This window comes from Pelodiscus sinensis, chromosome 25 (assembly GCF_049634645.1).
Source record: "Pelodiscus sinensis isolate JC-2024 chromosome 25, ASM4963464v1, whole genome shotgun sequence".
NCBI lineage: Eukaryota > Metazoa > Chordata > Testudines > Trionychidae > Pelodiscus > Pelodiscus sinensis.
This window is the reverse complement of record NC_134735.1, coordinates 10,754,943-10,824,921: the sequence shown is the minus strand read 5'-3', so window position 1 is coordinate 10,824,921 and position 69,979 is coordinate 10,754,943. Positions and strand designations below refer to the sequence as shown.

Below are 69,979 nucleotides of genomic sequence, written 5' to 3'. Positions count from 1 at the left end.
AGGGTGGCACCATGAGTAGGGATACCAATCAATCACGGATTCTTAGTCACTGTGCCTCCTAACACCGGCACTACCACCAAAGCACCTCCTTATAAAAGCAAACTTGTTCACCCAGAGAACGTTCCAATGGACTCTTCCTAGTGCCCATTACATTTCAAAAAGTGAAGCGTAAGGACCCCATTTGCTACTGAATGCTACATCACAACGGGTGGCTACACAGTCTACCTTTAAATGGGCAGGATGAGTGGCTCCTTTTACTGTTTCCTTCTGGAGGGTTTCAACGGTAGGTCGGTTATACACTCTGTTGACTAGCTCTGGGTAAGTATTCAGGTGAGTTGCAACATCAAATTCTTGAACTAAAAAATATTTTAAAAGAGTTTAAGATTAGTAACAAGAGTTCAGCAAAATTTATTGCACTAGATTCAGCATTTCATCCAAATAGGGGCTTATACTGGTTAGAAGATGGAAAGCACCTTTTGCCCTCTGCAGGTGTGAGGTCCAGACTAACTTGCTTGAGGAAGTGGAACAATCCATTTCCTTTACTATTCAATAATGAGCTCAAGAGTCTCAGATAAGTTACCATTTCTGAAAAAGGACCTTCCTCCCCCAAGGAAGTTTTGGAGGAACAACCACACAATTTTAAAGATTTGAGCAAAGCCCAAAAAGAACTGAAGGGAAATTTTTTTCCCCACTAAATAAAGCCCTAGTCTTACCTTCTTTTTTGGTATCAAAAAAGAATACGTGTTTGTTAGGTTGCTTTTCCTGAGCGTCCAGCAGGTGGAGCTCTGATTTCATCTGCTCAATTTTCTGTGGGGAGGTGGGGGAGAAAAGTGGGAAATGCTTTATTGAATTCCTGTTTGTGTCTCAGCAATAGATATTCTTTTAGTATCTAAACTCTTCATTCCTTTTAATTCTTTTGTAAACAGGTAACAATTAGACTAGTCTATTGTTTACATTTGTCTCTTTAAATTCTCCTTGAATTGACAAGTTTTTAAAGTAATTCCAAGTACTAACCCTTCTCAAATGTGATATTTTCCTATTTTTCTCTTCCATTTGCCATGAGAAAGCCACACAAACAAGAGGAAACTAACCAACCATACAGAGAAAAAGAACAGGAATGACTATCTCAAAATACAAACAAAGACATGAAGGAAAAACTAAAAGCAACAATACTTTTATTTCTCTAGTCTCTCATTACAACAATTTTAGGTGTACTGTAACCAAAGCAGATACATTTTCAGAAAGAACTTGATCTAATTTGATGGCATCCCTTTAAAACTAAACAGCTTTTCCCGTATCAATAATCTTCAATTTATGCTAAACATCTGAAATGTGGGCGAGCATTTAATACCTGAAATCAATACGTTTTGCCATAGTTTATCCAATATACCATTTCATCTAAGTGACAGAGGAATTTAGGATTCAGTTTCAAAGACCCCCCCCATATGCAAGTGAGTTATATCGACATTTCCATCTGTCATCTCTTGTATGGCTGAAATTTGACAAAAACAACTACCAGCCAGTGGGAAAAAGCAAGTGAAAACATAGTCATTATGAACAAGCACAATGATAATGAATGTCAGTAAAGACTATTACCTTGGCCTCTGCCACTCTTTTCATTTCCACATATTTGAGGTCCTGCGTCCTCATCAACTTCAGTTGTTCCGGAGTCACCTCTTCCTTTGGCTGCTTAATTACATGAACTCCATCCTAAAAGCAAACGAAGTACATGAACTACAGAGATGAACACACTCCTAAAAGTAAGCTACTAGGACAGAGGAAGAGCCTCTTATGCTCTGCTCCTCTAATAAAGATTCCAGACAATAAAATTAGCATCTCTGCTGATATCCAGAGCAGGCCACTCTACAGCCAGCCACTGTGGATACCAGGCTATTTAGTCCTTCATAATTTTTTTTAAAAAAAAGGAAGGAGGAAAAGGCAGAACAAACCAACGTACCCATTACCCAATACAGAATAAAGCTACATTGCCTGGATACAACAAACCAGATTCTCACCTGGAGCTGCACACGGGTCATTTTAAAATAAAACTCATCAGGATTTTTCTCCAGGGCTTTCTTGCGAAGTGCTTTGAGCACATTCTGTTTCTTGTGATAGTCACTGAAAAACAAGACAAAGTATTCAACACCATCTGCATTCACATCAAATGAGACACTAGATCCTTAATAATGATTAGAGATGTCAATTGTCCTGAATTAATGCCTGCGATTAACACAGGACAGGATCAATGCATCAATTTTTTTAACACGTTAATCGCAGGTATTAATGCTGCCCTGCCCCTTTGAAGTGGGGCTCCAGCACTTCACAGGGGCAGCATAAGCAGAGCTGGGGATCAGCTGGAGTCCCCAGCTTATCCCAGGCTCCTAATGCACTGCCCCTTGGAAATGCTGCCATGGCATTTCCCAGGGGCAGTACTGCATGGAGCCTGGGGTCAGGTGGGACTCCACCTGACTCCGGGCTCCATGCAGCACTGCTCCATTGAAACACTGCCGCAGCATTTCAAAGGGGAGGTATGCACAATTAATCGTGATTAAATTTTTAATCACTTGACAGCCCTAATAATGATGCTAAATCCTCAAAAGAGTTGCAGCTTTGCAACAGCACAAAAGGCATTACAAATAGTACCAGAAAACGCTTATCCACTGGACTTATTCCTTTCACCAAGCTGCCAAAAAGATCATCTCGATGTGTGTGCTAAAGAGCTAACAGAGGCACACTCACTCTGCTCACAAAGTCGGAACCCGCAGACCTGCAAGAAATTCCACCACTAACTTCACCAAAGAAAGGGGTTTTTTTGGTTTTGAAGTTTGGTGGTAGTCACAATAACTGTAATTGTAGTGTCTTCTCCCTCCCTATCTGTGTTGTCTTAGAACTCAACACATAATTGTTTTTTGTCACTGAAACTGGGCATTTTTCCTGACAAAAGTCATATTGCAGTGTGTATGCTGTGTAAGGCAGTTTTTGGCAACAAAATCTGGTAAAGCAGACATGCCTTTAAGAAGCACTATTTCACCACCTCCCCCCAAGTGTCTATGACTATCTCTACCCTCTTAGACTGTGAGGGACTCCAAGAAGATCTCACCAAACTGAGTGATTGGGCAACAAAATGGCAAATGAAATTTAATGTGGATAAATGTAAAGTAATGCACATCGGGAAAAATAACGCCAACTATATGTACAGTATGATGGGGGCTAATTTGGCTACGACAAATCAGGAAAGAGATCTTCGAGTTATCGTGGACAGTTCTCTGAAAACTTCCACACAGTGTACAGCGGCGGTCAAAAAGGCAAATAGGATGCTAGGATTTATTAGGAAAGGGATAGAAAATAAGACCCAGAATATTTTACTGCCCCTGTATAAAACTATGGTACGCCCACATCTTGAATACGGTGTACAGATGTGGTCTCCTCACCTCAAAAAAGATATTTTGGCCTTGGAAAGGGTTCAGAAAAGGGCAACTAAAATGATTAGGGGTTTGGAACGGGTCCCATGTTAGGAGAGGTTAAAGCAACTGGGACTTTTCAGTTTAGAAAACAGGAGACTGAGGGGGGATATGATAGAGGTCTAGAAAATCATGAGTGGTGTGGAGAGGGCTGATAAAGAAAAGTTATTTATTAGTTCCCTAAATAGAAGAACTAGAGGACACCAAATTAAATTAATGGGTAGCAGGTTTAAAACTAATAAAAGAACGTTCTTCTTCACACAGCGTGTAGTCAACCTGTGAAACTCCTTGCCAGAGGAGGCTGTGAAGGCTAGGACTATAATAGAGTTTAAAGAGAAGCTAGATAATTTCATGGAGGTTAGGTCCATAAAAGGCTACTAGCCAGGGGATAAAATGGTGTCCTTGGCCTCTGTTTGTCAGAGGCTGGAGAGGGATGGCAGGAGACAAATCGCTTGATCATTGTCTTCGGTCCACCCTCTCTGGGGCACCTGGTGCTGGCCACTGTCGGCAGACAGGATACTGGGCTAGAAGGACCTTTGATCTGACCCAGTACGGCCGTTCTTATATTCTTACATCAACTAAATCTGTCACTCAGGTGTGTGAGAAAAACACACCCCAAGCAACATAAGTTTTGCTGGTATAAGTGCTTCTGTGCACTGGACTATGTCAGTGGTAAATGCTCTTCTGCCCACGTGGGTATAATATGGCTCCACAAGGGAGCAGACACTGTGTATGCTGGTGAGTGCAGATGTGACCTGGCTGAGCACAGCCTTGGCTGCCAACCCCAAAGCATTCAGGCCCTCAGTTCAGGCGGCGTGGGACTCACTCGGCTCGGCGCTTGTAATCCTTCTTCTTCTCCAGAAAACCCAGGTGCTTGCGGAACCGGGGCTGCAAAACCCAAGCAAGAAATGGGGCTGAGCGAGGTGGGAGCAGATGCATAGCCCGGAGGCTGGGCTTGCCTGGGGGAGTCAAGCAGCTAGGCCACAGAGGGGCAGGACGGACTGACACAGGGTCTTGTAGCGGGGCCTCAGAAGGTGACAGAGGAAGGGGTAATTTCCTCACGTGTGGCGAGCTGGGGGGGGGTCTCGAGCTGGGCCACGGGAAGGGAATGGGGGAGGGGCATTTCCTCACGTGTGGCGAGCTGGGGGGGGGTCTCGAGCTGGGCCACGGGAAGGGAATGGGGGAGGGGCATTTCCTCACGTGTGGCGAGCTGGGGGGGGGGTCTCGAGCTGGGCCACGGGAAGGGAATGGGGGAGGGGCATTTCCTCACGTGTGGCGAGCTGGGGGGGGAGGGTCTCGAGCTGGGGGAAGGGAATGGGGGAGGGGCATTTCCTGGCGCGCGGCGGGCTCGGGGAGGTGTCCCGGGCTCGGCCCCCGGGGAGGCTCCTGGTTCCTGCGCACGAGACCCCTCCTCAGGGATGGGGCGACTGGCGGGATGCGGGGGGGGGGGGGGCCATTTCCTCGCGCGCGTCTCGCGGCCTCACCTGTCCCCGCTCGCGGTGCTCCCGCTGCCCGGCCTTGGCCGCTTTCCGGAAGGCGGCCGCCATGGCGCAGGCCGGAAGGGGAATGGGCCGGGTCGGGCTCGCGCGCGGTCCCCTCCCCCCTCCCGGAAGCAGCTGCGACTTCCGGCGAAAGCCGGCGCCGCAGCGACCCCGCCCTCCAAGCTCCGACAAAAACCGCCAACGGAGGCGTGGGGGTCAGGGGTCACGGCGTGTGTGTCGGCGGTTGGGGGGGTTGCTGGGGACCGAGGCTCAAGTGGGCGGGGCCTAAATGTCGGTTGCCTCCCAGTTCTCTGCCAGAGGCGCCCCTCCCCCCTCGGGCGCGCTGCACCTCAGCCCCCCAGAGGCTCCTGCACTGAGCTCCTAGAGGTCCCAGGTTCAAATCCACCTGGGGGGGGTTTGATCCCCAATTGGCCTGGGGGTGCAGGAAGTCTCCTCACAGTGCCAGGGGTACAGGCAGCTAGAGGGAACCTCCAGCTGTTCAAAACATCTGGGCTGTGTCTAGACTGGCCAGGTTTTCCAGACAATCAGCCGCTTTTCTGGGAAAAACTTGCCAGCTGTCTACACTGGCCGCTTGAATTTACACAAAAGCACTGATGAGCTCGTGTCAGATTGTCAGTGTTTTTGCGGAAATACGATGCTGCTCCCATTTGGGCAAAAGTCCTTTTGCGCAAGACTTTTGTGCAAAAGGGCCAGTGTAGACAGCTCAGATTTGTTTTCTGTAAAAAAGCCCCGATGGCGAAAATGGCGATCGGGGCTTTTGGGGGGAAAAGTGTGTCTAGATTGGCACGGGCGCTTTTCTGCAAAAAGTGCTCTTGCGGAAAAGTGTCCGTGCCAATCTAGACGCTCTGTTCCGAAAATGCTGTTAACGGAAAACTTTTAAAAGTATAGTGTTGTAAAACAGGGCTTCTTCTGGAAGAGTTATTCCTCTCCCCATGAGGAATAAGCCCTCTTGTACAAGAGCTCTTCCAGAAGAGGGCAGTGTAGACAGGCAATATGAATTTCTTGCACAAGAAGCCCCTGGCTGCGTCTACACTGGCATGATTTTGTGCAAATACTTTTAATTGAAAAGTTTTCTCTGCTGCGGTAGTGAGTGTGTTGGGGGGGGGGGGGTAAGGGAGCTGCCCCTACTGAAAATGTACCAGACTCCCTGAAAATCAGGTCAGGTTGCTTAGGAGAGAGTGCTTTGGGGGAGGGGAGCAATAGGGGCTGAGCAGTGGTAGGGCTTGGGGGAAGTGGGGGCAGGAGCAGAGTAGCAGAGGGAAAAGGCAAGCATTTGCTCTAGGCTCTGCCTCTCTCCCCCTCCCCCGGGACAGACATAGTTATAATGAAACTTGAAAAAAGCATGCCTTGTGTGAGGTACCTTTGGATAAGTAATTTGTTGTGCATTACTGTTGTTGATGATCATTTGATGAAAGTACGAGATTGTACTATATATTTGTAACTGAAAGATGTTGCCTGTCTGGGAAACATGCACAGGCCACCTCTTCAGAATTAACAAAGGAATTGTGAACACAAGCCTTACCAATCAGTCCTCACATATGCAAAGGATGTAAGCAAGAATTTGCCGTTAATATGAAGGGCTGAATGCAGGGCACATAGGTAATGAGGTTGCCTAACCCCATGACATAGCAAGAGATTGAGAAGAAGGGATCACAGCTGAGATCTTCACATTTGCCTCTGTCTTCAGACACCGTGGAAGGGCCTTTCTTGTTCATGGGGGCAGCAGCCTGTCCTCTTGAAAGGGTTTGAGATTCATCATAACTTTGTACTTCATACCAAACACTCTCTCCCCGCAGCTCTCTGTAATGTGGAAAGTATTTGTATTTCCCCATTGCAACTTCTTTGGCTGGTATTGCCACATTTACAAACAACCTTGTGTCTTGATCCAATTACAGCATCCTGGGACCTCAGGGAAATTTTACCAGAAACCTTTGTTTGGCTGAACAGCTAAGAATTGTTTATGCAAATAAAATCTATAACACTTGAACTAAAGTCTCTGCAGATATTTGTCAATATATGGCAAAGTCACAAATACAAGGAATAAATTTTTGCAGTGTTACTGATACTGGCTCTCAACATAATTGCAGGTTACTGAAAGGCTGCATTTTGACTGGTAACAGATTTGTCTCATCTCTGCAGGTTCCTGTCTCATAAATGACCAATAGGGATATGTCTACACTACCAGTTTTCTCAGCAGAAAATATGCTAATGATGGACTCATTTGCATGAGTTGTGATTTCATTTGCATATTTTGTGCCGATCCATTTTTGCGCTGGGGTTTTTGCACAAAAACAAGCAGTGTGGATGTTTTCTTTTTGTGCAAAAAGCCTTTTTCCCGCAAGACTGGTAAACCTCCTTTTTTGGGGCATAAGGATCTTGCAGGAAAAGGGGTTTTTGCGCAAAAAGAAAACACACTGCTTATTTTTGCTCAAAAATGGATCGGCAGAAAATATGCAAACGAGATCATGATTCATGCAAATGAGTCCCTCATTAGCATATATTTTGCGAAAAAACTTGTAGTGTAGACGTAGCCTGGGAGCTGGCAAAGCAACTGGAAAGCCAAGGACAGACCCTTGAATTTCTGCTTCTCTATAAATAATAAAAGTGTTGCTCATAGCCATGGGCTTAATCCTGCTTCTGTTGAGGTCAATTATAAAACTCTCCTTGAGTTCAGTATGTGTAGATTCAGGACCCTAATATACATATCTTTAATTTGTGCCATGGCTTATGTGGTTCAGATCTTTGCTCTCTCCTTCCTTTTCTCTGTTCCTTCTGTTCTCTTGATGTCATGCAAGTTGGTGAATTCCAGGATTGATGCAACAATAGTCCTGTTTTCTTGTAAGGAATTCTGTCTCTTTCCTATTAAGATTGTTGAGCTCTCTTGCTGATGAAAAGATAGAGGGTTTTTTTCATGCTGTTAGCACAATCTACTGTATTTTTGAGAGAGTTTGTCTGTGTGTCTGCCTGTCTGTTCAAGAGCTCCTCCTAAACTATAAGAGCTAGGACCACCAAATCTGGTATGCAGCTTCTTCTTATTTTAACTTAAAACAAGGTGAGGGTTTCGTTGTGCCAAGAAAATGGGATGTGCCTGGACTGGGATTGTTTCTTATAAAATGGAGTGTTGGGGTGGTGGTGTCGGTGTCTCTGATATAGAATGACCACATGGGGGCGGAAGGGGATATGGGATGGAAAGCAGGAACAGTTATACTGTATAATGACCACAGGGGGGCAGCAAAGAGCCATATATGGGGACCTGGACAGCTATAACCCTATTGGGACAGCAGGGGGCAGGGGTGGAGAAAGGGGCCACTATCTATATTTGAGAGAGTTGTGTGTCTGTCTGTCTCCCAACCAGGGGCCATGCACCCCTTCCCCAGCTCTGCCCACTGCAGCTGCAGAGGCCATGGACAGGCACTTCCCACCCGGCCTCAAGCTGCTGCGGAGAGGGCTCTTTCCCTGGGGCAGCCTGCATACTGAGTCCCTCAAGCTCAGCCCCACCACAGAGGAATGATTTAATTGAAGAAAAAAATTAATTGAGTTAAGGACCCAAGCAATGCTGAGTAAATCTTCTAGTCTCTTTATGAAATTAAAAGACATGCCTCTGTTTAAAAAACACAAAAAATACCTGATGGATAGTATGGGGACTGGATGGCTCAAAGAAATGTGTTATGGAGACTTTAATCTTCAGGTTTTAAGCTTGGTTCTGGTCTAGGTCAGAGGTGAGTGAATACTGTTAAAATTATATAGCTGTTCAGTGACGTATGAGAAAGTTGACTCACCCGCGTTTTAACCCAACTGCTGGTCATAAAATCCATCATCACAACTGGCACTAATTGACCCTTTGGTTGGCAGTCTGAGCTCAGACAGAAGTACAGTCCCTAGATTGGGCGCCAAATAGGTTTATTTAGATTGGACTTTTTAGGTTGTGTCTATTTTTCTGTCTTGAACAGGGTGAACATAATCAGCATTTAACAAAGACAGTGTATTATGAAACGTGAGACATCTGTGCAGTTGGGAGCCATATGACTCTCTTGCTGCGTCCCCTGAAATGTAGATAGTACTCCATACGTCACAAGGCCATTGTGACAATAAAACCCATTAATGACAGTGAGATTCTCAGATACTTCAGGTGATGAGCGCTGGATAAGTACTGGAGTTAGAACCCCTAAATTACCACTTATCCTTGAGTTGAGATGTAGCTCCCTTACAAATTACTTTTAGCACACTGAAGAGGGATATATTCAACGGCTTAATGACAGAAAAACAAATCTTTACTAAGATCCAAATGACCTCACTAATCTAAACAAAGATTGAGTCAGTACAGAAACCATGGTAGAAGTGACCCTGGTTATAAGGTTTGTTGAGAGACCTACTCAGTACAGCTCCTAGTGACTCAACTGGCAGAGAAGACAGAAGACTCTTGACAAAAGAGAAAACAGAAGGTTGCAAGCCAAAGTGAACTAAACCATAAACTTTGAACTGGGCAATGGACACCACTATTGAAATGGTTATTTGCCTCCCATATCCTAGTTCTATTGTATGTCATGTTCCGGCATATCTAACATACCAAAATTACACATGTACTAGAAAAGTGTTAGAAAAAAGACAAATGTGAAGATTTTGCTTCCCTGTGACAACCCATCCACTTTCACAATGTTACCTTCTCTCATGCTATGAGGAAAAACTGAAAACTGGCAACACGTAAACCACACAAAAATTGGAGGTTTGTTTCACAGAGACAAAAAGATATCTTAATTTTGTAGAAAGCATCAGCTAGAATTGTGTGAACCTGTTAATCCTCTGTAAATTCTAAACTGAGTGCTGACTCTCCTTCCTTGGAATGTATGCCTCTTTGTGGTGTTGAAATTCCCTCTTCTCTTCATGGAACTACAGTCCAGTCCATTGTTTTCTATTCTTTGTGTCTAGATCTTCATGTAGCATGAAATGGCATTGCTAAGCAGATTCCTTGTTGCATTTACTAAACACCACTATTCACATTTGAAGGTTTCTACAATTCCTAAGCACCTCCCTTAATTATCTTAATGTCTGATATGTCCTCACCCTGCGGATTCCAACATGGCTTTGCAGAAGACAGACGTAAGGATTTAACAGGTATCTTCACCTCTAACTACTGATGTGGGTTTTGCCCATGAAAGTTCATGATACTATATATATTTTTGTTAGTCTCTAAGGCTATGTCTACACTGCACACTTATTTTGGAATAAGCTAGTCTGGAAGAAATAGTTTATTTCGAAATAGTACGTCTACACCATAGGGAAACCTGGAAATTGGTCTGAGGCAGGCTCCCCCCATGTGGACGTGCCACCTCAATTTAGAGCCCCAGGAAGCATTGGGAAGTAATTACTTTGAATGGCCTGGAGGAGGAGCTATTTCAAAATAGCAGCAGTGGAAAATCCACACCTATTCCAAAATAGCTATTTGGGAAGAGGCATAATTCCTCATGGAATGAGGTTTACAAATGCTGAAATAAGATACATTTGCCTCCATTATCCTAGTTCTATTGTATGTCATGTTTCAGTGTATCTAACATATCAAAATTAGCTGAACGCTTGAAAAGTTATTTCAGAATAATGGGCGTTATTCCAAAACACTGCTAGGCTGTGTCTACACTGGGCCACTTATTCTGGAAAATCAGCCACTTTTCCGGAATAAGCTGCGAGCTGTCTACACTGGCCCTTGAATTTCCGGAAAAGCAACGATGCTCTACTGTACAAAATCAGCCGCTATTCCGGAAAAACTATTCTGCTCCCGCTCGGGCATAAGTCCTTATTCCGGAACACTGTTCCGGAAAAGGGCCAGTGTAGACAGCCCAGTAGTCTACATTGGCCACAGACGCTTTTCCGGAAAAAGGGCTTTTCCAGAAAAGCAGCCTGCCAATGTAGACGCTCCTGTTCCGGAAAAACTGAAAATGGAATAGTATTCCGTTTTAAGCATTTCCGGAAATTTATGCTAGTGTAGACACAGCCCTACTGTGTAGACGTGCCCTAAGGTGCCACTGGACTATTCGTTGTTTCTAACTTACTGAGAACTTAAGTCCATTGAAAGACTTTGCTTTTATCTTATAAGACCGTTGGATCTTACAAATTGTATGGTACATTTTGTTCTTTTGATGTTAAGTGCAAGATATCCTGCCGGCAGGAATCTTCTTCATTCTGGTCTGGATTTTAAGCAAGGATCCCAGTTCTATGAGCTAGTTAGGATAGGCCCCAAAGAACACAAGATGAGTGGGCAAAAGTGGCTGGTAAGCCCCTAATATTAAAATGCTTTTGTGACACATCCTCAGAGGATGTAAATCACAATAGCTCTATTTTAAGTCAATGGAGGTATATCAGTTCAGAGCCTCCGAGGATCTGCCCATTGCATGTTAAAAAAGAAAAATCCCATATTCAAGTAAAATTCACATTGTGCAACGACCGCCTGGCCTTTATGTCATGCACAAGATGAACAAAATGCACTAATTCATTCTTTTGTCTGCGTTTACATGTCAGAAATGGGTGATAGACAAAACCTTTGGAACATAAATTAATATGCGATTGACCTAATTAATTTAGAAAAAGGTAGAAAACTAAGATTTTGTAGAAAAATCTAATTTAATTAGATTTGTACAGGGCAGCTAGCAGCAAAAGAAAACTGCTGCATATGGTTGCCAAGTCTCCTAGAAAGGACGGACAAGATACCATTTGCAGCAATGCTGTCCGGTCCACCTAAGTTGGCAGTCCTCCTGTTGTAGGTCTTTGTGAACTGACTGGTGTGCTAAGGGCTAGAAATAATAGGCAGAGGAATGACCCTTCTGAAGCAAAATCCCACAGTCTATCCAGATCTATTAGATAACCAGCAAAGCTTTTACAAGAGACCCATTTGTTCTTAGATGCTCCTGTTCACTGTAAAGGAGCTGAAGAAACAGTCTGGCCACAAAGCACTCAAGACCCACAGCAATTCAGCAAATCAAAGAGAAACACAAAGATAACTGATGCATCTGACAAAGTGGGTCTTTGCCCACAAAAGCTTATGCTCCAATACATCTGTTAGTCTATAAGGTGCCACAGGACTCCTTGTCGCTTTTGCAGATCCAGACTAACACCGCTACCCCTCTGATACTTGAAAGATAACTGAGGAACTGTAACCAAGGAGGAAGTGGCTAGATGCTTCTTGTATTTACATTGTTAAAATGATTTACAAAAATTCCCATTTTTCAACTGTGGCACTCCGTGATTCCTGGCTTGATGAGCACAAGCAGCTCCCAGCAGGTGGTGCCGCAGGGCAAGCGATAGAGGCGATGGATTGAGAAGTTTTCAAATTCCCTTTAAGGGAAAGGATTTGGTGCGGGAAAAGTTTCACAAGGCTCATTCCCTTTCCAGAAGCCACTAGCTGCTGCCAAGATTTCCCCAAAGTACAGCAGCTAGTATATCTCTCTGATGACCCTCAGAAAGAGAACACTGAGCAGAGCAGCTCCAACTGAAAACTACTGCTACTGTGACATTTTATTATATGTTGTTTGCAGGTTTGTTTCTAGCCATATTGGTCCCTGGAAATTAGAAAAACAAAGTTGGGGATGCAATATCTCTTATTGGGCCAACTTCTGCTGGTGAAAAAAGACAAGCTTTCAAGTGACACAGAGCTCTTCATATTTTCTTTGCATATAAAGTTTAAACTGAACTTAAATTAATTCCCTGGTTCATCTACCATTTTTATATCTGCCTTCCTCCCTTACACAACTCTAGGTTGAACTTTCTTCCTATTTTAAGCAAAACCATTGGGTATTAAACTGAACTGATTCCAAAACAAGCTGAGAGTTTGGGTCTTTAATCACTGTCTGTATGTAAAAACAAAACTTAAAGAATAAAAAGAGACCTTATCCATTCCTTGTCTCTTAAGGAGAGAGTGCTACTGTACAGCAGGTACACTATGTACATGTCCACTTTCTCCAGAGCTGTAAATTAAATGGACATGTTTTGTAAGGCATATTGGAAAACAAGTATGGTAAAAATTGATTACAAAAATTAAGAGTGAATGAACTCATGAATAAGGATCCTAATGTAACTTAAATTCCTCCTGTGGTCTTAGAGAGAGAGGTGGTTTTCTGGCCTATTGCAGAACTGAATTTCTCTGGAAGATAAATTGGAATATTTTCATAACTGTTTTTGTCCATGCTTTGCAAATAATTCCAGCTAAGCCTCAGCTATTACTCACCCAGGGCTATTTATGCAGTGTGGTAAGCCTATCTACTTGGCTTGGAGCAGAGACTACTTTAGGGAAATATTATCAAAGGCTGTGAAAGAACACAATATTACCAACCTCACACACAAACCATAGCCACGGGGAACACTATGAAATCCAAATGTAGCTGTTTTGAGTATCTCACAAGGAATGGCAGGGTAATCTTCCCACACACATTACTCTCTGCCTGTCCATTTCTACACTTTTACATGCTCACCTTTTGCAATGGTATCTGCAGGGTTTCATCTAAGCTCTGCTCAGCTGGTCCCCCTCAAAAAATCAAAAAGGGCAGAGGCTACCTAGCCCATTCCATATCACTAGGATGACTTCCCAAAACATGGCCAGTACACACTGGGAACTAAGACAAAGATGTGAACTGGAGGGTTGGGGGGGGGGGGGGGAGAAAACTGAGCACAATGAGATGGTAACAACTTTCATAGAATACTAGAACTAGAAGGGTCTTTGAGAGGTCATCAAGTCCAGTCCCCTGCCTTCATGGCAGGACCAAGCACCATCTAGATCATCCCTGACAGATGTTTATCCAACCTGCTCTAAAATATCTCCAGTGATGAAGATTCCATAACCTGCTTAGGCAATTTATTTCAGTATTAAACCACCCTCACAGTTAGGAAGTTTTTCCTAATGTCCAACCTAAACCTCCCCTGCTGCAGTTTAAGCCTATTGCTTCTTGTCCTATCGACAGAGGCCCAGGAGAACAATTCCTCATCCCCCTCCTCCCTGTGACACCCTTTTAGTTACCTGAAAACTACTATCATGTCCTCTCTCAGTCTTCTGTTTTCCAAACTAAACAAGCCCAATCCTTCAGGTTTGCTTCATAACTCATGTTTTCTAGACAGACCTTTAATCATTTTTGTTGCTTTTCTCTGGACCTCTCCAATGTCTCCACATCTTTGTTGAAATGTGGTGCACAGAACTGGACACAATACTCCACTTGAGACTTAATTAGCACAAAGTAGAGCAGAAGAATAGCATCTCATATTTTGCTCACAGCACTCCTGTTACTGCAGCCCAGAATCATGTTTTGTTTTTTACAGCAGCATCACACTGTTGACTCATATTTAGCTTGTGGTCCACTATGTGGCTGCCCCCTAAATCCAGAGATTCACTCACTCCTGAGCTGTGGGCAGATTCAAACCTTGGCCTACAGGTGACATGGGCTCAGCCCTAATCCCTGCAGGCCCTAGTTTACGGAGGCTGCTTAGGGTGTATTTACACTGCGCCCGGAGCTTGAAATAAGCTATGTCATTTGAGCTACGCAAATTGCACCGCTTATTTCGAGTCAATGTTGACTTAACGCTTTTTTTCTCACCGAAATTTGGCGCTGCCTACACCGCACTTATTTTGAAATAAAAGGCTCTTCCGAAACGTCCCTTATGCCTCGTGGAATGAGATTTACAGGGACGGCAGTAGAGCGAACCCGTTATATTTCGAAATAACGGGCGCGCTCAAAAGACGCGGGATAAGCTATTTCGGGATGCCCGAAAAATTGCGCTGCAGTGTAGACCGGGCCTTAGAGGAGTTCAGGAATCGGGGAGGAAAGCCGTGGGTTTGATCCAGGTCTGGAATGATCCAGGGCCAGAGGTATCTGCGCATCAGCGCCTTGTGGGCGTTATTTAGTCTGTCCCTAAGTCTGCCAGTCCTTACGGTGCTGGGGGAGAGGGTCTCCAGGGTTAGGCACGCTCTTGTGCCAGTGAATACCCCCGGGACTTTGCATGCCCAGTACCTCCCCCCCAGCCCGTTCCCTGCCTCGCTCCCCCCCAGCACCCTGCCTAGTGCCTTCCCCCAGCGCCGGCCTCGCCCCCTCCGGGCCCTGCACCCCCCTCCCAGCCACAGCAGCTCCGCCCCGCGGGCGGGGCAGGGGCCGGGCTCAGTTTCCCCCGGCGGGGCTGGGCTGGCCCCTTCCGCTGCCAGCGCCTGTCCAGCCGCGCGGCGGGTGAGGAGCAGCCAGCGAGCCCGGCTCGACTCGGCCCGGAGCGTGCGGAGCAGGTGGGGGCGCCCCTGGGGAAAGGGGTTCACCTGGGGGTGGGGAGGGGTCTTTGGGGAGACGGCCCCCCCCCAGCTGCGGAGCCCGGCCCGGGCTGGAAGTCGGGGTGTCGCCTCCCCGATGGGCAGGCTCCTTCCAGCTCCCGTGCCCAGCCGCCAGCTGTCCGGGGCAGGACGGTCCTGGTGCCACCCCACGCGCTATCCACAAGGGGCTGCTGCCCCCTTGCTGGAGCTGAGCCCTCTGCGCTCTCGTGGGAAGGTGCAGGGCACCGGGGGGTACCGCTGCCTTGTGCAGATCTGTGCCCTGATGTGCTGTCTGGGGCCATGGGCAGCAGAGGCAGCGAGCGGCAGGGTCCTGGGGGCGAGGGTTTTGGGAGCATGGGCAAGGTCTGGAAAAGTCCACTCACGCTTCTGTATCTCCCCGGAATATTCCTCATCACCCAGTGATGCTTTTGCTGTCTTGTAAACACCTCAGGAAAGGGTCCGTGCCTCCTGATGAATTGTATAGAACTAGGGGCGCTCACTGAAGATAGAGACAGTCCCCTTCCTTGCAAAATATTTGGGCCAGGAGCAAAATACAGGAGCAGGACATTGGTGTGCTAGTGCCCTTCTTCCAGCTCTGTAAATTGGGCACCGGCAACAAAAAAAGGGGAACTCCTATCTCGGTATGTGTGTCTTCACAGTGCGGGGGGTGGGGGAGTAGGCAGTCTTTCTGACTTACAGAAATGCTTCCTCTTTGTTTTGGGATGCTAGGAAGAGGCATTTTTTCTTTGTTCATCCTTTACTCTGCCTAGTGGAGTTCAAATCGCATGTAGAAGGTGGTAGGACTTGCAAAAGAATATTCACCAGTTGAAAGTAGGAAACTTTCCCTTCCCCGTATATGTGGGGGGGGGGGGGAGGAGGTGTTGGAGGGGGCTAACTCATCAGCTTCTGCAGAATCTAAATTGTCATTGTGTTAAAAAGTTCCTCCTCCTTTTAGCAGTGAAGAAAACTCTGTAAATGTGAGTCTTGTGTCAGACAGCTACAGTGTTCCATAGCTGCTGCTTTATCTTGGACTAAGCTTTTAGAGCAATTAACAAGACTCGAGACAGTTTTTCAGAACTGTGATCAAGGGTGAACTCCAGTTGGCAGTTTAAATTGGGGAAGCAGCAGGGGAGAAGGATCACAAAAACCAGGCGCTGAGGGAGGGGTAGAATATCAGAGGGCCTCTCTTCTATTACTCAGCTGCCAGAGGTGAGCAGGGAAAGATGGGGAGTTGGTTTCAAATGTATCAAATCCATAATAGCCAAATGCTGATACAAAGCACCTTGGTAAGAATCTCTGCACTCTTTTCTTTCCTAGCAGTTGGTAAAGGGAACTTAAAGCTCATCACCTGATAAACCGTCTTGTTAGTCTTTAAAGTGCTACATAGTCCTGTGTTTTGTTTCATCTCTTCCCAGGCTTTGTTTGCACTGCAGGGTTTTTGTGCAAGAAGCTTTTCGCGGAAGAGATCTTCTGCCAAAACTTCTTGCGCAAAAGTGTGTCCACACCTCAAAAGCGCATCGCAAAAGCGATGTGGTTTTGCACAAGAGAGCATCCACACTGCATGGATGCTCTTGCGCAATAAAGCTCCGATGATCAGTCACAGAATGGCCATCAGAGCGCCCGTGCTTTTTCTGATAGGCTCTTTTGGTGCAAGAAACCCCTGCAGAGCATACACATGTGCCTTTTTGTGCAAGAGCTGTAGTGCAAAAAGGAGTTCTGCCTTGAGGGGAGAGGAATAACTCTACCTTGCTTGAGGTGTGGACACTCCACCATTTTTTGCACAAAAATGGCCAGTTTTGCGCCAAAACCTTGTAGTGTAGATATAGCCCCTCTGTTTCCATACTAGCTTCTGGTTAGTACATGTCTACTTAACAACTTCAAGCTCTGTGTTTGGAGCATATTTCACAAGAGGGCTCTGAGGGTAATTTTAACTGTTGCAGAATTTCACTCACATCCATTCCAGAGCAGTGAGTGTTGGTTTATTTCCTGTTACCCACATGTTTAATGCTACTGACTCTGGTTTTGCTCTTTCAAAGTGTTTTCACGTGATTTTAAAGTTTTTTTTATTTTTATTCTTTCACATTTTTGCAAAACGGATGATTACCTGTGACACTTTCCTTCTTGGAGTTTGAATGACTTCAGGGAAATGTAACCAGGGATGAATTTGGCCCCAAATGTCTAATCCGTTAATTATAATCTGTGTTTCTATCCAAGGGTAAGTTCTCAGTTAATTATTCACTTTTTATGAATTGTAATCGTGGCACTGCCCAGCCCTAGCAGAAAAAGATTGGAAAGGAAAATCCTTTTAAGGTGAGTTCCCAGTGTAATTTTCTTAAAGAGAAAGTGTAAATTAAGGGCCAGCGGGGTCACAATGCTTTCATTTTGCAATAAAAGGAAGATGACTACAGTGTGGACATCTGGATTTGTTTTTTGAAATGTCCAAGAAGCTTTGTGGCATTTTCTGAAAGAAATATGAGAAAGGGGAGTATTGTGCCTGCTCTAGTGGAATTGTGCTGGTTAAAGTCCTGAGCCTTAAACTTCATCTTTAATGGAAACAGTCCTGAAACAAGACAACAGACTCAAAAGCTAAACGTAAACCAAATGCTTAAACTGAGTTACTTTGAGAAAGTGTTTGTAGGAGAGGAGGGGGTGGTATTTTGCACGCATCCAGATGGCTCAGTGAAATCAAGACGCTTTGGCTTGCCTAAGACTGGTTATTTTGAGGCCTCAGTTATTTGGCTTTCTAAAATTCACCTGGCCGTTTCTTTTAAACAAAGACAACAGAGAGTTTGCCGCTTTAAGCAACAGATCAGTATCTATTCAAAACATTGTTTTAATAAAAAACATTTAATGACCCCTAGTGCTGTATTCTCAGTTCTTCAGGGAATACTTTTGACTTTGGTTGACACCCATTTTTTCAACTGGAAGTCCTTCGTGCTGGTTTTGAGGTTACACATCTTACTATCCCTCTTCCAAGGGGACTGTCAGAAATCCCATTACCAAATTTTAACACCAGTCTGGACAGCACAGGAGACAGCATGGACCAGCTGGGACGTATGATGCTTTCCTATTTCTGAATTATAGGCTTCTAGACTAGGGTGGGCAAATACCAGCCTGTGGGCCAGATCTGGTCCACCAGGGTTAGCTCCTCGTGGGTCCCCACCAGTATGGTACCAGCAGGTTGGCTGCAGATTGCCGTTCCTGTTGGCTGCAGATTGCCGTTCCCGGACAGTGGGAGCTGCAGGAAGTGGTGTCCTGGTCTGTGCCACTCCCATTGGCTGGGAATGTCGCTCTGCAGTCAATGTGAGCTGCACCCGCTGGTACCTGCGGCCGTGCAGCTAAATATAGCGGCAACGGCCCACCAGGGGCTAACACTGGCGAACTGCTGCTGTGTTATTGCTCACCCCTGTTCTAGACTGAGGTCTGTTTACGTGTTTATTACTCTGTTTATCATTTGAATGCTGTTAAAACTTGTAAGCAAATGCTCATCAAATAAACAAAAATTCGGATACCCCAACTGTTCATTTTTGGTAAAGCATTTATTGACTCTTGCAGGAGGAATATGAACCGTTACAAACCTGCCTGCTACATGAAAAACTACTTATCTTTCCAAGGTTTAGTGGTGTTGAATTCACAGCCCTTCCATGACTTCCTTTATTAAGCTACTTGGTGGACCAGTCCAGCAGGCACAGGGCAGGAAAAGAGGGAGTTTGCTATGTCTGCCATCTTGTTCTTCCTCTGTGCAATTGCCTTCACTTTGGGATGGGGATCACGTGGTTGCCAGCTGCTTGCTCGCCCTGGGTGTTTGGTGCCACAGAGCTCCTGAGCGTGCTAACTGCTAGTATTGGTTTTATTTAGGAATCATGCAGCCCCCCAAAAAGTCACCTAGAATTGCAGGTGTGGTGGAAGGAGGCTTTTGTGAGCTCTGAGCATTAGCGACTCTTTGAAACTTGCACCACCTGAGGACACTGGTGGGATTTGGGTTTTGGTCCGCCCAGAGGGTAGGACTGCGGAGAATACAGCTAATAGGTCTTCTGGGTGCAGAAGTGGATGCTGGAACTTTGGGAGCACACGGGGGGAAAGCCTGAACAGGGATGGGTTAGCCTCTGCTCCCCCTGGGTGGGTAATGCTGGGACCTGGTGTGGGCTTTGAGCGCCTTGTAGTGAACCTCCTGCTCTCGGTCACTGGACCATCACGTTCTCTCCAGCTTGAATGTTTAAGGCAATGTATCTTGTTGGTGACACTGCACGTGGTATCTCCCTGTCCTTCAGAATGACACCCCCAGAGTGGAGTGTGGACTGGTAGGCTATCGGCCAGGCCAGTTCCCTGGCTCGTGGCAGGATGCTAGGTCACTAGCCTTCCCACCACCTGGCTGGTGGCTGGCCCCCAGCAGGGATTCCAGCTGTCAGAGCTCTGCTTCCTGTTTACACTGCAGCCCATTTCAGAGAGACAATGGGGTAGCCCCACCGGGTTGGCTCAGCTTTCCGGGGGCATCACAGGCAGCCGCCTTCTTCTTCTTCCTAGCCCACACTGTTGTCATTTCTCTCCTCTTGTTTCTCTCCTGTATTGACCCAGAACCTTAGCCTTGTGCAGCTCTAGCGGTGGTCACAGTTGATAGATTTCACTTCAGCAGGGGTTTTGACATTTACAAGGTCAATAAGAAAAACATCCACAGTTACTCAGTCCATAAACCTGCCAGCTTCAATGCACAAGCCCCAAGTCCAAATTCCTGAGGAGGGGAAGCAACTTCCCTACAGAGATGTTACTGCTGAAGTGACCACTGCAGGGTTCCTTGCCCCTTCCTCAGAAGCATTTTAATACTGGTCAGTATAAGAGCTGTTTCCCTGCCCACCTGTCTCGCACGTCCTACAGCATGTTCCACTCCCTTGTGAGGCCTTCCACCACCTGCATGCCCAAGGGGGAAAGAATTAAGTGATTCCCCACAGGGCTCAAACTAACTCTTCCTCTCATAGGGAAGATGCGTTTATGGCAGCCCTAGCAATGGCATGGAAAACGTTTATGGGGCCAGCCGAGTTGTTAGTATTCAGGCTCATGGGATTGCTGTTGTACTTGCTTGCATGAGGGCATGCTTGCAAGGCCTTGTCACCCCAGCATCTCAGGGCAGGAGGACTGCAAACCTGTGAGTTGTTTGGCCTCCCTGTGGCCTTCTATGTCAAGAGGGATTCCACAGACAAAGGGGTTATTTACAGACAACTTGGGACTGACAGATAGCTTTGAATAGATGCCAGCCTTCTGCTGGAGGGATGCCTGATTTGGCAGCTGTCCTAGTGACTCCTGCTGATTGCTCCAGTAAGGAAGCCATTAATCCTGCACTGAGAATGGACTACTTCGGCACGTCTGCTATTCTGAACTTTCCAGAGTCCCCCGTCGAGCGCCGGCTTGGGTTGCAAAGAGAGAGCTGCTGGTGATAGTCACTAGTTTTTCACTGACTGGAATGTCTCCCCCCAGATCTTGTGCTTAGCTGATTCTGCATGTGAGCTGCTGAAATGAAGTGGGAAAATGTTTCATCCCAGCACGTTCATCAAAAAAGCCTTTACGCTGGAAACTTCCGCTCGGTTTTCTTAAATTTGGAAAAGCATCTAACGGGGGCATCCGGGGTTGTGCAGCAAAAAAAGAGAGGGTGGCTGAGTCTAGAGTCTAACTGGGGCGAAAGGAACAGAGAAATCTATGGCAGCAATCCCAAACCGCAGCTGGGGAAAGGGGCAGAGCCTTGGGAACGAGAAATGCCAGTTGCTGCAGTGAATCTGTGGCAACCTGGAATTTACTTTTAAAGCTCATTTATTCAACAGTGGAATCCCCTCCTTAAAAAGCCAGAATCATTTCAATATGAGTGTTGAGACACGTAAAGCTGAGTAGGAAGTTTGGCCATATGTAGGCTATGTCTACACTCACGGCTTCTTGCTCGAGTAATATGCAAATGAGGCTAAGCGTGGAATATCGCTGAACCTCATTTGCATACCTAATGAGCCACCATTTTTTTCAAAAGAGGCTCTTGCACAAGAAGGAGCGTCTACACTGCCCCTCCTTGCATAAGAAAAACCCTCTTGCGCAACGCCGTTACACCTATTACTTTTCAGGAAGAACGGCATTGCACAAGAGGGTTTTTCTTGCGCAAGAAGGGGCAGTGTAGACGCTCCTTCTTGTGCAAGAGCCTCTTCTGAAAAAAATGGTGGCTCATTAGGTATGCAAATGAGGCTTGGCAATATTCAACGCTTAGCCTCATTTGCATATTACTTGCGCAAGAAGCCGCCAGTGTAGACATAGCTGTATCCTGTTAATTTTAGTCGGAGTTGCATGGCTAAATCCCTTAGCTGGTGCTGAAAATCTTTCCCTACTGAATGTTCTTAAGGAAGTAGCCATAATGCTACCTTGGAGCTGCTACCACAATGTCAGGGCTTGGATCAGTGATGGGAAACCTTAGATCAGTGATGGATAGGGCTGCAGATAGAACCTGCGGCCCTCGGTTCTATAGGTGGGCTGCAAAAATTTTGTTTACCGTTGCTCATTTGTGGGGTTGCCAGATGCCGCTGGTTTCCGTCCCTGTATTTTTCCCCCCCCGTGGGTATTACTAAAGCTTCAGGGGGTAGCCGAGCTAGCTGTACAGGATAAACTTTAAAAACAATTAATTGTCTGGCAGCACTTTAAAGACTAACAAAACATGTAGCTGGTATCATGAGTTTTCATGGATACAGCCCATTTCTTCAGATGACCAGAGTGTTGGATGTCCAGAACTAAAATAAATAGGGGAGAAGGGAGTGGCAGGAGGGTGGGAAGAAGAAAAAAATCGGGGGAGAGGACAAGAAGAGGCAGTGGGTATAAATTCACTTGTACAGATATGTGGGCAGAGTTGGGATCGGGGCTGATTGAAGGGCTGGATTCCTGGATTATTATTTGGTATTACTAAAGTGACACTCATGCAAAGCAAGGGCATGTGAAATGAGGGATAGAGAATAAGACAGAGAGTAGCTTATTGCCTCTCTATAAAACCATGGTATGCCCACGTCTTAATACTGCATACAGATGTGGTCCCCTCATCTCAAAAAAAGATATACAGGCAGTCCCTGGGTTACGTACAAGATAGGGACTGTAGGTTTGTTCTTAAGTTGAATTTGTATGTAAGTCGGAACTGGTACATATTGTAGGGGAAACTCTTGCCAAACATTTCTCCAGAGCTCAGTTTTATTCTCCCACACCTCACTTCCCTCAGTCCTTTATTCTCAAGCTGAGGTGTCTGCTGAGAAAAGCCGCTCCGCGTCTCCCTGGTCTGCTGCGGGGCGGCGCTAGCTTCGCGTCTCCCTGGTCTGCTGGGGGGAAGCAGCTAGTGCGGGGTTGCCTCACCCTGTTTGTAAGTAGGGATCCGATGTAAGTCAGATCCATGTAACCCGGGGACTGCCTGTAGTGACATTGGAAAAGGTTCAGAAAAGGGCAACAAAAATGATGAGGGGTTTGGAACGGGTTCCATATGAAGAGAGATTAAAAAGACTTGGACTTTTCAACTTAGAAAAAAGGAGACTAAGATGGGATATGATGGAGGTCTATAAAATCATGACTGGTGTGGAAAAAGTGAATAAGAAAATGTTATTTCCTTATTCCCACAATATAAAAACTAGAGGTCACCAAATGAAATTAATAGGCAGCAGCTTTAAAACAAACCAAAGGAAGTTTTTCTTCACTCAGCGCACAGTCAACCTGTGGAACTCCTTGCCAGAGGATATAGTGAAGGCTAGGACTTTAACAGGGTTCAAAAAAGAGCTAGATAGATTCATGGAGGTTAGGTCCATTAGTGGCTATTAGCCAGGATGAGTAGGAATGGTGTCCCTAGCCCTCTGGTTGTCTGCAAATGGGTGACAGGAGAGGGATCACGTGAGGATTACTTGTTGTATTCCCTTCCTCTGGGGCATCTGGCATTGGCCTCTGTCAGGATACTGGGCTAGATGGACCATTGGTCTGACCCAATATGGCCGTTCTTATGCTTGCAGATTGCACAGACATTGACTGTGAGAGCCGTGCACTCCCCTCTGCATCCAATCAAAGCGCTGCCCACCCCGCAAATTCTAGGCATGCCAGCACAATTAGCAAAATGACCCTATCCCAAGAGACTGTCTTAGTGACCACAATCGCTAAGATGGAGAGCCCATTCACTGGCCTAGGTTGCCCTGCCCTGACTTAGATGCTGCAGTGGCAGGACCCCTAAGTAGTCCCCAAAGGCCCTTTGCCTCCTTGATACGTAGCCGTGAGTGTTTGCCATCCCAAGCAAGCTCTGCTCCACGGGGAAGAGGTACTTGCTGTGAGCGGACCCTGGTGCTTTGTTCCTTTTCCCCCTTCTGTTGACTTTGTAAGGTGTAAAATCCAGTCGCCAGCAGTTTATCAGGAGGAGGAGAAGGAGGTTTCCTGTTGAAGAAAATGTCAGAGGTCAGTTGTGAAAGGAAAAGGGGAACTGAAGAATGGCACGTCTGCCACCTTCCTGTGTCTCCTCCCAAAGGAATTGCCAGTGTCATGTGTTGCTGGTGTTTGCTAATCTGGAAGGCCAGTTCATTGATTATTAAGTATCAGAGGGGTAGCCGTGTTAGTCTGAATCTGCAAAAGCGACGAGGAGTCCTGTGGCACCTTATAGACTAACTGAAGTGTTGGAGCATAAGCTTTCGTGGGCAAAGACCCACTTCATCAGATGCATGTAGTGGAAATTTCCAGAGGCAGGAATAAATATGCAGGCCAGGATCAGGCTGGAGATGACAAGGTGGATCCAATCAAGGAGGATGAGGCCCACTTCTAGCAGCTGATCTGATTCATTGATTATTGTTTCCTTTAATCAGGTCGAAGCCCACTGAGATGGCAAAGGGCAACTGTTAGCTGTTCCTGAGTTAAAATGACAGGTGAAAGCGGGATCTAAATTGCATTCGTGTAAATGCACTAATCTAGTGTCATAGGGATAGAATTCAAATAGCAGTGAAACAGCAGCTGGAGTCCCTGATCTGGCTTTTGGGGCAGTCTCACGTGTAGCCTCCTCCTGCGCTCAGGTGACCATTGTGTTCTAAGCTAGCCCTGGGGACATGGCTGCATCTCCATCTGATACAGTGTGCTGAGTGTCTCGGGAATACAACCAGAGTTCTTCTTCCCTACGCCCTTTTGTTTTCACCAGAAGGCTGACTTGAGTCATGGCTGGAGAAACTTCATGGGCGTGTTCATACCCACGCGGCTCCAGGCCAGGTCTGTCCAGGAATCCAGATCAACTTCCATGCCCAAAGCTGGGGACCAAAGCCAAGAGCAAAACCTTAACGGTTTCGAACTTCCCAGCATAGCTTTGACCATCTAAGCAGCCAGCCAGGGCCGACCCGGAGCTGGACCTCATAAATCCAGCCAGCAGAGACACGCGTGCAGGTCACTGGACAGCTGTACTACTCGCCACATGTGTAGGGGGAGGGGAGCTCTGAGTAACGCAAGGAAATGCCTAGTGTTGTAGCTGCTGCAGCCTGCCTTTGTAGTGCTTCCTTTGCCACGTTACACTTGACCCTCCCGGTACCAGCCACCAGCAGGACTCGAGTCACTGTCTCCAGTGACTGATTACACTTCATTGCCATTGTTAAGGGGCCAAGATTTCCCGTCTTTGCTCAGGTCGAACAACCGCTTGGAGGTGCAGCCAAATCAAACATGAGCTCATCACGAGGGGGAGGTAGCCCATGATAAACCGCTCCTAAGCACTCCTATTACAAAGTAGAGATGTGGGATTTTTGCGGATAGGAGATAAGTAGAATAAAGGAGGGCAGGGTGGGGGTAGCCTTCCCTCTGGTGCTATTTATGGGAGCCGTAGGGGTGCATTCAAGGGAGGTGTGACCTCTCAGGTAAGCTCAGAGTCAGTTGCTTTCATTGCATGACGTCCCGCTGAGAGCTGTGTCCCAGTCCCTCTCGGGTGGGGCTTTTGCTCACTGAGAGGAAATGCATCGTCACACAAGGCACAGTTTGCCCACAGAGTTCATTGACATGAGAGAGCCTTGAAATGAAGAGTTTAGCCGGATTCGGAAGGAAATGAGGCATTTAGATGGGTAACATCAATACCTAGGATTAGCATAAATGTCAGAAAACACATGCATAAATTAGCATAAATGTCAGAAAACAGATGCAGCATTTTGGGAGGGATATTAAACTCTTCTGCTTCAGGGCATGAGCCAACTTCTAACTATTGGGGAGTAGTTCCCTGGGGATAGGTTATTCCATGTCGCCCTGCTCTAGGGTTTCTTGCACCATGCTCGGAAGCTGTTAGCAGTGGCTATTCTCAGCGATGGGGTACTGGACTAGCCGAACCACTGGTGGGATCCTGTGTGGACGTTCTGGGGTTTCCTGTGGTAGTTGCAGCCAGTTTAAAAGAACTCTACTCTAAGGTCTTGGAGGTAATGAAGTGAGTATCTAGGTAAACTGCACAAGTACCAGGCTGTCTGTCTCTTTGGTGCGCTATACCAGTGGTTTTCAAGCTACTGGTCACAACCCAGTACTGGGTCTTGTTGCTGCAGGGAGATCAGCTGACCGGTGGGGGTGTTGAGGCAGCTACGTGCCTGTCCTGGCACCACAGACTGCGCTGTGCCCCAGAAGCAGCTGGCAATAGGCCCGGCTCCTAGGTGGAGGGAGCATACAGGGCTCCGTGCACTGCCCCGCCTCAAGCACTAGCTCCGCACTCCCATTGGCTGGGAACCTGCTGCCGGCTGCTTCTGGGGCGCAGTATGGTCTGTGGTGCCAGAAGAGGCAGGAAGCTGCCTTAGCACCACCGCTGACTGGGAGCTACTCAAGGTAAGCCCCTCCCGCTCCAGCCCTAACTCCCCCAAAGCTGGAGCCCCCTCCTTCACCCCAAAACTCTCCTCCTCAGCCCCACCCCCGGAGCCCACACTCCAGTCTAATTATTTTGGGCCGTGGCATCAACAATTTTCTTCAACTGGGTCATGAGAAAAAAAGTTTGAAACCCCCTGCTCTGTACACCCCTGAGACAGCTGAACGGTACAGACCCATGTACATCGGACTCTTCTGCATTCCTGCCCCTGAGGGGTTTCAGACCCCCCCCTTGTGATACCGATCTTGCTAGTCTCCCACAGATGAGAGCGTAGGATGAGCAGCCGATGAAATGCAGCTGAGAAAAGCGACGTATCGGGAGATGATTCAAAGGCTCTGGGTGGTAATTACTGTTCGCTATGCAGATACCTTCAGGACTGGGAACACAGCTCCCCCTTTTATCTCAAGCCAGCCAGAGCTCACACTGCCGGCACACCTGGAAATGAGGTCATCGACTACCCTGCCAGCTCTGCTCAGATCGTGCTGGGCTTGGGCACAGACGTAACAGGCGCCTCATGTTCCCTGGGTGATGCGTGTTCTTCTGCAGCCAGAAAGTCTTACCGCCGACACGAGACAAGACGCTTCTCGTCCCGTCTCAAGGCAGAGGTTCGGGAGCTGCTGCACTGTGGCTTTCCTCAGACATGTCCTTCGCGGGGCGGGGGGGGGGGGCAGGTTTTGCTGCTGGGAGAGGTTTCCAGGGCTGCTCAAATCTGGCTGTTTGTTTGGGTTGCTAGGGAGGAGGGGAACGGGGATTGGAGGGGAAGGTGTGGGATTGTGGCAGTGAGCGCTGGAAAAGGCTCTGGAGATAACATCCAGCCCAGCCCTGCCATTTACTGTAGCGCTTTGCACTGGGCGGCTCTTGAACTAGGGCTGTTTCAAAGTGATTTCCGTTGTGCGTAAGCTAGCGAGAAGTGTGCGGAGAGCGGGGTACAGCACAGCCGTTGGGATCACATGGTGAATGGTGAAGACTGTTTGATCCAGGGCAGGACTCTGGATGTTCGCTTGCCCGATGTCCAGTATTCAATTGGACAGTCCGGTTTTTGGGCCCTCTCTCCGGTAAAAAAATTCAGAAAATATCGGACATGTGCAATGTCCTTCTGGTTTTCCGGCTGGGCGCCTGACGGAAGCCTGGAGGGGGCGGGCGGAGTGCTTGGGAGGCAGAGCGTGATCGGCGCTGGGAGCCTCTGGTTACGTCTGACATAGGAGTGATGCCTTGGGGAGGAGGAGAAGCCCTGTCTTTGCCCTGAGCGCTGGTCAAGCGTGTTGTGGAGCCGTAGCCGGACTCGCTCGTACTTTGCTGGGACCATGCAAGGGACAGGCAGTGACCTGGGATCTGCATGTGCCTGGGTCAGTCCCGCTTCCTGCCTGCTGATTCTCTCCCCCACTGCTTCCACCCTGCCGACAAGCCCTGCTCCCCCCGACCCCTTCCGATCAGCCCCGCTCCTCCGACCCCTTCCCAGCTAGCCCGGCTTCTTACCAGCTGGTTCTCCTCCTCATGAACTCCACCAGCCAGACCTGGTCCCCCCGCCCCCCTGATCTCTCCCGGCCATCTCTGCTGCCCCGACCCCCTCCCCCAACCAGCCCTGCTTCCTGCTGGCTGGTTCTCCTCCTCCAGATCTCCCCCAGCCAGCCCCGCCCCCCCGATCTCTCCCGGCCAAGCCAGCCCCGCTGCCTCTGACGCCCCCCTCCCCGACCAGCCCTGCTTCCTGCCAGCCCCCCCCCAATCTCCCCTGGCCAGCCCCGCTCCCCTCCCAGCCAATCCCCATTCCACCCCCCCCCCCCCCCCCCGATCAAGTGTGTCTGGTATTTTTTCTGAAACTACCTGGTAACCCTAGCTGGGGAGTCCCTTGAGTACAAGCCAAGACACATACACCCGCCCCTGCCATGTGCTAGCTCTCCCGTGTTTCAGGGCCCCCTGCATATAAGGCCATTAGGGCTGGCCATGGACAAGGCCTCCAAAGGAAAGCTCCCAGCAGCGCACCACCGCTTCCCTCTTTCCGCATGCGCCCTGACATCTCTCTGAAATGGGGAGGCCGGGAGACGTTCCTTTCATATCTGTGCCCTGGACAAATGCTCATCAAAGCCGTGGCCCTGGCAGCTTCCATTTGGGCTGAGACCGGTCCCCAAGAGCCTAGTCTCCTCCAGCCTTGGCGGAGCTCGCCCACCGGTGCGGGCGCAAGTGTCAGCGGCACACGCGGGCTCCGGCGTGATGCTCTGAGCAGAGGGCTGCTGCAGCACTGTGAGGATGTGACCGGGCCCAGCGTTGCAGAGTGAATCCGCAGGGCGGTCAAAGCAGCAGCAGCCTGGTAGGGCCACATGGGTGCCAGCCATGGTGGGAAATGTTCTAAAAGGGCCCTCGTGTGCTGAATTCCCCTTCCCAGAGGACGCAGCCTGTGCTTACGCTCTGGAGAGTTGTAGGCCTCAGACAAACCTTTCCGCTGCAATAGAAGACCCTGGGGCTGGCTTTAATAGTTTGCCAGCATTTAGCCTCGAGCTCCCCAGTCCCCAGAAGGTTTCCCAGCATAAGGGCTTGATCTGGCTTCCCAGAAAGTCTCCTCTTGGCTCTGAGCTGCTGGGGAAGTTGGAGCCTATCGCTGGCCTTTTCCTTTTCCCTGGGGCCTGTCCTCGTTCGCGTCGTTCTCACACCATTGTTTAGTTTCTCGACGATGCTTTCGCTGCCTCTGCCGGACGGTCACATGAGACTCGCTTACGAGTGGAGATTTTTCGTTTTGTTTTTTTGGCCCAAAGTTTCACCCTGTTCCCCTCTGTACCGCTGCCAGCAGCTTTTCCAGTCTCTGCCGAGCATGTTTTGCAGTCCTACACAAACTCCCAAGAGCGGCCTTATGGCAAGATGAGTGTTTTTTATCAAAGGAAGTAAGATATTAAAAGCAAAGGCAGCATCATGGAGCCTGGAGGACTGTCCTGACCTGTCCCAAAGGCCTCCGTTCAGACAGTGGTGTCTGCTTGGCAAATGGGAGATGTTTTTGTGGACTTCAGCCAGCTTGTGAAATCCCCTGTCCAGTGACTGGGCTTGTTGTGAATATGTTTCATCACTGCTGCTGGGTGCATCTCCTGGTCTGCAGCAGCCCCCCGGAAATCTCCCTCCTCTGCCCTTCTGTCTGGGGTAGCTGGCCGTAGTTGCGTGGGTCCGAGGTGTCCAACCAGTTCTGAAGCAGTAGCTTGTTTTGTAATTTGGCGCTGTCTACACAGCGCCAAATTTTGAAGTAACCCGCCATTCCGAAACATCCCTTACTCCTCGTGGAATGTGGTTTACAGGGCTGTCAGAATAGCGAGCCCGTTATATTTTGAAATAACAGGCTTGCAGTTAAGACATGGGATAGCTATTTCGGGATACCTCTGTAGACATAGCCTATGTGAGAGTGTGGGGTGTTGTGGTGACCTCTTGATTTGGGGGTAGCAGTTGCACTTAATGTCATGCTGAATGGCTCTGGTACCATTTTTGGTCAGAAATCTTTCTGCCTCCAAGGGGACAACAGCAAATCTCATAGGCTACGTCTTCACTGCCAGTTCTTCTGGCAGAAAATATGCTAATGAGGGACTCATTAGCATACGTTGTGATCTCATTAGCATAAATATGCTAATGAGGGGCTCATTAGCATATTGTCTGCCATTTCTTTTTGCGCAAAAAGAAGCAGTGCGCACATTTGTGGGTTTTTTGCGCAAAAAAAATAGTCCACACTGCTTCTTTTTGTGCAAAAACCCCTTACGCAAAAAGAAATGGCAGAAAATATGCAAATGAGATTGCAACTTATGCTAACGAGTCCCTCATTAGCATATTTTCTGCTGGAAGAACTCATAGTGATGACAAAGCCATATACTAAACTGAAAGTATTGCCACCAAAATCAAAGGCGACATGTAACTCTCAATAGCACAGGGGCACGATTTAAAGATCCTGGTGGGCATGTGGCCACCTTGCATGCCACCTCTGTGTCCTAACCCGCCCCTGCTGCATCTCTCACACCCGCTGCAAGCTGGCACCATCTTGACCCCATTGTATCTGTACCTCTTTCTCAGGACAGGAATGAACGGGTGCCTCTTCCCATCAGTCCTTTATTTTCCAGGCCATGTGTCAGGAATTGAATTACTCCAATAAGTCCCACACAGCAATGGGAAAACTGCTTTTCAGAAAGGCACTTTGTAAAACAGTTGCTATAGATGGAGACGTGGGTGGGAGTGGGATGCAGGGGTCAGGTTTTACCAACCTGCCTCTTCTTTCAGGGCCAGTCACTGCCTTAGAGCAAAGCGTGGGCACGCCACCTTTCCTTTGCCTGGCTCAGGTCAGTACTCTGAGCAGCCAGAGGAGAAATCCCCAATCTCTGGTGTCACTAACTAAAGACCACCCAGCTGGTTTGCTTGCTTGTGTTTATGTTGCAAAAATATTACCTCTTAAGTCATGCAAGCTAATGTAGCTTGTGGCTTGGCAGGTAAAGTCTCTGACCTCATGCTAAGAGGAGATGTGAACTCACCCAGGCACATGATTAAATGAGCTTTGACTATAATGACGCAGGCCGGAGAATTTCTCTGCCTCTGCCCTACAGCCTCAGACATGGAGAGCCCGCTTCACTATGCTTGAGAAATGAGCAGTGACCAATGTTCCCTCTAATTTTTTCCATCCGTGTGTGGAATAAATTGTTATGTGCACCAAGGCACACACAGGTGTGCACCACCCACAGAAACATATGCTGCCTGCTATGGGTGCTCTGCTAATCAGTTGGGCCACATCTGAATCTCTCCTGGGTGGCTGCCCAAGCACTCAGCTTACAGGGAACATTGACAGTGACTGCTTTCCCCTTGCTAAAACTCCTGAGACCCTCTTGGCATCTGAGTCTCGATTAGGCAAAACGTGCAGTAATAGGTTTGGAATGAGTAGTTGTTTGGTGTGTTTGGGCCCGGGGACTCCATGTGATCATCTGAACGGTTGCTGCTGAGGAAGAGCAAGGGTGGCGTAGTCTGCATGAGACAATCCCCAGGAAAATGGGAACCAAAACTCTAGCTCTAGTCTAGCTCTTTGGAAGTCTGTTGGTTAGCACGTGGCCTGGGGCACTGCAGGCTGAGCGGGTGCAGTTCCCTCCAAGTTCCCTACTGTTGAACCTCTGGAGAGCACCAAAGAACACTCTGAGTTTAGCTGCCTTTAGGATAAAGGGTGTCTCCAAAGAGCGGAGAGCTTCATGGATTGCTCCCTGGCTCCTCCTTGTTGCTTTCCCTCCCCAGCTGGGTGTGTTCCGCAGTACAGCCCTAAGGAATGAGATTTGGAATCTAGAGACAGATAGATAGATAGTCTCCTGGCTTCTGGCTCTGTGGAACTTCCTTCACTTCCACAAAGGCCTGGACTGGGGACTAGGCCTCAGCTTGTTTATCTAAACCAGGCTGGGGCAACATATGGCCTGCCAGGCCACTGGATCCAGCCCATGAATGCTGCGGGGAGCCCGAGGCAGGCTACCTGCTTGTCTTGCCCCACCTGCACGCCGCTCAGAAAAGCAGCTGCCGGGTCCCGTTTCTCTTTCGAAACTGTGAGCCCGGGAGGGAGTGGAAAAGGCTTTAGGTGCTTCCCCTGCTGCCAGTACAATCCCATTGGCCGGTTTCTGGCCAGAACTGTCCAATGGAAGCTGCCTGTTTGAATAACAGGCAGCACATGAAGCACCACGCCCCCTCCCGTCCTAATTATTCACACATGCACATGGCCCTGCAATGTGTGCGGTGTGGGGACAGTGGGGCAGGCTGCCTGCCTGAGAAACTGCTGGGCTGCTGGCTGGGAGTCACCAGGTAGGTCTCCTGGCCAGAGCCTGCCTCTGGTACCCCAGCCCCTCTCTTCCCCAATGCTCTGCCCCCCACTCTGGCCCCCCTACTCCACATACCCAAACCCTCTGCCCCCCTCCTGCACCCATATCTCCTCCCAGATCCGGCACCCCAATTCCCTGCCCAAGATCACAACCCCCTTCCTGCCCTAGGTCACAACCCAACCCCCTGCACCCCAGTCCAGTGCCCCAGGTCACATCTGCCTCCTTCACCCAAGCCCCACTCTCCCTCCTGCACCCCAATCCCTTACCCATGCTCCCTTCTGCACCCAACCTCCATCCCAGACCCTGCACTTCCTCCATTAATATCTTGGAAGACTGCAGCCCTCCACCACTTTCCAAAATCTTGGAATGCCCCCCCCCCCCCCCATCAAAAATGATTGTCCACCCCTGATCTAAGCTCTCCTGTTAGTTTACCTGGAAGGTCAGCAAAGAAGGCTGCCTGGGAGCCGGAGAAAATCTAGCTAGAGATGCCAGTCCCTGAGGTATTTACCCAGTGAGGGCCCAGCAGGCCTCATGGGCAAGGCTCCAGTGGGTGCATTAAGGCAAAGCTTTTAGGTGGATGGATTGTCTCTGCAATATGAATGCTGTGATGAGGGTTCACCATGCCAGAGCGACGACCCTCTTCATCCCGAGCAGCAACGTTCTCTTCCGTTCACCCTGTTGTATGGGAAGCTCCAGCCACTAGGGCGCTGAGCTGGGGGTCAGGAGTCTGTCCCCTGCTCTGCTGCGGCCCAGCTGTGTGGCGTCCCCTCTCAGTGCTGCTCTGTGAGGTGTGGACTGTCTCTGGGCACTGACCAGTTCACTGGGGCCCTGATCTTGGTTGGGGACACATTGGTGCTGCCAGACTGTAAATAATTACTGTGTAGACTCGTTCATAAGCCGACTTTTTTGGGAAAAAAATCCCACTCTGAAGAATGGGGGTTGGCTTATGAACCGGTTCTAAAAGATAGAGCAGCAGCAGGGGACCCGGCACGAGCTGGGATCGCCGCTGCCACACTGCCTTTTAAATGTAGCAGAACTGTAGCATCTGGAACCCAGCACAACTGCCCCAACTTACAGAGAAAAAATGGTAAAAAGTCACTTGCCTGTTTATAAGATCCCAGATTGCTGTACTCTGGAGTCGACTTATAAACAGGTCGGTGACTTTTTACCATTTTTTCTCTGTGGCTGTGTCTAGATTGGCAGCTGTCTACACTGTAGACTTGCCAGCTGTCTACACTGGCTGCTTAAATTTCCACAAGAACACTGACTTCCTACTGTCTGAAATCAGTGCTTCTTGCGGAAATACTATGCTGCTCCCGTTCGGGCAAAAGTCCTTTTGCGCAAATGCTTTTGCGCTAGTGGGCCAGTGTAGACAGCTCAGATTTGTTTTGCGCAAAAAAGCCCCAATTGCGAAAATGGCGATCGGGGCTATTTTGTGGAAAAGCGCGTCAGATTGGCACGGCCTTTTTTCCGCAAAAAGTGCTTTTGCGGAAAAGCGTCTGTGCCAATCTAGATGCTCTTTTCCACAAATGCTTTTAACGGAAAACTTTTCAGTTGAAAGCATTTGCGGAAAATCATGCCAGTCTAGACGTAGCCTGTAAGTTTGGGGGGGGGGTCATAAACAAACGGGCTTATATTTGAGTTTATATTGTAGATTTAGGAGTGGCTCGAGGCCGGCTGCGGCAGCTGGCGCCCCAGACGGAATGCATGATCGGCGCCCCCGTCTGCAGGGCCCGTCAATGAATTGACGTCATTGGCGGGAGCCCCCGTGATGTCATTATCGGGCGCCCCAGGCGGCGGCGCCCTAGGCGGCTGAGTCCGCCTATAGCCATGGACCGCCCCGGGTAGATTAAATAAAACCATGCTAGAAGCATGTTAAGATTGCAAAGTCAAGCACTCCAAAGTTAGGAAATGCCTCAATGAATGTTGCTTATGCAATCTGAATTTGCCCGCCTTGTATGCATGTAGTAAGATACAGCCTCCAAATCCACAATTGAGGTCTCATTTGTACACCTCATCTAACTTCTGCAACAAACAAGCTGCTGTCTGTATGACCCCAGCCTTTAATGCACTACACAGCCCTAAGTTGTTCCCTGAGGACAGTCTTCCAGACTGTTTTGAATGAGGTACGGACCCATGTTAGCAGTTGCCTGTGAACATGTAATTAAAGATCTCCTCATCGTGTAAATGCACAAGAGGGCCAAATAAAGGCATTTCTGCACTTTTAAGTGCTTGACTTTGCAACTTTAAAGCTCCTTTAATGTGGGAAATTACATCCAATAAAACCAAGCTTTTTAAAAAAGTAGAAGTTGAAAAAACCAACAAATTCCATCACGTAGAACCTTATTGACACTTCTTCCCTTTGCCCCCGTGAGTCATAGCACAGTTCTCTGCTTGTAAGAGAAGTCAAGGACAAAGAATTTCACCCTGCACTTAGAAGGGAAGGTGGTGGGTGAGGTTTGTGATCGTCCTTAGTCCCTAGGGGAGTTCATACTACAATCTCAGACTGGCCCCCGAGAAAGATTCATCTCCTGCAGAGACAGGCTTTCCCCTTGCGGAAAATTTCATTGTGCCAGAGGAGCAAAGTCATTGACCCTGGTCGTCTTTCAGGAGGAATAATAGTATCAATTTCAGGTGCTGCATGATAGCATTCTCTAGGGATTACCGACTCTCCGAACTTCTCTACCGCCCCAGGAACGTTCCTCCCTCCAGCTCCTGCCTCTGTTCCCCTTTCCCTGCATCTCTCACTTGGCCTGGTCCTCACCCACCCCTCTGCATTTCAGATGGGGAGCTTCCTGTATCTCCATGCTGCCTGTATACGCGTGGTGGGTACTCATGGGTCTCTAGGTGCTGGGAGCAGCAACTGCAGAGAAAGTCTTGCTCACCTCAGCAAAATTCAACACGAGAGAGACACATGGCATAGAAAATTTCAGCCCAGACTGTTTAACGCCAGGTCTATACTAGGCCCAGGTGGTTGGCTTAAGGAACACAACTGAACACAACTGAGTGGACATACCTTAAGCTGAGCTTGGCACCGTTTTCACAGTGGGAGGTTGATGGGAGCGAACACTCCCGTCAGCTTCCCTTACTCTGCGACTGCGAGGAGCACCGCACTGACCAGAGCTCTCTCAGCATTCGATTTAGCGGGTCTTCACTAGACCCGCTAAATCGAACGCCAGAAGATCTATCGCTAGCGTATAAGTACAGATGAGGCCAAAGTTTGGCAAAGTTATAAGCACTGAGAACTGGGTCTTACATTGGAGAGTGTTGGGTAAAGTTTGCTATCGATGGTGCTACTGGTGAAGCTGTGGAAAGTTGCCCCAGCCACTAGTGAGTGGAATGCTGTGTCTGAACTCCTGTAAGCCTGCACAGGCCTGGACAGCAAAGTTTTGATTCAATAGCTTGTAGTGCAGCAAAGAGGGAATTATCTGGCCTGCACAAAACTTTATCTGGGGATGCAGATCTGTGCTGCAGCCTTTCGGTGGTGTAGGCTTAGCAGCATAGTAACTAATCAGGGACATGCAGGGAGCTGATCAACCGTCAGTAACTTAAGCAGCGAGCCGGAATTGTCCGCAGCGGGGGCTTGACTTAGGCACCAAAATCTTTGGCACCTACCTGAGAGTTTTGATCTTCAGGAGCTGAGCATGGATCCCCCCTTGAAATCAGTGGGAACTGTGGGTTCTCTGCACCTGATATTGTTGGGCCTAATGTAAGAGCTCCACGTTTGAAAGCCTGGGTCTGTAGCCTTCCCTGGGCTCACAGAGATGTTCCAGACATGCCGTGTTACAAGGAACATGTCTTAGCTTGAGTGGCGAGTACCATCAACTGTGCCATGCTTTCGGGAAGCGGCATGGCTCTGTTCCAGCCCCCCTCTCCGGGCCTTTTAATCTCTGCCACTTTGAGAGATGCATTTGTGTTTTAAGCTCTATGGTTCTGTATCTGCCTCTCTTACGCGGGACTCTGAGTTACAGAATGTACAAAGTTCACGGGTGTATTTCTCTCTCTCCCACTCTGTCTCGCGTGTTCGATCCCTTTGTATCCCGGAGTCCCAGCCTTTCCTCAGCTGGAGAACTCGCCTCTTGCACACGGCTAGGAGCCCTTTGCAAAATGGCTTAAAACAAGCTCCACCGAGAATTTACGGGTATGTCTACACTAGCCCCCTAGTTCGAACTAGGGAGGCTAATGTAGGCATTCGAAGTTGCAAACGAAGCCCGGGATTTAAATATCCTGGGCTTTATTTGCATCTTCCCGTCCAGTCTCCATTTTGAAATTTCACTAGTCCAGACTACACGCGGCAGGGAGCCAGTAGTTAGAAAAAAAGCCCTAATTTGAACTACCTGGTATTCCTCCTGCAAGGAGGTTTAACGGTAGTTCGAATTAGGGGCTTTAATTCGAACTACCGGCTCCCTGCTGCGTGTAGCCACGGGCAGTTAGTCCGGACTAGTGAAATTTCAAAATGGCGACCGGACGGGAAGATGCAAATAAAGCTCGGGATATTTAAATCCCGGGCTTGATTTGCAACTTCGAATGCCTACATTAGCCTCCCTAGTTCGAACTAGGGGGCTAGTGTAGACGTACCCTACGTGGCCCTCCGAAAAGGCTTCTCTCCAAATCTCTCCTGCAACAGCTTTGTCCCTTCATTTCTCAGCCGTAAAGACCGGCTGCTTTTTGTACCGTCTCTGGCTTAGCCAGCCACTGCTCATTCGGCCGCACTCTTAAGAAATCCTCATGGAGAATTAGACCTGGCAGCTGCAGGCCTGTTACCTCACCCCACAAAAATGCTTTGTTATTGAGAAAATGGAAACTGTCTGAGGTTTCTGGGTTGAATAGAATCACTGGGATCAGTTTTAACCACAGCTCGGTCATGGCTACAGAACATTCCCCTAGCTGAGCAGTCTCTGTCTAAACCATAATCATCAAGCCAGTGGAGAGCTGCAGGGTTATCTGAGCAAACCGTGGAGACTGTTATCTCTGCTGAAACTTCCCTGAAATTGCAGACTTGAGAAAGGAGGAGCCATGCCCCTTTGTAATCCTGTGTTATCAGTTGTCCAGAGCAAGGATGTCCTAACACGTTTTGTTAGTCTTTAAGCTGCTCCTAGACTATTTGTCGTTTTTTAAGTTTTTCCTGTTACAGACTAACTCGGCTATCCCTCTGAAGCCGAGGAAACAAGGTTCATCTCTTGACGCTAACCCAGACTGCCTTACTTGCTGGCATTTGCGTCCTGGAAAGCTGATCGCCTTTGTTTAAAAAGGTGGGCAAAGGAGATGTAGCAGCCTTTAAGCCTCCGGGCAAGGAGCTGTGGAAGTATGTAGAGCCCCATGGGTGGCCTCCTTCATCTCAGTGGGCCACAAGATTGTGGTAATCAAGACAGTCTTCCCGGACAGGGTCGTTTTGCTCACCGGCCTGTAACCCACACACCTCCGGGGTAGGGGCGTGAATGTTTAACTGACTTACTGGTTTACTGACTGCTCCTGGCAGGGGGCGGCTCCAGCCGTGCAGGGGGCCCACTGTGGACGGGCTGTTCTGGCTGGAGCAGCCTTTGTCCGCAGTGACCCAGATGCTCCTGCCTGCAGGGCGTTTAACTGGTTAACCACTTAACCGGGGTGTGGGACCCGGTCCTGTCTAGTGGCACTGAGCCCGCTTACAGAGAGAATAATGAGTCAGCTCTACAGCCTTAGCTAATAGCCAGCTGGCTTGTAGCTCATGCAATAGATCAGGGCTACTCAACTTTGGGAGCCACAATGATACTCACAACACATGCTGAGGGCCGCAACTTAAGTGTGGTTTCATAGACATGCAAATAAATATGCAAATATATGCAAATAGATTCTTTCACACTGACGGGCATGAATACAAAAAGCAAGGCAAGACTATACAACATACAGGCCCCATTTAAGTCAGTTCTGCTGATATTAATAAAATGCAATATTTATCCAATTTCCACCCATATGACAGCACTTTTAATGAGCAATGACAGTCCTGGAATTTAACTACTAAACACCTATCTGCAGAAGACCATTATATTGACTCCTTTTTTGTTTTGGCTCCCACCCGTGGGCTGTGTGTTGAGCCCTGCGCAAACCCAAACTGAACCGTGGACTGGAAACAAATGAGCCACGGGCCGCGTGTTGAATAGCCCTGCAGTGGAGCCTCATGCACTAAGCTCCATGTTTAGTTCCACCCACAGACAACCAGGGTCTGATGACGTTACACGCGTCCAGTCAGAATTTGCAGCGTGTGCCAATTGAACCTCTTTGACTGGATACAGAGAGCATTCATGGCTCTCGCAGTGTTGTGTGCAATCAGCACCCACTTCCCTTCCCGTGCCCTGGCTCTATGTGCGGGTCACTTCAGTAATACTGGTAGGGAAAACATGCTACATGGACAGAAATCAGTGGAATCGGGATCCCTGTCACCCGGCAATGGGAAACAAAAAGTCTTGTAGGCTACACTAGAACCCCGATGGGCTGCATGCGGTACATGGACCACAGGTTGCCCACCACTGATGTGTAGCCTTCCACGTTGTAATCCAGCGGTGGGGAACCTTTTTTGAGTCAGGGGCCACTGATCCACAGAAAAATCAGTCGCGGGCTGCACAAAAGTGAGAATAAAAAAACCCCCAAACCCACATTCCTTTCACACACCAGAGCCTGGGGGGCCCAGACTAGTAGATTTTGTGGGCCCCACGATGCTCTTGGGAAAGGCCAAAAATGAGGCGTTTAGTGTGTGTGGGGGGGGGGGGGAGTGCACAAGGAAGAAGGCTTGGGGTATGGGGTCTGGGCAGGAGGGAGGGTGCAGGAGTGGGTTGGGGGTAGGTGGGTCTTGGGAAGGTGGGAAGGTGCAGAAGTGGAGTTAGGGTGCAGGGTCTGGTCAGGAGGGGGAACTGCAGAGCTGAGGTACCAGTTCCCCAGTGCTGGCGGAGGAGCCCTGAACCTCAGGAGCTAGATCCAGGCAAGCCAGAGGCCGGATCTGGCCCTCGGGCTGGAGATTTCCCACCCCGTTGTAATCCTCTAGCATGCTGATCAAACGCCCAGTTCTGAAGGAGAAGCTTTGCTGGTTTAGTAGCCATTTAAAGCAGGTCTCAGGAGCTTTCTCTGGACGGGGAGTTCTGAGCGGGGAAGAGGGAGAAGAAACATTAGAGTCTGAATTGTTTTCCTGATCTGCAAGCCGATTTCCCCCCATGTTGCTGTAAAGGACGACGTTTTGGTCACTTGTGGTTTGCAGAAGCAGCATTACTCTCAATACAGAACGCTCCTTGCTAACTGGTCATAGTTCTGTTTACATACAGTTAGAGATATCTTATAGCTCCTGTTGAGAAAATCGCATTCGCGTCATCCACTAGAGACTGCACGAAGCTGTGTTAGTTCTTTGGATATGATTCATGCACATCATCACCCTCCCTTTCCTGCCTAGTGGATGCTAGCAGGCCCCCAACGAATTCCTTCCAGCTGCTACAGATGTTTAAAGTGACCAAATATTTAAGTAGATAGGAAAATAAATACGAGCCCTAAAATATTGCCACCGTGAATAGATATTTCAGCATTTGACAGTGAAATGTAAATATGGCTTTTGGTGTTTTGAGCGTTTGTTTATCCAAGCTTCTTGTGTTCCCTAGGAAATCCCATAACTAAAACAGCTCAGAGCTTGTCATCTGGGGAGAACAGTGACTAGTCAGCGTCTCTGCTCAGCCGCTTTCACAATCAGGGTGGGTTTTAGGAATAGTAATTTACTTAACTAGTGAACTAGAGCCGGCTGTTCATGGCAGAGCCTAGGATTCGTGCTTGAACTGTAATGAAGTGTTTCCATTCTAGACCCCTACTTTCTGTGGGTTTAAAATGTGGCCATAAAAATCTCTTCCAGGCTCAGCACTGGCTCCTGAGGTCTCTGGGAGATTAAAACAAAAACAAAATGCAAATGGTAAAAACAATTGGCCATTTATCTGCATAAAAGTATTTTACCCGAGTGGGTGGGTGAGATTCTGATAACTACAAAGCAGCTCCAGTTCTGCAGGATCTGAGCTCGTAACGTGGACTTTCCTCTGCTGGGTATATTGTAAGTAAAGTTGTTTCTGCAGTGAGGCAGCCAATGACAGTATACCAGGGGTGGGCAAATACCGGCCCATGAGCCAAATCCGGTTCACCAGGGTTAGCCCTGCAGGTCGCTGCCACTATATTTACCTGAGCCACCGCAGGTATAGGCGATTGCAGCTCCTGTTGGCTGCAGATCGCCGTTTCCAGCCAATGGGAGCTGTGGGAAGTGGCGTCCTGATCCGCGCTGCTTCCCACAGCTCCCATTGGCCGGAAACAGCCATCCACGGCCAATGGGAGCTGCAATCGCCTGTACCTGCGGAGGCACAGGAAAATATAGTGGCGGCAGCCTGCCACAGGTGGTTATTTTACGTGTGTTCTGCACCAGCAGCAAACAGAAAGGAGCATTAGCGTCACCCACAAGCCTTCTGTTTGGACATGGAAGAGTTAGTGAGATTTTCAAGCTGTTCTAATGACACAAATTGCATTGCAGTGCAGAAAGCTTTCCGAGTTAGGCAAACTTCAGCTCACGGAAGATGAGAAATTCCTCTCTAAAGATTTGCAGTTCTCCTCTAACCTGTTGCACCATGCCTAGGTAACTCCTCAGGTGTTCTACAATCCTTGGTGAGGCTGGTGCTGCAAACTGAAAGCTTGTCTACACTTGGAAGTTAATTGTGATGAAGGCAGAGTGGGTGTGGATTTGTAGTGCAGTTGTAAACTGCCACCAGGCCAATTTGAACCTGCAATCTCTGGAGCTTAGTATAGGAGCCTCTACTCTCTGAGCTAAAAGCTGGTTGGCTGTCAGCCCATCTTGTCTCTTGCTCTTCATCTATTGCTGTAGTCTAAGTGCCACTGCATGGGACAGTGAACCACACTAGGGGCACGTTTAGACTTGCTTTCACTTTCGAAAGAAGATATGCAAATTTGGCACGAATTTGCATATTTTCTTTTGATCGCTTTTTCAAAAGAGATTATTTCAAAAAAGAAAGTAGTCTAGATGCAGTTCTTTTGAAAAAAAAACACCCTTTTTTGAAAGAACTGTTCTTCCTAAAAAAAATGAGGTTTACCTGGTTCTTTCGAAAAAGGCTTTTTTTCTCAAAAGAACCACATCTAGACTACTTTCTTTTTCGAAAAAACCTCTTTCGAAAAAGCGATTGGAAAAAGATATGCAAATTCGTACTGAATTTGCATATCTTCTTTTGAAAGTGAAAACAAGTTTAGATGTTCCCTAGGTGTGAGGGTTACATAGTAACTGTTCCTGAATAGCTGTACACTTCAAGAAGAAATACCTGCATATTCTTCAGGAAGAAAAGAACTCATTTTGGTTTGGCTTAGCCTGCTTTCAAATAGGAGCCACTGGAGAAGATCCAGTCATATGTGCTCATATATGAAAGGCCTGTGGCCCATGGTAATTTAATTCTGTCCTCATACAGTCCTCTCTCTTCTATTTCATTTCTCTTTGTGATGAGGGTTGCCTGTAGAAACGTTCTGGGTTCAGATCTGTAGCCTATGTACAGAGGGGGCTTTAGCACAGGAGAAGATAGCCTACAAGCCCTTGTGATCCATGTTTAAATAATTCCAGCAGGCCAGGCTGTGTAGTGTATTTCCGGAGCAGGAAGGAGGAAGGCCTTGTGGTTACAGTATTGGACGGAGACTCTAATGAGGGGGGAAAGTCCTGGCTTTGCCACTGACTCACTATGTTACTGAATCTCTCTCTGTGCTTCCAAAGTCCGAAATGGAGGCAAAATGCTCCTTAACCTCCCAGGTGTGCAGTGAGGAGAAGTGCATCCGTGTTGGTGAAACACTCAGCTAGCACAGTGGCGGAAGCAGCGGTGTTAATGGGGTGGAGAGATTTAAGAGCTGGTTCAGTGTGGGAGCTGAGGCCGTGGGCACTTAAGTTCTTGAAGCTGTGGGAAGGGAGGTGAGTACGTCTGCGTCGGCTGGGAGGTGAGTACGTTGTTAGCAGAGGAAACGTTCCTCAACGCCGCCTTCGCTGCGCTGTGAGACAGGCTCTGGCCACTCACCCAGGCCCCGATGCTTGGTCCTGGCGGAGCAGAGAGAAGCAGCCACACAGTTTCCCAGTCAGCCTGGCGCAGGGATTCAGGGGCTGATCTCTCTCCCCAAATCCTGAAGCTGCTGCGGCCCCTCCCTGCCAGCCCCATCACGGAGCTGATGTGGCTGTAGGAGGGGAGCCTCCCTTCACCACCGGAGCCAGCAGGGAGCCACCCAAGTGAGTCCCAATCCTCTGCTCCACCTTGAGACGCCCCCTCCTGCACCCTAAAGCCTAGAGTCCGTCTTAAGGGTGGGCGAGCCGGGCGGTTGTCCGGGGTCGCCATTTTCAAGGGGCCACCAATAGAGCCGATCTTGGGGGGGGCACACGACAGCATTTCAGCTCGACCTCCTGAATTCTCCTCCCAGGTTTCCCTGGTTAACCCCTGACTATTTTCTTTCTTTTTTTTTTTTTGTTTATTGGACAAATTTTTGTCTGGTATTTTTTTTGTAAACCATCTGGGAACCCTACAGGCAAGCTGGGCCCACCAGTTGGTTAGAACTGGCCCTGCTAAAGCCCTCATCCTCGGCCCCACCCTAAAGCTCACACCCCCAGGTCATAGCCTGTCTCCCCTCCTGCAACTCAATACCCAGCCCTGAATCTCATGCCCCCTCCTGCGCCCAAACCCCCCAGTCCCAGCCAGAGCCCTCCCATACCTGCACCCCAACCCTCTACCCCAGCCTCGAGCTCACTCCCACACTCAGAACCCCTTGGACTCACTGCCGACACATTAATTTTGTTCTGCACACCAATAGGAAGGTGAAGTGTCCCGTGTCTTCTCCGGGTCGCACATCCCCTCCACCGTGGTGCACGTAAGAAAATTCATTCTACTCAGGGATGGGAAGAATTAGAGAGAACAGTAGCCAAGTGGCTGCCATTGACTCAGTGTAGGCTTTGATACCCAATCCAGAGAGAGTTTTGGAGCATGCAGAATAACTGTGCCCTTACTCAAGAGACGTAGTTAGAGTCCTGAGGGCACAACAGATTGCATGGAGCACTGGCCAAGAGGAGCTGCATGGCATGTCCATTTTCAAACCAAACCCCCAGGTCAGCCAGTGGGAGCTGAGCCCTAAACTTGGATGGACAGGTTGTTCATCACACACTGAAGGGCCACGTGTGGGAAACCCCAAGTGTGATTCGGTCTATTGAAGAGATTAGACTTCAGGTATACAGACTTCAGCATGCTGCCACGGGCCCAGCGTGGTTTCAGCGCTTCAACGAGGAAAAGTCTTAATTTTGGAAGTGGCTGCAGAGCCCCGGTTCTGGACGAGAGCGTCTGGCTCTGCCCACCCCTCTGAAAAGCCAAGCCCTTCTGTGTAAGTAATATAGAGCTTCGGCCAGCCCCACGGACGCTAGTGGGAGTTTTGCCCTTCGCGTCAGTAGGATGAGAGTCATTCGGTGAATATGATTCTTGTGAGCCATTCGCTTTGGATCCAAGAACCTTTCCTGTTGTCTCTCTCCCTTGTCTCGGTGTGTTCATGAGAGATGAAAGGGGCTCAGAAAAAAAACAGTATCGCCAGCGCAACTAGAGCCAGGGACTTTGTCTAATGTGGAATCTTTTAGAGGAACTTTTAAGAAGAGTCCAGTCTCCAGCCCCATGGAGTGAAGCCTGAACTTGGGTAGGAGATGCTGTTCCTGTGCTGGTGCCACACTCTGGTTGGTGAGGTGCCTGTTTTTGTTTCTAGGCAAGAACTTAAATGTTTTGCTAGGAGAACGGTGATTTATCGGTGAGCGTTTGCGCTCCCAACACCTGCTGCAACAGATTCCAGTCGCTGGGCGAGTCCGACTTTCCCTTGCTCCTTAGGTCATTGTGGTTGCTGGGATCACATTGCGTTTTAATCTGATTCATTCCCTTCAACAAGCCGACGTAACGTTCTGCTGCAGTTAGCGTCTCGGCCGGGCTGAGTTATTGTTCGGCTGATGGCGTGTCACAAATGCTCTGTTCAGATTAGGGATGTAAGCGACTAGTCAAGTAGTCGACTCCCCAATAAGCATATGCTTATCGGGTAGGCAAGACACTACTCGACTAGTCACTGCCCCTGCCCCCGCCTTGCTGCCTCTATCAGAGGCAGCAAGGAGGGAGCAGGAGTTGGTACTGGGGGGGGAGATGGCTTAAAAGCCGGTTCCCCCACACGGTCTCCACGGGGGGGGGGGAGGTAGAGGTGCAGCAGGGGACAGGATGTAAGCTGGGAATCAACTGTTCTGGCTCGCACCTGGTCCCAGACGCTGCGCCTCTGCTTTTTAAATGGAGTTAGAGCTACCAGAAGTAAGAGCCATCTGGGACTGGGCGTGAGTCGGGACGGCTGATTCCCAGCTTGTGCCCAGTCCCGTGCTGCGGCTTTGCCTTTTATATGGAGTAAGGGCTGGGTGGCTCTTACTCCATTTAAAAGACAGATCCGCAGTGGGGAACTCTGCTGAGGCTTTGCAGTTTCCCCCCTTATCGACTAATCGAGTAATTGATGGAATTTCCATCGACTACTCGATTAGCTGATTAAACGCAATTTAACATCCCTAGTTCAGATAGCAAGTTCTCTGTTTGGTGGGGAGAACCGAGGGCTGGTTATTACCCCCTTGTTGGACTGGAGGCCCTGATCCTACAAACACACGAGCAAGCAAATAAACATGGAAACTTTTAAACTGCAACCAAACAGCCTTGCTGTGTGGCCTTTCTCCACTGGCTGTGGCACCAAGTGCCTTGCTGTGAGGTGCTTGTTGTTTTCAGTGAGTGAGCACAGCGCATCTTCTCTGCAATTAAGAAAAGGATCGTTTCTTCACCTTGGAGGGTGTGAATCCTTCCTGGCCTTTACCTTGAGGACATAGGATCTCTCCTAGTTAAAGTGCTGCATTATATACAGGCTGAATCTCTCTAGTCCAGTATCCTTGGGAGCTAACCGGTGCCGAACCAGAGAATTTGCCAACTCATGGGAGGACAATACTGTCTAGAAGCATCACCAATACTTGCATGGCTTGCTGGGGTCTGAGAAGACATTGAGGGGTAAATTAGAGTGAAATCACAGCACGGAACACTGAGCCAGGACTGGTGGCTGTAAACAAACTTCATGGGACCATGGGAGACTTATCCACTTATCATGGATGTGACCATCCGGCTAACTAAAATCCTGCCGGACCACGGATGTTGCCAGACCAGAAAGTGCTGGAGTAGAGAGGTTCAATCTGTCTATCCCATTGTCCTGAGAAGTAAATGTGTTTTGTACAGATTTCCCTTGCTGCTTTTTATGACTGCCCCTTTATATCTCCTTCGACGCCAGGTCTGTACCATTGTGGTTACCACTCTGTGAGACTGCGGTGCACATCTGGTGCTGCTTCTCTACTGGCCTGGCCCTGCGGGGCTCCTTGAGGAGAGATGAGAACTTGGCCCCTGCACCAAAGAGCTGGGAAAGAGAGAGGAAGAGTCAGTGCTCACAGCTGCCTGTTTCACCCAACACATATGTTTTCCCTGGATGTGGTGGCAGGTAGCTCTAGTTGTGTGAGGTCACATAGCATTCGGATAGTAGGGGAACAGATACCGGAGGTTTAAAGAAGTCCAGCAGTTTAACGTTAAGTACAGGTGTAACCCACATGCCTGCTGGGTGTGGTTCTCTGTCCCACGTAATGGCGCTTTGACCACTTACAGAGCAAGAGAATGAATTTCCTCTATAGCAGGGCTACTCAGCTTTGGAAGCCCGGGGGGCCACTATGATACAGCACATGTCGAGGGTCGCAACTTAAGTGTGGTTGCATACACTTGCAAATATATATGCAAACAGCTTCTTTCACACTGACGGGCATGAATACAAAGAGTAAGGCAAGTCTACACAACACACAGGCCTCATTTAAGTCAGTTCTGCTGATATTAATAAAATGCAATAGTTACCCGCTTTCCACCCATCTGACAGTGCTTTTAATGAGCAAAGACAGTCCTGGAATTTAACTTCCAAAAACACATCTCAACAGAAGACCATTATATTGGCTACTTTTTTGTTTTAGCTCCCACCTGCAGGCCGCGTGTTGAGTAGCTTTACTCTATAGCTTTTGCTGAGATGCTGCTGGCTTTTAGCTCCAGCGGTAGAGACTCGTGCACTAAACTCACGAGGTCCCAGGTTCGGTTCTGCCTGTCGCCGTGACGCAGGCTGTCTGTGGATATTTGTGTTGCTTTGCCTCTGGAGTTGGCCAAAAGCTTTTTGTGGCTCCTCCCCCATCCCCCGCCGACAGATGCCAAAGTCTCTGTCTCACGAGGTGCTGCCACAGCATCAAAGCCGTTGTGCAAGAAGTGACGCGCTGCCTCCCCCCCCCCCCGGTCCCTTTCCCAGAAATGACTCGCTCTGAGCAGCGTTGATCCGAAATAAATCCTGATGGCAGAAAGCCCTTCTGCTTTGCGTAATGGATGGTTTCGCACTTAAAATGCTCAGTATTTGAGATTAAAAAAAAAAAATTAAAAGCTGTGCAAAGGAGAAGTGTTGCAACCAAGGCGATGGATTTTCAAGCCGCCCAGGTCTGTACTGTAAGAGTAATGGCTGCCAGATGGCTCTGTGTATCCAGTTCTCCATGTCTGGATAGTGTCAGCCTTGCAGATGCTTTGTTCTGCTTTGGCTCTGTGATGGGGAAGTAAAGAAATGATCTCCCTGCTTCCCCGGGCTCCCCTGTCTGTCTCCACACTGTTGTTTCCTGACCTGCTCCAAAGCTGAGCAATCCTGCCCTCGGAGGGGGAGGGCAGCCACCAGGAACTCTGTAGCTGGCACGTGCAGTGACTCCCAGGCAACACATGGTGTAAATTTTGGTCGAGACCACAAGAAGCCAGTTATTGGGATGGTAACCTGAGCCTACATCCCTTCCTGGGACTTGATACTTCTCCAGAATTAGAAGCTGCAGGCTTACTGGGGTTACAGAGCTGTAATTTCCTTTGCCTGTGAGGGACACTAGCAGCTGTAATGCATGCGTTAGAGACCTCCTTTACTCTTTAAAGGGGCCTCAATAGAAAGAGCCAGTACAAATCCAGAGACCTGCAATTACCAGCCAAATGGTAGCAGAGACTTGCTATTGAGTAAACCTTTGGGTGGAAAGCTGGTCTGCTTGTATACCAGACCGCCCCCCGTGTACATGGAGGTGGGCAAATAGCTGCCCGCAGGCCGGATCCAGTCTGACAGGGTTAGCTTCTGGTGAGCTCCCGCCACTATATTTACCTGTATGACTGCAAGTGCCAGCTATCGCAGCTCCCATTGGCCCTGGATTGCGACTCTTGGCCAATGGGAGCTGCGGAAAGTGGTGTCTTGGTCTGCACCGCTTCCCGCTGCTCCCATTGGCTGGGAAAGGCCACCTACAACCAATGGGAGCTGCGATCACTGGTACTTGCGGCCATGCAGGTAAATACAGCAATGGCAGCCCGCCAGGAACTAACCTTGGTGAACCACCACCATGTTATTGTCCACCCCTGGTACACGCCTTTCTGTATCTCACCAGCCACGTTGTGCCCTGCACTCTTCCAGCCCCAGGAAATACAGCTCTACCACTGACAAAGAGCAGTACACACTGTTGGCTTAAATACCCAATCGTGCCACACCTGCACTCACTGTGTCTCCTCTGAAAATAAAAAGTCAGATCAGGGGTGAATATTTTGACCAAATTGGGGATGAAAATTCCCCTTTGGCCTTTAATAATTATGCTTAAAAAATAGAATGCAGCTGATTCAGATGCCTTGGTATGCTCCTGTCACTCAAACCTTGTTTTGTTTATAAAACTGAAGCTGACCAGGCCCTTAATTAACAAAGGAGTTCCCAGCCCCTCTGGAGAAGACTTAAAAAAAAAAAAAGGTTTGGGTTCAGATGCCACAGGTTTGCAGCGATGAGGAAATGGAATTGCTTTTTGGTGCGATGCATGCAGTGCAGTCACAGCAACAAATGTGTGACATGCAAACATAATGGTTTAGGGTGGATATTAGGAAAAACTTCCTATCTCTCTGGGGGTATGTCTACACTACCCCGCTAGTTCGAACTAGTGGGGTAATGTAGGCATACTGCACTTGCAAATGAAGCCCAGGATTTGAATTTCCCGGGCTTCATTTGCATAAGCGGGGAGCCGCCATTTTTAAAACCCCGCTGGTTCGAACCCCGTGCAGCGCGGCTACACGGGGCTCGAACTAGGTAGTTCGGACTAGGCTTCCTATTCCGAACTACCGGTACACCTCGTTCCACCTAGTTCGAGCCCCGTGTAGCCGCGCTGCATGGGGTTCGAACCAGCGGGGTTTTAAAAATGGCGGCTCCCCGCTTATGCAAATGAAGCCCGGGAAATTCAAATCCCGGGCTTCATTTGCAAGTGCGGTATGCCTACATTACCCCGCTAGTTCGAACTAGGAGGTAGTGTAGACATACCCATGGTGGTTAAGCACTGGAATAAACGGCCTAGGAAGCTGTGGAATCGCCATCATTGGCGGATTTTAAAACAAACACCTGTCAGGGATGGTCTAGATGGTGCTTGGTCCTGCTGTGAGTGCAGGGGACTCTGGACATGATAACCTCTCAAGGTTCCTTCCTGTTCTGTGATTCTCTAATAATTCCATAATCTCTGCCATCCACAGGTCCAAGAAGGCTTTACAAAAGCTAAGCTACACAACGCCAAGGGCAGGTTGATAGACTTACCCTAAAACTGTTCTTATTTCAGCCAAAACTTCAAGCCAGAGAAGAGCATTTTTTCCCTGAGGTCTCTGGTTCATTCTCTTGGGAGTCAAAGACCAAGAGCCTGAAAACTTTGCATCTTAAATAGCCTTCTCTTTAGTCGGGAATTCATCGTCCCTACATTCCTCCCCTCCATGGAAAATTACCTGGTAAGACTCTACTAGAGAGGGGGGGTCACATGTCTTCCTAAGACCAACCACTGCTAAGACTTAAAGGTGATCACCCAGGATCCTGCTCAGAGAAATCATCTAGAGGTGATCACCCAGACATTGAGGGAAACACCCTTGATGGCTTCCATTTGCACGTGTAAAACCATAAACCATCCCAGATGCCATATTCCTCATTTTACACACAAGAATGATGCATACACCAAAACAAGATACACAGCTCCAGCAGACTGTGACATTAAAATTGATTACAAGAGGTATTTTGTTCAAAGCATCTTCGAGTTGTGAATATTTGTATCCATAGGACAATTTCATGAAGCGTGGGGGTGGGGAGAACAGTTACACAGGGAGTCTTTGCTTTTGCACTGTTTTCTGTATCAAGAGAAAGACCTGACCAGTTGGGAAAGCAAATCAAGAGGTATGTCTACACTTGCACCCTCTTTCGAGAGAGGGATGCAAAATGCATCTGAGCGAAATTGCAAATAAAGCAAGGATTTGAATTTCCTGTGCTTCATTTGCATAATTGCCGATTGCCACTATTTCAGAATTCCCTATTTCGGAATAACAAACGCTGTGTAGATGCAGCTATTTTGGGAGAAAAACCCTTCTTCTGAAATAACCGGTAAACCTCATTGTAATAGGGTTATTTTGAAATAGAGTATTTCGAAATAGCGGCGGTCTGCAATTATGCAAATGAAGCATAGGAAATTCAAAACCGCTCTTCATTTGCAATTTTGCTCAGCTGCGTTTGCATTCCTCTCTCGAAAGAGGGTGCATGTGTAGACATACGCAAGGGGAGCAGAGACTGATGCTTGGATGGCCTGGGGTCCGAATGCGTTTCAGGAAGCTGACAGGTGAGGGTGACCTATTGGTGTGCATTAAGTCACTTTCTGTCGCTCCAGTGCTGATGTTCTGAGGAACAGATTTCCAGATATGGGTATCTGAACCCTGCCTTTCTGCATTCAGGTACAAAGCTTTTACATGCTTTGTGGGCCATGTTTTGCTTGGTTACCAAGGTGTAAATCTAGCGTCAATCTGGATTTATACAGGTGTAAATGAAAGCTTCATTTGCCTGGATTATGAAATCTGTGCAATATGCACATCCTTGGGCGTGGAAGCTGTGCTTTCTTCTATGTTTGAACAACGCTGTGGTGGCCCTGCCGAACCGTTTACAAATCAGTTGACACGGGTACAGGATTTACTCATTGTATGTAGAGTACCACGTGGAACCAGGGCTCTGCCTTTTCCACTCTTAAGTGGCTTTAATAAAATCGTCTGGAGAGAGCTGGGGTTGGCTGGGGCTGCGTCTTCGGGACATTGTCGAATGCAGCCCGTAGGAAGAACCCTTGGGGTCACTCCTGGCTAGCTGTCGGCTGGTGCATTCAGAACCAAGAGAGAGGCTGGAATGTTTCCACCGTGGCGGTGGCTGGTTCAACTCGGCATTTGGGAGGAAAGTCTAGAAGGTTTATAGAAGCAACGTGAGCTGGAAGTGTGCACCGTGTCCGTGGTGTGTTTCCTTCCATGTGAAAGTTGGGTGTGATTTGTATGGTGAGGTGGGTCACCTGCATGAAACAGACCCTCTTTCCTGTGCGAGGCTGTGATTCCTCAGCAAATCGTATGTGGCAGGGATCTGTGAAACTCCAGTGCAAGGGGGAGAGAGTCCCAGACTGGCAGTTTCACAGGCTGGTACCAAGCAGGCCTGCCAGCTGCAGTTTCCCCTACATGTGTGTATGCCCTTTCCTGGAGACTCTCACTGGGACCTCCTTCAGTGCATGCACCCCATTCGTGCCAACACCCATGTGCATGTCCCTCCAAATTGACAGGGGAAGTGAAAGTTCATGTCTAGAAATGTCCAAAGAAAGATGCTTCATTTTCCTGCGGGACTCCTATCGTGGCCATAAAACGTCATGGAACTAAGCTGCCAGGGGAGGACATAAGAATGGCCATCAGAACAAAGGTCCATCTAGCCCAGTATCCTGTCTTCCAAAAGTGGCCAATGCTAAGTGTCCCAGAGGGAATGAACAGAATGGGGAATTATCAAGTAATCCTACCCCTGTCACCCATTCCTAATCTCTGACAAACAGAGGCTAGGGACACCATTCCTGCCCAGGCTAATAGCCATTGACGGACCTAACCTCTCTGAAATGTATCTAGCCTTTTTTTTTATTAACCCTGTTAAAGTTCTGACCTTCAAAACATCCTCTGGCAAGGAGTTCCACAGGTTGACAGTGCATAGCATGAAGAAATACTTCCTTTGGTTTGTTTTAAACCTGCTACCTATTCAATTCATTTGGCAACCCCTAGTTCTTATGTTATGGGAACAAGTAAATAACTTCCTTATTTGCTTTCTCCATAACTGTCATGGTTTTATAGATTAAATGCCTAGGAAATGGCTTGTGTTTGCCAACGCTAAATTGTGATTTGACAGTGATTCCCGACTCCAAGCCCCAGGAAGGCAATTCTTTGTGCAATATCATTTTCTCTCCTGCTTCCCCTTTCTTCCTCCCCCCCCCCCCCATGAGACACCAGCAGCAATGCCAAATGAAGACTTTAATATGTTCCTCCATTGTGATTGTAGTTACAGTGTAGCATCAGTGGATTGTAGTTACAGTGTAGCATCAGTGACCTTTAACACCTGGATCCTCTCCTTAAGAGACTGTATTGTGGAGAACACTGCAGATATTGTGCTATATCCATTAATGGGCAGAGGACAGCCCCAGGGGGTCCTGGGATGGGGGCAAGTGCCATGAAACAATGAAGAATGTTCTGTTCACTCTGTAAGGGGGGGGTTATAGTGAAAATGAACATCTGGAACATTTGTGTTCTCCAGCTAAGGGAAGCCCCGAGGCTGCGTGCTCCCCATTTTAAAAAGCAATCCAATGCAGCCAGGTGCATATTACATAACATTAGAGCACATCACCTCCCAGGAACCAACTATGTGAAGACCGCCCAAGCTCTCACAACAGAAGAGGCCTTGGTGTCTCTGGAATCTTCTTGCAGACCTAGGAAATGCGATGATTTGAAAGTCATGGTGCAAATCAGCTGCTTCTTGCAACTTGGAAGTTGTGGCTACATCTACACTACAAGTTTTCTCGGCAAAAAATATGCTAACGAATGACTCATTTTCATGAGTTGTGATCTCATTTGCATATTTCCTGCCAATCCATTTTTGCACTAGGGGTTTTTGAGCAAAACCAAGCAATGTGGACATTTCCTTTTTGCGCAAAAACCCCTTTTTCCACAAGATCCTTATGTCCCAAAAAAGGAGGTATACCAATCTTGTAGGAAAAGGGGGGTTTGTGCAAAAAGAAAACATCCACGCTGCTTGTTTTTGCGCAAACACCCCTAGCGCAAAAACTGATCGGCGGAAAATATGGAAATGAGATCGCGACTCATGCAAATGAGTCCCTCATTAGCATATTTTTGCCTAGAAAACTTGTAGTGTAGACACAGTCTGTGTGTGTGTGACTGACCATTCAGAGTCACCCTGTTATGTATGTGATCTTGTGGGTGAAGGATGGGGTGGGAGTTGTTTGAAAGATCCCTTTAAGGAGTCTCAGGTGGGTGGCATCTTTAGGTCTTTGCTGAGATTTAGTAATATTCCTTTGTGTCTGGCCTGTCAGTTCTTAATAGCTTCCAAATTTGTCCTGCAGTGAGTTACTTTCTTAGTTACCAAAGCCACCTGGGCTGTGTCTTCAGCAGTGTTTGTGTCCTCCTGGCGCATACCGGTAGTGATGTTCCTTCTAATCTTTCCCATCCATGTGCAGATTTTTCCCACCCACATGCAGAATAATTTTTATGTGCCCCAAGGCATGTGCGAATGTGCACCACCAGCAACAGAAACACAAAGCTCAACCGTGGGCGCTCTGCTAATCAGCTGGGCGGCACTGGAATTTCTCCTGAGCGGCCGCACAAGTGCACAGCTTATCTGGAATGCTGACAGGTGGTGATTTAATTTTGCTCCTGGCATTGGTAGCACAATTGCCTCTGCAGCAGAGATGCTTTAAGAGCCAGAGCTGGAGTGGGGAGGATTTGTAAGGAAGAGAGACTGTTTAGAATCAGCTGACAGAAGAGCTGTAGGAAAGCAGGTCACATTTTGACTGCTCCTTGCAGCAGGCATTTAACTAGTAGTTTTAGGCTCCTCTGTTCCTTTCTTGTACTGTGTTGGTTCTCTTCCATTTTCTTGCAATCTGGGTCTGAAATGAAAAAAAACTTCTCTCCTGATCGGCTTCTTGAATGGCAATAGCATTTATCTCGGGGGGAAAAAGTCGTTCAGGCAGGGGTCTGTGCAGTATCTGTGATGGAGCCAGTTGGCTGCGGGTGGAGGCAGCTGTTCTGGAAGAGAACCTATACTTGTCTGAATTGGCCTGGGTAGGTCTTTGAAGTTTATTCCACTATTTAGGTGCTTCAGGCAGGGAGGCGAAGTTTCACGGAGGTTTTCTTTGACCAGAAAGCCAGGCAGGGTCACCTTTTCTAGAAGCATGTGCAACCCTCTAGCCAGTGGGTAAGTACTCTGGAGACTAGAATTGTTTGACGTCATCGCCATAATTAAACCAAAGCTCAATGCCCTCTGTTAGAGGGGTGACTAATGTACATGGGAAAAGGAGCAGGAGCTCAGAGCGCAATGGTATGCTTGGGCACTTGCTTTCCTACTTTAAATCATGGATACAAACAGGATTCTCCCTGAACTGTGACCCCAATCCCTTTATCTCACAAAACAATCAATTCAGAGTCCCGAGTGCTGAGTCAGGATCCCTAAAACTTGGCTGTAGCCCCTTTCTTTCATGGTCTGCACTGTGGCCCCCTCCAGTTACGTTTAGAGATGCTGCGTCTTCAGTTACCAACAACTTCCCTGGTCGTAAATTTCTTTGGTGCAGCCTGCCATTGGCTGAGAAGCCGCTCTTGCGGATCAGTTTTGCTCATACAATAGTTTGCCTCTGGTTCTCCAATCTCCTCCGGACCCTTCTTTGCCCTAGATAACAATCTCAGGAGGAGTTTGAGTCAGAATCTCCTCTGGTGACGTCTGTGGCCGTGGAGTTCTTAACGGTCTGCTGGGGTGAGTGCCGTTTTCTTGGGAGAGTTCCGACATGCCTGCCTCACTCGTGTGGTCTTATTGGGCCTTCTGACTTGTGACCCATCCAAGCAGCTCAAACGCTTCCAGTCTTCAACTTCCTGCTGAATGCACAAAATGGGCTTATTACCCCATGGACTCAAACAACTTTGTATCTGTTTTTAAACCAGACCAGTCGCCGGTCTCTTGAGCACAGAGCTCCAGCTGGGAGTAGTTTTCATGTCAGTGCCCCGTAGTTTGTAGTTCTGGATGTATGTTAATAACTGGGCACTTAGCTACACCCTGAGTCCTCAGGAAGGGGTGGCTTTGTCCAGATTCTGATGGTGCTTGCAAGTAGTGTGAACATCCATGTGGATTTCTTAATCCCTCTACTCTGTTCTTCTCTTTCCTGAGCTAGTTTTGCCTGGGGCACAGTCAGGCATCTACACCTTTCAGTCCCCCTTGAACGTGCTGAGTGCAGAGTAGAGATGTTAAATATTGGTTAATTGAATAGTCATGTAACCTCATGGATTCTTATTCGTTACTCAACTATTCTTAGTCTCCTGGGGTGGCTCTGGCAGTCAATGCGTTCCGGCCCCTCTCCCAAGGAGCCCCCTGCCACACCGCAAGGTGCCAGGTGGGAGCTGGTCCACGAAGGGAGCCAGTTTAAAAAACAGCTCTCCTTGCGGACCAGCTGCCTGTCGCCCTGCGTTGCTGCCTCTTATACAGAGGCAGCAGCATGGGGTGGCGGCAGCCCCTGTTGGGAGGGGTGGAGAGTATCTGAGTTCCCTGTCCTGGCTCAAGCCAGGACTGAGCCAGGCTGCCTACCTGCCTGGCTCCTAATACACTTTAAATGCAGAGCCGCAGCAGGGGTAGGTCCTGGACCCGTTGCGAGCTGGAAGTGATCCGGGCTGCTGGCCAGCCTGCTAAAAAATGTATGGGGGAGGGGGCGGGGAAATGCATGTAGTCTATAGCATTAGCCAAGCTTTGGCTTATCGGTTAATCAACTACTCTATTACATCCCTAGTGCAAAGAGGAGACGAGTTATTCCAAATAGAGAAAATTAAGGCGACAGCATCTGCACCTGCCTCTCTCTGGAGCCATGGACAGGGCCATGCCTTGTCAGCCACCCTTTGGACAAGAGGCTTTCTTTGCGCATTTTCTAATCCCTGGAAAGGAAGCGTGGAATTTAAAACTAGCAGGAGAAGGTCCATGAACTAGCACGGGCTTTTCGCCCCCAGACTGAGCGTGGGAGCTTTGCAAAACTCTGAACTCCACTATGTTCACACATCCTTCATCCTCACCCTGAACATCTCCCTTCTTGGGAGGCCTTTGCGAACCTCCCAGGCTCATTCTCCTCTCTGGGGAAATACAATCAGCGCACCAGGACTAAGCTGATCCCTCCCGTTTGCAGCGTGATGTCTGCTGCCTGTATATCTATTGGCGTTTTCCAGAGATCGGTCTGTGCTATGTGTTGGAAACGTGAATCAGTCACCCATGCATGCCAGCTACCAGGGCTGGCACGAGCCATTCCTGCGCCCTGGGCAGCGGGCGCGCGACGCATGCGCGGCTCTGCGGCGCGCTGCACACCTTACAGCTGCCTTCAGGTGCCCCCCATAGGTTGGCGCCCCGGGCAGCTGCCCGGCTAGCCCAGCCCCCCCTTAATCCAGCCCTGCCAGCTACAGTGCTGTTTGCCCTGCTGCAGTGGTATTCAGTGGCCATGCAGGTTTGGCTGCTGAAATGGTTTTATCCCTGGCCAGGCATCATTTCCCAGGTCCCTTTCCTGCAGCCACACTAAGAAGTCAACTGTCGACTTAGAGGGGCTTCAAGGAAAACAACCAATAAGCAAAACCAGGCACATGAGTAAATAGGGGTGGAGGCCACCAGGAGATTAGCGAATGGCAGTGAGCCTCTGGACCAGACTTGGAAAATGGGACCTGTTTTCTGGGAAACACTTTTGTATCTGGCATGTGAAAAGAAAGCAAAACCTCCGCCTGCAGTGAGGGGCATGACTCTAAAGAGAGGCAGGCTGGCCGGCCTTACCTATGCACCGTCTGGGTGTGGTACTGTCCCATCTAGTGGCACTTAGACTACGTATAGAGAGAGATAAGAACAAGGGAGCTCTACAGCCTAAGCTGAGTGGCAGCTGGCTTTATAGCTCAAGCTGTAGCGGCTCCTCCGCTAAGCTTCAGAAGACCCAGGTTTGAATCCACCTAGTGGTGGTTACACAGGAAATGGGAGCATAAGGGCTATAGAGTCAGAAATCACTGGCTCTTCCATGATCTCTTAGTGTAGCTGGGTTCATCTTACACCTGCCAAATGTGTGGAAATCTTCAATTCACTGGCTGCACGGGCCTGGCGACAATCAGGTGCTGCCCTGTGACTCGATGAACAATTCCGACCGTCTCTGCTATTTCCTTTGCTCGCGGCCGTGGGCGTTTCCGTGCCTGCCCGGCGGAGCGAGTCCAGGGCTGCGAACGAGCTGCTCTTTTGGCAGAGGTCTCAAAATGCACTGTGTTGCCAGGGCTACTCACAGGAACCGCTGTGGTCCATAAGCCTCTGGCCCACCAGGCATTTGTCTAAGGGGATGTTTTCTGGCAGTTTCCCTCTGCTGTAGCATTGTGGGGAGAAAAAAGGGGCACAGCAGCATCCTGACTCTGCTCCTTCTGGACTGTCCTGTCTGGGCACAGCCATATGCCTTGAGGGACAGCAAAAGCCACATGATAAATACCCAGGCCCTCCCCGTGTATCTAGGAACTAACTGCAGCTGTTTGCACTGGTGTGGCTAGGAGAGCAAGTCCCAGGGCCTGTGAAGCTGAAGTAGCCCTGGGCAATGAAGAACTGAGGTTTCTTCCCTGCCTCCCTATGTGCCCTTTGTGCTCTGAATTGCAAAGTGCTCTTCAGAGAGTCAGGGGCAGGCTGTGGAGAGGTTTGAAGGTGAGAGCTAAAGGCAGGAAGTGACTCAGCAGCTCCGGGAGCCAGGGCCGCATTATGACTTTCATGGACCCTAGGCACTTTTGCCTTTGTGGGCCCCTCCCACCATAATATCCATATTAAAACTTATTTTTGAGATCACTTTAAATGCTTCAACATTTTATTTTTTTTCTGGTTTAGGCAACATGTCATAGATTTTCATGAGCCCTAAAAGTTTCATTTTTTTCTGATGTGAGAAAAAAATTAAAACATTTTCTTCGACCCTAAAAGTTCAATTTTTTCCTTCGGATTTTAAAAGAAATTAAAACATTTTCGTGGGCCCCTAAAAGTATCGTGGGCCCTAGGCACTGGGCCTCCTGGAAAAGTCGGCCCTGCCGGGAGCAGGAGGGCAAAGTCTTGATGTGACACAGCAGCTCCCCGACAGCGCTGTTGGTGAGGTTTAGTCATCCTGATGAAACTCCCTTAGCTGGGCCATTCTGCCAGACGGCCCCTCAGCCCTTCCCCAAGCAGGGCTTGGCCAGCCCAGGCTGCGGGGCGTGTTCCCACCCCAGCACCAGCACCAGCACCAGCACCAAGCCCACCGCTGTTCCTGTGGGGGCAGGAGTGGGGCAGGAACCCTGCTTATTTCCCAGCCTTGCCCATTCACACTGCTCCAGGCCCGTTCAGCCTGCGAGGCTGGCTCCTGGCAGGCACCCCCGCCCCGAGGGCCCTGCTCAGAAGCAGAAGGGCACTGGGGCTGGTGATAGGGTTGCCAGGTGTCAACCCGGACAGTTTGGTAATTGCTCCTTCCGTGTGGTAAAAAAAAACCCACAGAAAATACCGGACATGTAAAATGTCTGGTATTTTCTGTTTTCCTCGTACGGAAGGCTAGTAGGAACATTTTTCCCCTGCTGCGTCTGGCGGGGGAAGCGGGAGCATGGGAATTTAAAGGCGCGACAAGTTTGGTCTCCATTTTTTGTTGTTTTTTTTTTGTTTTGCTCAACCAATTTTGTTCCGGAATTTTTTGTGAAGGTACCTGGCAACCCTAGCTGGTGAAGTTCGAAGGTTGTGAAGATAGAGGCCCTGTAGGGAACCTAACACAGCATACTTGGGAACTGCAACCTCACACAGCCTCCTTGGCCTGAGAGCCTGCCTGGCCTCTGTCAGGACTCTCCTGGGACGCAGCAATGGCACAAGGGAGCTGCAGCAACAGATGATATTGCTTGACAATCTTCCCAGCCCCACTGCCAGGGGTCAGAGTCGCTCTTACACCTAGCAGCAGCTGCTCTCTGCCCAGGAGGCAGAAATCTGCTGGCAGGGTCAGTTGCTCACAGACCCCAGCAGCTGCTACAGTGCTTCCGCAAAGCTAGCAAGGGGAAACTATTATTCTCTTCCCCATGCTGGTCTGGCATCCCCGAGACCTTTGCCTGGGCCCTGTCTCACCTACCTAGACTCAGCCTTATTTGGCAAACTTCTCGCCCTCCCTGCCTGGCTGCGTTTCCTCTCCTGCTCATTTGTTTTGAGGTAAATTACGCAAACCCCGTTCAGGCAGCTCTGGGCAGATTAGAATAGCTGGAACCTGAAACCTGAGCAAAGGCAGGTTTATTCCTGTATCCTGGAAAGATGAACATGTTCCTAGGAATAGCTGTAGAGGCTGCTACAGTATGGCTTCCACGTGGCAGCTGGTTGGGTGACCTGATAACAGACGATGGTGTGGAGTTACACAGGGTTACCGGCTTTCGGGTGTAAGTGGAATCGCTAGCTGGAGGAGTTGGTTGTTTTCTGAACAGTTTGATTAAACTCCTGGCTGGTTACACGTGGCAGAAAGCCAAACCCTGGGTGCGCATTCTCCTCTGAGCTCACCCAGCCGCCCCCGAAGGGACCTTGGCATGAGTTTAACAATTTTCTGGGACTGTTGCTAGGCCACCTGCCGGGAGACGGGGGCGGTGTTACCTGAGTGTTACTCTAATTAGAAAGGGGTTGCTGCTGTGCCTCATCTCTGGCTCGCTGACCTTTCTGGTACAGTGTCCGGTTCCAAGCTCTGTTCCAAGCTGGCCTGGCATGCAGCCTGTGTTTGTCAGAAGGGTATTTGCAAGGTAAGGCTGGGGGCCACTCGGGAGTTTTGAGTTCCCAGAGGTGTTTTTGGCCTGGCACTGCGTGGTCCTGGTGTGCAAGGGGAGGAGGAAAGGAGAGGGCAGCGTATGCCGGGTGGAAAGGCACCACTCCAAATAACAATAAACCTTTATTGTCACCCGGGACTGAAAGTAAAACCCTGTGGGATTTTGCCATCTCTGTGTGCTGAGTGACGAGGGTTTGTCTCTTGCATTTCACGTGGGACCTGCCGAGAACCGGGTTCTCCTAGTGCAGTAGCAGGTGTCTTGCATGTGTCTCACTCCGGGCCACGGTGTTTGCAGACTCCGCTAGTCCTGGAGCGTTGCGTGCTGCTGCTGGGAGCAGCCACCAGCCTGCAGGCTCCTTTTTTTTTTGTTTACTCTTAATGCCATAAAAGACTCAATGCGCCTTCAGTTCAATCAGCTGTGCCAGGGGTTCCTGACAGGCGGAGGCAGTAGCAATGTTTCCCTGGCTGGCACTGGGCACATACAGAGGCAGTAGCGCACAGTGGCAGGGGGCTCCTCGGGAGTGGGGCTGGAGCGCATTGCCTGCCAGCCCCACCCCCGGAGACTATAGAATAGTCGAGTAACCAATAAGAATTCATGAGGTTAATCGACTAGTCAGTTAACCGATATTTAACATCCCTAATCAGTGACTCGCCCTCTTCATCATTTACCATTTACCAATTTTTTTTGCCATCTGCAAACTTAATCAGGGACGATTTAATGTTTGTTAAGCTAAATAAACGCCCAGATCTTCCTCCTTCTGCTCTCCATCATGGGCCGTGGCTTCCCCGGCATTGGAACCCTCGTGTTTGCTTTGGCATGGCGGTGTGATTAGCACCTCTGACTTACTCTGCCATGAGACTCCGAACAAAGGGAGCAAACAGCCACCTTCCCTGCAGCTTATCTAACACACACACACACCCCTGAGCAAACTGCCCAGGTTCATTCTCTGCTGCTCTCCCCTCCCTGGAAGGGGCAGCGCGTGTGGGCCTGTAGACAGCCCCTGGGCTTGCCCTGCCCTCGTGCACTCTGTGGTCTGTTGGGCCTGGTGAATAAGCGAGTTTAGCTCCAACAGTACAAGGCTGGCCCCTTGCTGCAGCACACTCTGCCTTGCAAGCCTCCGCCATGCGGCAGGCCTAGAAAGATGGGTGAATTCAGTAGCTGCCAGGGCGGGGAGCAAGGGGGGGAAGTGGCGTAGGAAATGCAAACAAGTGGCCGGACAGCACTGGGTGGGGACTCGGGTCTTGCTGCTTGGTGCAGTTTCAGAAGGATGCCTAGGGTCACCCCCCTCCCAGGGAATCAGCAAGGGCCTTCTGCACGTTGTTCTTAGTACAGCCGCTGCTGGGGGATCACATTTGTCTCACAAACGGAGACAGTATTTTGAGTGAGTTGTCCAAGTACCATGTTCAAAGGGCTTGTGCCCTTCCCATCTCCCCCTCTTCCCAGGCCCCCCATGGGCAGTGCCAGTAGCCTGCAAAGGAATGAGCCATGGGTCCCCCCTGGGGGATTTTTGCACTGATGTAGCTTTGCTGGTGCATGCCAGCCTCCCGTGGAGACACAGCTGGTCTGAACTGAGTCAAGTGGGCACTGCCTGGGCTCTCCCTTACACCAGTGCGGTGCATTTACACCCAAGTTCGCTCTGGTGTATCTGTGTAAAGTCAGTAGCGGCAGTCTAGAGGGGGATCTGTCAAGAAAAAAAGGCTTTTTTGACAGATCCTGTTAACCTCCTTGCAGGAGGCATAAGGGAGCTGTCGAAAAAGGCTTTCTTTCTCAACAGATCCCCCTCTAGACTGCTGCTTTTTGCCGACAACGTGCTGAGCCAGCAAAACGCAGCGGCCATTTTTATGTAAATTAGGCACGGGATATTTAAATCCCTGCCTCATTTGCAATGTCGACCTGCCTGATCTGCATCCCTCTGCCGACAGAGGGATGCAGTCTAGACCTACCCTATGTAAGTGGTCTTGGGGTGTGTCTACACTGTGCCCTCAGTTTGAAATAAGATACGCAATTTGCACGATGCAAATTGCGTATCTTATTTCGATTCTATTTCGAAATTTGGCACGTCTACACAGTGCCAAATTGTGAACTAACACACTATTGTGAGACATCCCTTAACCCTTGTGGAACAAGGTTTACAGGGATGCCAAAATAATGCACCCACTCTATTTCGCAATAGTGGACGTGTTCAAAAGACTGGCAGGCCCTTCCTGGCATGCTCTGTGGGCAGTCATCTCCGTGTGAGTCAGGGAGAAAGGGGAACGGGCAGGGAACAGTCTGTGTCGACCAACTGCGAGATGCTGTTCCAGACGGAGATGTCGCTGTCCTGGAACTCCTTTTTTTAAAAGGCCTGTTCTTGGTTTTGCTCGATGTTGGCTCAGCCGCTGCATTGGAGTTGGAAAATCGGTCTCCCACCCAGACGCACGTTATCCGAGAGCTGAGGTCGCACCAGCCTGGTTTTCTCCTTCCGTCTCTGGCTGCTGTTGGGTCACGGGGAGGAGTGCGATTGAGATCAGGAAGCAGTGGCAGCTCTGAGGAACAGCAGTTTTGTTTGTCACGGTCAGGGCTGGGCAAAATCCGGCCCATGGGCCAAATCCAGCCCACCCAGCCACCAGCTCTGGCCTGCGGATGCAGCAGGGAGCCCCAAGCACCAATGAGAGGCGTCTCTCCGCCTTACGGGCATGCGGAAGGTGCCACACCTGCCCGTTCCTGGAAACACAGATCATGTGGTCCTTGAGCAGGAGCAGCATCTCCTGCCCCCATGCTGGCTGTGTGTGGCCTGGCTCAGTTCAGGAGGAGCCGGCTGGGCACGTGTCCGGTGTCTGTGCACGGAGGGGTGAGGGTGATGCTCAGTGCCCAAGCTCTGAGCAGCGACTGACCCGTGGTTCCCCCCAACAGGTGCGGGAGGCTCCCGGGTCGGCACCATGACGGAATGCTTCGACTGCGACAACTGCAAGGAGTCCCTGTACGGGCGGAAGTACATCCAGATGGACGTGGGCCCCTACTGCATCCCCTGCTACGACGCCCACTTCGCTAACACGTGCGAGGAGTGCAAGGAGCTGATCGGCCATGACAGCAGGGTGAGGGAGAGCCTGGGTGCGAGGGGCTGTGATTACATGGGGCCTGGCCCCCACCCCTAGTGGGCAAGTGAGGGGCAGGGGGATTGTGCTCACATGAGGCCTAGCTCCTACCCCTACTGGGTGAGTGAGGGGCGGGGGGAGGGGGATGTGCTCACATGAGGCCTGGACCCCAACCCTAGTGGGCAAGGGAAGGGCGGGGAGCGGGTTATGCCCGGAGGGGGCAAGTGAGGGGTGCAGGGCTGTGCCCAAGTGAGACCTGGCTCTCGGATGAGTGAGGGGTGGGGGGCTCCACTCACATGGGGCCAGTGGGTGACACCCTCACGCTCTCCCCCAGGAGCTGTACTACGAGGATCGCCATTACCATGAACACTGCTTCCGCTGCTTCCGCTGCGACCGCTCCCTGGCCGACGAGCCCTTCACCTGCCAGGACGAGGAGCTGCTGTGCAACGACTGCTACTGCAGCGAGTTCTCCTCCAAGTGCGTTGCCTGTGAGAAGACCGTCATGCCAGGTACGGGCGCCAGGGCAGGGCTGGTTGGCCGGAGACGGAGCCTCCTCTGGACCATGGCAGGCTCTGCCGGGCCAGCAGCTGTACTTCTGTCATCCCAGCCAGGGGCCGTGCCCTGCGTGTGCCGGGTGAGGGCCAGAGACATGCCAGTTCCCGCTGCTGAGTGGCCCTTATGAGGAGCCCAGAGCCCAGTAGCCTATGTCTGTTGGCGCCGTGTTGGGGGAGGCCATGGAGGAGGAGAATGTGAGAGGCAGCTCCAGGGTCTCCGGAGCATCCTGCCCTGTCTCCAGGGGCCTTTGATGCCTCAGACAGCAAGTGACTGGCTAAAGCAGGGATGGGCTGGATCCAGCCCCTGAGGCTTGCCCTCCCCCCTCAGCAAAGGGGAGCTAGTGCTCCAGCCCTGTGGTCTCCCCCCGGGGCTGGCGTGCCAGCCCCCTCCCTCCCCCACCCTGAGCGCCTCATTTTTGTCTGCGCCCCAGAGCCCAGGGGAGCTCACAAAATCTCCTCGCCCGGGCTCCCCTAGCTGTGGTGTGAGGGGAATGTGGGGAGTGTCTTTCTGTTTCTCAGTCGGGGGCCACCTCAATGAGGTACTTTGGGGGGAGGGGCCTTTTCACTTTTGTGTGGCCTCCGACTAATTTTTCTGTGGGGCAGCCACCCCCGACCCAAAAAAGGTTCCCCACCCCGGGCTAAAGCCTGATGGAGACCTAGCCTTGGGGGGGCTGGGGCCGTGCCAGGCCCCTCGGGCATTGCCTGCCTGTGTTACCCCCCAGGCCATCTGGCGCTGAGAGGCTGCCCTGGTGATGCTCCGTGTGCAGGGAGACCTGCCCCATGTGGAGGGACGGTACCGGGCCGTGGGGCAGAAAGGGGCATGCCGGGGTGCTAGGTCTGTCTCGGGGGTATGAAGCGCTCACACCAGGCCCCCTCCCCCAGCCTGGAGCCGAGTTCCAACCCAAGGCTCCGTCCCTGTCGACCATTGTTGCTTTGCGGACGTGTCACTTCCTGAGCTTGTCGGAGGGAGCAGCTGCTGTCTCCCCGTGGTGCCCTGAGCCCAGACCTGTTTCCCTTCCAGGGTCCCGGAAACTGGAATACAATGGACAAACCTGGCACGAGCATTGCTTCATCTGCAGCAGCTGTCAGCAGCCCATCGGGTCGCGCTCCTTTATCCCGGACAAGAAGGATTATTACTGCGTCCCCTGTTACGAGAGCAAGTTTGCCCCTCGCTGCACTCGCTGCAAAAAGGTACGGCCGGCCCAGCTGGCGCTTCTTTTGGCCACCCCACCGGGGCGCTGCTTCCGTGAGGGGCAGCCTGTGCCCACCACAGAAAGCGGCCCCCCAGCATAGGAGCTGGGGTGCTGTTGCAGGATCCCCCTGAGTTGGGACCCGGGTGAAACCCAGCTTGATGCATGTCCGTGTTCCCCTGGATCCAGGCCAGCAGGACTGCACCCAGCATGCTGCCAGTGGGGTTGGCATGGCCGGGCTCCCTTCCCTGGTCCTTCCCACGGGGGGTGCTGCTCTCCAGGCCTCTCCAGAAGGCTCACGGTCAGGATCTCCGAGCCTGAGCCCTGATGTGTCGGCCTCACGCCCTGCTCTGGAGAGCTGGCCACAGCTCTGTGCGGCTCAGTGCTTCCTGAGGGACCGGTTGAGTTGCCTTGGCCGGCCTGGGCGGGGCGCTCGTGTCATAAGCGCCGTGCGCTCGTGGAATGTGGGCCAGCCTTGCCTCCAGTCTCCCTGGGGGAAAGGCTCGAGGCTGAGGTCTGGAACCGCTAGGCACGGCGTGTCACTGTGCTCTCCCTCCCGCAGTCGCTGACCAAGGGGGGCGTGACTTACCGCGACGAGCCCTGGCACAAGGAGTGTTTTGTCTGCACCGGCTGCAAGGTCCCCTTGGCAGGCCAGCAGTTCACCTCCCAGGAGGACAACCCCTACTGCGTCAAGTGCTTTGGGAACCTCTATGCCAAGAAGTGCAGCGGCTGCGCAAAGCCCATCACAGGTAAGCCTGGAGGCCGGCGCACAGCACGCAGTCCCTAGCGAGCGACGCCAGGGCACGGGGTCTCTGCCTGCGAGCAGCATGCAGCCCCCGTGCTGGCGTCTTACTCCCCTGTGCTGTTGTCATGGGGACGTCCCCTCTTCAGCCGGCCAGCGGAAGGCCTGGGCAGCTCTTGCCTCCCCCTGCAGTCCCTCAAGGCTCCTTGGTGGCCTGTTCAGGCCTCCTGAGGTGGGAGAATATCGCTGCCAAGAAAGCTGTGAGGCCCGTGGGGCTGCCTTCCCCAGCAGCTCCCAGAGAGGCCACACGGAGGAGTGGCAGGGGGGTTAAATGGCAGCGCGGTGCCTGTGCTGCTCGTGTTCTTGCAACGCTCCGGGGTTGGGTGCGTCCTGCCCTGTCCGAGCAGTGACTGTACAGTGCACCCCCCGGGAGGACTGGCTGGTGTGGTACCCAGCTGCCTTCTGGCAGAACTCACCAGGGCCCCAAGACACGCCCCGTGGGGAGTGGTCTGCTGGCTCTGACAGGCCTCTCTGTGTTGACTCCTCAGTGGGGGTCCTGGAAGTGCTCTCCACCCAGAGGACAATGGGATAGTTTTGCAGCCCGGGGCTGGGGTGGGAGGCCCCAGAAACTGGACCCTTTGCACTTTGCCAGTGGTCTGCAATAGGAGATGGCCGGTCTCCCTCGCTGAGCCTCCCTCCATAGCGTGGTTCCTTGCTCCTGAGGAGGCCAACGCCCCTACTCAGTCACTCAGTCGGTGATTGCCAGCTGCCCCGCCCCGTCCCCAGTGTTTATCTCCGTGGCTCTCCGCAGTAGCGCCTAGGAAACCTGCACATCCTCCTGCCTTCTGGACAAGGGGCCAACACAGCTTCCCTCAGCCGGCTGGCTCCGGTCGGGTCCTTCCCAAGGAGGATGTGAGGTTTCGTTCTTCAGGGTGATGCCCAGACCCCTAACTGGCTGCCCACGGCCAGGGCTGCCTGCTGCACAGGGTGGCTGGTGAAGCAGCTCTGGTCTAGGGCTTTGGAGACCTGCCTTTGGTTTCTGCTGTGGCTCCCTGCGTGACCTGGAGCAAGTCCCTGGGCCTCAGCTCCCCAGCTGTACACCGGGGGGGCCCTGCCTGCGATTGTGAGGTGGTGGTGGGAGTGGAAGGGGAACACAGACGCACCTTAGCTAAACCGGAATAGCCCCTGGCTCATCCGTGCCCTGAGCCTCCGCCCTGCGTGCTCCGGATTACCCTGTGCTCTGTCCCCCTTCTCTAGGCTTCGGAGGGGGGAAATACGTCTCCTTTGAGGATCGTCACTGGCACCACAACTGTTTCAACTGTGCCCGCTGCGCCAGCTCGCTGGTGGGGAAAGGCTTCATCCCCCGCCAGGATGAGATCCTGTGCCGGGACTGCAGCAGCCACCCGTGAGCCTGAGGACGTGGCTTGGGGGCTTCGTGCCAGGCACCCTAGCGGCTGTGGGTGCTGGGCAGAGTGGGAGCTGCGCCTTTTGTGGCCCTGGAGAGGGCGGACGCCCTCACCACAGTGAGGTTCAAGTGCCTGTGCCCTGCCCCTAAGGCCGGGATAAGCCGCCCTCGGCTTTCTGCAGAGTGAAGCTAAATAAAAGCCAAACAAAAGGCGCTTCCAAGTCCCTCATTATTTGCTTTTTTCCTTTGCTTCCTATGCGCTTGGGCGCTGGCTGAGCCGGGAGCTCCTGTCTGAGCAAAGGGGCCGGGCCGCGGGCCTTCGGCTCCGTGTGCCGACCGCACAGCTTTGTCCCTCTTGCTTCTTCCTGCTTTTCTTCCCCTGCCCCGGCTGCTCCCTGTGCTCCGAGCCAGGGGCTGCAGCGCCGGTGGGTGCGGCGGGCTTTCCTGAAGCTCCTGCCTGCCCCACCGGAGTTTGCAGCACAGCCTGGTCCCCTAATGCGAAGAGCACGTGGCGTCTCATGGAGCGAGGCTGCGGCGCTCTCTGTGCCACTCGTGGCAGGGTGTGTCTGGGCCCTGGCTCGGAGCAGAACATTCTGGTTTTCTGGTGTCTCTCCCCTCGGTCCTCACGGCTTCAGGAGCCGGTGTCGTTCCTGAGGCAAGGAACCCTGAATGGCCAGCGGGTGCTGAGGGCTCCGGCGCCCTGGCTTCCCTGCAGCGTAACCCTCCCTCCTGCCCCACTCTGCCCCTCAGCCGACGGGTCCCCATCAGGTTCCGAGAGCTGCACGAATGCGCCCATTGAACCCCAGCTCCACAAGCCCGGCGAAGCGGCTCTGGCGGTGCATTCAGAGTAGTGCTCTGGGTGCCAGCGCGGGGAGCCGAAAGCTTTTGCTTCTGCCTGGGAGCCACTTAGCAGAGCAGAAAAGGGCATTTCAGAGGCAGCCAGAGCTATTGGAGCCAGCTGAGTTGTCTGCCCGGCCCCCTTCCTGGGGGCTGCACAGGGAACCGCTTGTTGTCACTTACTAAGCTGGCCCACTCACATATCTTTTCACCCACGTATGTTTGGGAGGCTTGTGCTCCGTAGTGTCTTGGCTGCAGGCTGTGCTCAGAATTCAGCCCCGGGGGCTGCAGGTGGAATAGATTGGAGTGGAGAACACATGGGGGCTCTCTGTGTTTGTAACAACAACTGGCCAGGCCGCAAGTATATTGAACCAGCCCCCAGGACAGCAGCTGAGTTCCCCACCTGCCACCAGGTGCTGAGTTCTATGCATGCTCATTGGCTGCAGAGGGATCCTTGTTAGTCTGGTATGGATTGGGCCCTGGCTCAACCTCCCCCGGCTCTGGATTTCTCATTCCCAGGATAGGAAGGACCCTACCAAATTCTTGGCCCGTTTTGGTCAATTTCACAGTTTTCAAAAAATTGTAAATGTCACGATTTCAGCTATTTCAATCTGAAATTTCAGTGTCGTCATTGTAGGGGTCCTGACACGAAAAGGAACCATGGGAGGTCGCAAGGGTATCATGGAGGGGGTTGCGGTTTTGCTCCCCTTCCGCCTGTGTTGCTGCTGGTGGCGGCGCTGCCTTCTGAGCGGGGCTGTTGGAGAGTGGTGCCTGCTGGCTGGGAGCCCAGCTCGGAAGGCAGCACAGCCGCCAGCTGTGGCACAGAAGTAGGGATGGCACGATACGGTATTGCCACACCTTTACTTCTGGGCTACTGCCTTCCGAGCTGGGCGCCTGGCCAACGGCCGCTGCTTTCTGGTTGCCCAGCTCTAAAGACAGCACATGAATAAGGGTGGCAATACCATGACCCCCCCCCTAAAATAACCTTGCAATTCTCTTGTGGGTCAGGACCCCCAATTTGAGACACACTGGTCTCCCCAAGAAATGTCTATAGTATAGGGTAAAAGAATACAGAAGACCAGATTTCATGGCCTGCGAGGCATTTTTCGTGGCCATAAATTTGGTAGGATAGGAACTGAAAATGAATGTGATGGCCGAGGGAGGCTGCTGTCCCAGCTGATGGAGCTTTGCTTCCCTGAAAGCCCTGCTATGAAACTGCCAAGCTGCCCCAGTTCTCCTACAGCCCCGTCTCTCTTGGGGTGCTCACGCCAGCCCTGCACCCTTCCCCCTCCCCCACCTCTCCGGCGACAGGATGTTCTTCTGCATATGACTTCCTTGTGTTTTCCTTTTTGTACCTTATCTGTCAGCCAGTAACCAAGCCCGCGGGAGGAACGGCTAGCCCCGGCCCCACGCTGGGTTTCTTGTTATGCATGTTGCATTGTTATTAGCTGTGTATTTGAACCCTTACTGAAACCCTTGTTTGAAAGCTTTGATGCAGGTAAGTCAGAGTTTGGGTGTGTGCGCTATTCGGAAGAGCTTTGGACTGATCTTTGGAAAGGAAGTTTCCTATGTAAGCGTCCAACCCTTTGGTCTCTCGTATGGTTCTGTAAGGCATTATATAATAAACATTGTAAGGACACCTCTCTCCGGCTGTATTTTCTCCAGGCAGGGCCGGGAGAAGGGTGGGGTTGAATTCATGTCATTGCTCTGGCGCCAGGCTTGTCTTCAAAAGGTAAAATAGCTCTTTGCTCTCCCTGGGGTTGCTTCCAAAGCCCTGAACCAGGGCCAGCCCTGGTGTATTCCCTATGGTTCCCACTGCCACAGCGACTTGCCCAGCCTTTAACTCTAGCTAGGATGATGCCACAGGCCAGGGCCAGATTAAGACCTTTAGAGGCCCTAAGCACTGAAAAGATTATGGCGCCCCCCCATATGTAATTCAAAATAAAAACAATACTAAACTGTAAAATCTCTCTTTTTTTTTTTTTTTTTTTTTTGGTGCGCCTGCTTTGCTGCTGCCCAAAGCACGTGCTTAGTCTGCCTATTGGGTAATCCAGCCCTGCACAGGGCCCTCTTAGACCAGTTCACGTTCCCCCACTCCCGGATTTTTGGGGATGCAGGAGAGACGGTCTCTCTAGATTCAGCACCTGCGACGTCCGTCGTTGCCCATTGATCAAAGAATCCTAGGAATGGAAGAGACCTCGGGAGGTCATTGAGTTCAACCCCCTGCTAAAAGCAGGACCAACCCCAACTAAACATCCCAGCCAGGGCTTTGTCAAGCCGGGATTTAAAAACCTCTAGGGATGGAGATTCCACCCTCTCTCTAGGGAACCCAGCCCAGTGCTTCGACCCCCTCCTAGGGAAATAGTTTTTCCTAATATCCAACCTAGACCTCCCCCATTGCAACTTGAGCCCATGGCTCCTCGTTCTGCCATCGGTCACTACTGAGAACAGCCTCTCTCCAGCCTCTTTGGAACCTCTCTTCAGGTAAAGACTGCTATCAAATCCCCCCTCACTCTTCTCTTCTGCAGACTAAATAAGCCCAAATCCCTCAGCCTCGTCTCATAAATCACATGCTCCAGCCCCCTAATCATTTTTGTTGCCCTCCACTGGGACGCTTTCCAATCCTTTCTGTAACGGGGCCCCCAGAACTAGACGCAAAACTCCAGATGTGGCCTCACCAGTGCCAAATAAAGGGGAATAATCACTTCTCTAGATCTGCTGGCAATGCTCCTATAAATGCATCCCAATATGCTGTTAGCCTTCTTGGCTACAAGAGCTCTCTGTTGACTTATATCTCGTTTCTCATCCACTGTCATCCCCAGGTCCTTTTCTGCACAACTGCTGCTTAGCCAGTCGGTCCCTAGTCGGGCGCTGATGTTGTTCAGCTACCCAGATGGTGCTTAGGCCCTTCCAGGGCTCCCCGGTGCATGGGGCAGAATTCAGGCTTCAAGCCCAGGGGGACACGAGTTAAATGGTCACCCCTTTACTGCAGAGAAGGCCAGTATGGGCTGGTTATCTCTCTCTGTGGGTCCCGGACTGGGTCAGCTCCCCTGGAGCCACCAGTGCAGCAGATCCTGGGCTGGCAGGAATTGGCGTAGGTAGAGCCTCTGGCATGTGGCTCCTACCATTGAACGAAGCGTCTCCACATTACGGAAACCCCCTTGTGCTTCCCTGCATTCGCTCCGTTTGACCTCAGCTCCCGCTCTTGTTGGAAAGGGCCTCTGTGGGGAGGGGATGTGGCCGCAGTCCCCAGCTGGGGTAACGTTGGTCTCCTGCCTGGCAGCCTTCCCGTCCGCCTTGTAGGCTCATTACT

General features: G+C 50.2%; 2 protein-coding genes across 3 annotated transcripts in view; one reads left to right on the top strand and one right to left on the bottom strand.

Moving 5' to 3' along the window:
• UTP11 (UTP11 small subunit processome component) overlaps positions 1 to 5,108 on the bottom strand; it is a 10,004-nt gene extending 4,896 nt beyond the window's left edge. Inside the window, exons 1-6 of the mRNA XM_075908618.1 lie at positions 4,946 to 5,108; positions 4,288 to 4,349; positions 2,016 to 2,118; positions 1,597 to 1,710; positions 714 to 807; positions 226 to 356 (exon numbers count right to left, since the gene is read on the bottom strand). Of these exons, the coding sequence (XP_075764733.1) occupies positions 226 to 356; positions 714 to 807; positions 1,597 to 1,710; positions 2,016 to 2,118; positions 4,288 to 4,349; positions 4,946 to 5,008 (567 nt within the window). The 5' untranslated portion in view covers positions 5,009 to 5,108. The remainder of the gene's footprint in view (positions 1 to 225; positions 357 to 713; positions 808 to 1,596; positions 1,711 to 2,015; positions 2,119 to 4,287; positions 4,350 to 4,945) is intronic.
• A 9,963-nt stretch (positions 5,109 to 15,071) lies between these two features.
• FHL3 (four and a half LIM domains 3) lies at positions 15,072 to 68,305 on the top strand. 2 transcript variants are annotated; one of them, XM_075908883.1, is made up of 6 exons: positions 15,072 to 15,209; positions 61,757 to 61,938; positions 62,273 to 62,447; positions 63,514 to 63,683; positions 64,245 to 64,431; positions 65,682 to 68,305. In XM_075908883.1, the coding sequence occupies exons 2-6, from the start codon at positions 61,783 to 61,785 to the stop codon at positions 65,831 to 65,833; spliced, it is 840 nt and encodes a 279-aa protein (XP_075764998.1). In that variant the 5' UTR covers positions 15,072 to 15,209; positions 61,757 to 61,782; the 3' UTR covers positions 65,834 to 68,305. The 2 variants fall into 2 exon arrangements, with proteins under 2 accessions (XP_075764998.1, XP_006134302.2); XM_006134240.3 differs by lacking the exon at positions 15,072 to 15,209 and adding an exon at positions 30,310 to 30,365.
• Positions 68,306 to 69,979: the final 1,674 nt, after the last annotated feature.

What these genes read in the sequence shown, in the direction of transcription:
- FHL3 (XM_075908883.1), top strand. Translation starts at nt 61,783, where the DNA reads ATGACGGAATGCTTCGACTGCGACAACTGCAAGGAGTCCCTGTACGGG. An exon ending in GCTGCACTCGCTGCAAAAAG is followed by an intron (nt 63,684 to 64,244) that starts GTACGGCCGGCC and finishes TCCCTCCCGCAG; the next exon opens with TCGCTGACCAAGGGGGGCGT. An exon ending in CTGCGCAAAGCCCATCACAG is followed by an intron (nt 64,432 to 65,681) that starts GTAAGCCTGGAG and finishes CCCCTTCTCTAG; the next exon opens with GCTTCGGAGGGGGGAAATAC.